The following is a 70484-nucleotide window of genomic DNA, read 5'->3' as shown; positions in this document are numbered from 1 at the left end:
GATAAGAAAATATGAGACATCTATATGTTGTCTACAAGAGACTTGTATTAGACCCAAGGATACACATAGATTGAAATTAAAAGCCTGAAAAAAAGACATTCCATGCATGCAGTAATAAAAAAATAAATAAAATAAAAAGCTGGAGTAGCTATCCTTATATCAGATGGAATAGACTTTAAAAGGAAATGTATTATTAGAGACAAGGGAGAATATTATATATTAATAAAAGAGGCAATTCAGCAGAAAGAAATAACAATCATAAATGCATAAATGTATATGCACCTAACCAGGATGCCCCAAATTACATGAGGCAAACAAGGCAAAATTGAATGAAGAATTAGATGTCTCTACAATAATAGTTGGAGATTTTAATACACCACTCTTATCACTGCATATATAATCTGGGAAGAGGATCAATAAAGAAACAGTTTGAATAATATGATAAATGAAGTAAACCTAATAGGCATATACAGAATATTCCACCCCAAAACAACAAAATATACATTTCTGTCAAGGGCTCATGGATCTTTCTCTAGGCTAGACTATATGTTGGGTCACAAAACAGATCTCAATACATTTAAAAAGACTGAAATTATAGAAGGCACTTTCACTGATTATAATGCTGGAAATCAACAACAGGCAGAAAAACATACAAAGATTAAGCAATACTTTCAAATAATCAGTGGGTCAAAGAAGAAATTGCAAGAGAAATCAGTAAATATCTAGAGTCAAATGAAAATGAGAACATAACATATCAAACCTATGGGATGCAGGTAAGGCAGTGCTTAGAGGGAAATTTATAGCTCTCAATACTTACATTAAAAAGGAATAAAGAGGGAAACGGACTTTGGCCCAGTGGTTAGGGCGTCCGTCTACCATATGGGAGGTCCACGGTTCAAACCCTGGGCCTCCTTGACCCGTGTGGAGCTGGCCATGCGCAGTGCTGATGCGCGCAAGGAGTGCCGTGCCACGCAAGGATGTCCCCCGCGTGGGGGAGCCCCACGCGCAAGGAGTGCGCCCGTGAGAAGAGCCGCCCAGCGTGAAAAGAAAGTGCAGCCTGCCCAGGAATGGCGCCGCCCACACTTCCCGTGCCGCTGACGACAACAGAAGCGGACAAAGAAACAAGACGCAGCAAATAGACACCAAGAACAGACAACCAGGGGAGGGGGGGAAATTAAATAAATAAATAAATCTTTTTTTAAAAAAAAAAAAAAGGAATAAAGAGGGAAGTGGTTGTGGCTCAACTGATAGAGCATCCGCCTACCATATGGAGGGTTCTATACCCAGGGCCTTCTGACCCATGTGGTGAGCTGTCCCACTCACAGTGATGCCGTGCACAAGGAGTGCTGTGCCATACAGGGGTGACCCTCACATAGGGAAGCCCCACATGCAAGGAGTGCACCCTGCAAGGAAAGCCACCCCCCATGAAAAAAGCGCAGCCCACCCAGGAGTGGCACCACATACACAGAGAGCTGATGCAGCAAGATGACACAACAAAAAAAGTGTCACAGTTTCCTGGTCCCGCATGAGAAGAATGCAAGTAGACACAGAAGAACACACAGTGAATGGATGCAAAGAGCAGACAACAGGGGAGGGAGGTAAGGGGAGAGAAATAAAATAAAATAAATTTTAAAAATAAATTTTTTAAAAAAGGAATAAAGAGCTAAAATCAATGACCTAACTATACAGCTGAAGGAACTAGAAAAATAACACCAAATTAATCCCAAAGCAAGCAGAAGAAATGAAATAACAATGATCAGAGCAGAAATAAATGAAATTGAGAACAAAAAAGCAATAAAGAGAATTAACAAAACCAAAAGCTGGTACTTCAAGAAGATCAACAAAATTGACAAACCATTAGCTAGACTGACAAAGAAAAAGACAGAATATGCAACTAAATAATATGAGAAATGAAAGCAGGGACATTACTACTGACCCCATAGAAATAAAATAGATCATAAAAGGATACTATGAGCAACTGTATGCCAACAAACTAGACAACATAGATGAAATGGACAGATTCCTAGGAACACACAAATAAACTACATTGACCCTAGAAGAAATAGAAGACTTCAACAAACCAATCACAAGTAAAGAGATTGAAACAGTCATCAAACACCTCCCCAAAATGAAAAGCTCCAGACCAGATGATTTCACAGGTGACTTCTACCAAGCATTCAAACAAGATTTAATACCAATCTTACTCAAACTCTGGCAAAAAATTGAATGGGAGGGAATGCTACCAAAATCGTTCTATGAAGTCACCATCACCCTAATACCAAAGGCAGATGAGGATATAATGAAAAAAGAAAATTACAGACCCATTTCCTAATGAATATAGATGCAAAAATAATCAACAAAACACTTGTTAATCGAATCCAACAACACATTAAAAGTATTATTCATTAAAACCAACGGGTTTTATCCTAGGCACGCCAGGGTAGTTCAGCACAAGAAAATCAATCAGTGTAATACATAACATTAATAAATCGAAGAGAAAAATCACATGATCATATTGACTGATGCAGAAGAGGCATTTGACAAAATACAGCATCTTTCTTGATAAAAAACACTCCAAGAAGGAATTGAAGAAAATTTCTCAATGTGATAAAGATCGTATATGGAAAATCCACAGTTAACATCGTACTCAATGGTGAAAGACTGAAAGCTTTCCTATTGAGATCAGGACAAGACAAGGATGCCCCCTGGCACCACTGTTGTTCAGTATAGTTGTAGAGGTTCTACCTAGAGCAATACGACAAGAAAAAGATACGAAAGGCATCCAAATTGGAAAGGAAGATGTAAAACTTTCACTATTCTCAGATGATATGATTCTATACCTAGAAAATACTGAAAAAATATACTAGAGCTAATAAATGAGTTAAGCAGAGTGGCAAGATACAGATTAATATTAAAAAATCAGTAGTGTTTCTTTACTAATGAGCAATCTCAGAAGGAAGGTAGGAAAAAAATTCCATTTGTAATAACAACTAAAAGAATCAAATATTTAGATATAAACTTAACCAAGGACATAAATTACCTGTATTCAAAAAATTAAAATGCATTGATAAAAAAAATTAAAGAAGACCTAAATAAATGAAGGCTATTTTTTGTTCATGGATTGGAAGACTAAATATCATTAAGATGTCAGTTCTGCCCAAATTGATTTACAGATTGAATGCAATACTGACAAAAATTCCAACAGCCTTTTTTAAAGACATGGAAAAATCATTCATCAAATTTATTTGGAAGAATAAGGGGCCCCAAATTACCTGAAACATCTTAAAAGGAAGAAAGAAGTTGGTGGACTCTTTCGGACTTTAAATCAAATCACCTAGTCACAACAGTAAAAACAGCATGGTCCTGACATACAGTCTGAAGTGATGGTTCAGAAACAGACCCTCACATCTATGGTCATGTGATTTTTGACAAGGCTGTCAAAACCACCCAGCTGGCACGGAATAGTCTATTCAACAAATGGTGCTGGGAGAACTGGCTTTCCATATTCAAAAGAAAAAAAGAGGACCCCTATCTCATACCTTATAAAAAATTAACTCAAAATGGATCAAAGACCTAAATATAAAAGAAACATAAAATTTCTAGAAGATAATATAGGGATACATATTCAAGACCTGGTTGTATGTGGTGGTTTCTTAAACCTTACACCCAAAAAATGGACAAATGGGAAATCCTCAAATGTAAACACTTTTGTGCTTCAAAGAACTCTGTCAAGTAGAGGAAAAGTCAGTCTATTCAATGGGAGAAAATATTTGGAAACCACATATCCAAAAAGAGTTTAATTTCCATGCTATATAAAGAGATCATACAACTCAACAATAAAGGGCAAGTAATCCAGTTTAAAAATGGGCAAAATACCTAGACATTTTTTCAAAGAGAAAATACAAATGGTGAAAAAGTACATGAAAAAATGTTCAGCATTAGGGAAATGCAAATCAAAACTACTATGAAATATCATTTCACACTTCACAGAATGGCCGTTGTTAAGTAAACAGAAAACTACAAGTGCTGAAGAGGAGGTGGAGAAATAGGAACACTCCTTCCCTGTTGCTGGGAATGTAGAATGGTGCATCCTCTGTGGGAAACAGTTTGGCAGTTCCTCAAGAAGCTAAATAGAACTGCTGTATGATCCGGCAATCCCTCTACTAGGAATATATCCAGAAGAACTGAAAACAGGGATGTGAACAGACATTTGAATACCAATGTTCATAGTGGCATTATTCACAATTGCCAAAAGACGCAAACAATCTAAGTGTCCATCAACTGATGAATGGATAAACAAAATGTGGTATATACATGCAATGAAATACTATTCTGCGGTAAGAAGAAATGAATTTGGGACACATATGACAACGTGGATGAACTTGGAGGACATTATGTTGAGTGAAATAAGTCAGACACAAAAGTACAAATATTGTATGGTCTCAATAATATGAACTAAGTACAAAGAATAAACCTACGGAGTTTAAATCTACAGTATAGGTTACTAGGAAATAGGATGAGGGCTGAGAAAGGGTACTGATGCTTAATATATGCTTAATTTTTAATTAGCTTGACTTTAAAAGTGTGGAAATGGATAGAGTTGATAGTAGCACTTTATACTGAATATAACCAACATGGCTGGTTTATAAATGTGATTGTAGCTGAAAGGGGTAGTCTAGGGATATAAGTGTAAATTGAAAGAAAGCTAGAGAATAATCTAGGGGCTGTATAGCATAGTTAACTCGGTGGTGGATGAGTAGTGTAGTTAATAGTAGAAATACAAGAATGTTATTCTATGAACTAGAACAGATGTACGTCACTATTACAAAGTGGTAAGAATACGTGGTGCATGGGACAAAAAAAATCAATGTAACTTATGGACTATACTTAACAGTATATGTAATATTCTTGCCTCAATGTCAAAGAAGGTAACTATCAATACTAATGGTCAATAATAGGGCAGTATGAGATTTTTTTCTATGGGACTAAGGAAAATGTTCAAGAATTTACTGAGGTGGTGACTGCACAACTCTGTGATGAAAGCGAGAGCCACTGAGTGTACACTTTGTATCACTTTGTGTAAATAGTACAAGATAAGGGACTGTATAACACAGTGAACCACGTGGTGAAAGATGGAGTGTGGTTAACAGCACAAATATGAGAGTGTTCTCTCATGAACTATAACAAATGTACAATATTAATACATAGTGTTAATAATAGGGGGTGTATGGAAAAATATACTAAGTATGTGCTATGGATCGTAGTAGCAGTAATAATCTGATTATGATCTTTCATAATCTGTAACAAATGTCCCACAACAATGTAAGGCTTGGTGGAGGGGTGATGTATGGGAATTCTGCGCATTATGCACGACTGTTGTGTAAGACTGCCCGCTCTCTTCCTAAGATCAGGAACAAGACAAGGATGTCTGCTCTTGCCTTCTATCCAACATTGTACTAGAGGTTCTAGCCAGGGCAATCAGGAAATCAATAAATCAGTCAAGCCATCCAAACCAGAAAGGAAAAAGTAAAGCTACCTTTATTCACAGCTGACTCATTGTGTATATAGATAATCCTAAGAAATCCATTTAAAAACAGCACTAATAAGTGAACTCAGCAAGTTTGGAGGATTCAAGGTCAATACACAAAAAATCAATTGTATTTCTATGCACTTGCAATAAGCAATCCAAAAATGAAATTAAGAAAACAACTTCATAAACTATAGCATCAAAAGAATACAATACTTAGGAATAAATTAAACAAAATAAGTGTAAAACATATACTCTGAAAACTGCAAAGCATTGTTGAATGAAATTAAAGAAGCTTTAAATAAAGGGGGAAACATGCCACATTCAGGGATCAGAAGACTTAACAAATCTTAAGCAACATTCCTCAAAGTGACCTTCAGATTCAAGGCAATTCCTATCAGAATCTCCACTGGATTCTTTCAGAAATTGACAAGCTGATCCTAAAATTCACATGAAATTGCAAAGGACCCAGAACAGCTGAAACAGTCTAGGAAAAAAGAGCAAAGTAGGACTCACCCTCCGGATTTCAAAAGTTACTGCAAACCAACAGTAATAAAATACTGTGATACTGGCACAAAACTAGATACATAGAGCAATGAAATGTAGCTGAAAGTCCAGGTATAAATCCACACATCTATGGTCAACTGACTTTTGACAAGGGTGCCAAGGTCATTCACTGGGGAAAGAATAGTTGGTCAACAAATGGTGCTGGGACAACTGGAAATCCATAAGCAAAAGAATGAAACTGGGCCATTACATCGCATTATATATAGAAATTAACTTAAAATGGATCAAAGGTCTAAATGCAAAAGGAAAAAGTATAAAACTCTTAGAGGACATATCTTCATGACTTTGGATTTGGCAAAGATTCTTAGATGACACCAAAGGCATGAGCAACAAAAGAAAATATAAATAAATTGGGCTTATCAAAATTAAAAACTATTGTGCTTCAGAGGATTGAGAAAGTGAAAAGAAAACCAGAGTGGCAGAAAATATTCACAAATCATATATCTGATAAGACTTGTATCTACAATACATAAAGAACTCATAACTCAATAATAAAAGACAAACAACCCAATGAAAGATGGGGAAAGAATCTGAATAGATATTTTTCCAAAGAAGATACACAAATAACCAACAAGCACCTGACAAGATGCATAATTAGTCATCAGGGCAATGCAAATCCAATCCATGATAAGATCCCACTTCACACCCACTAGGCTAAGGAAAGTGAAAAAGTCAGGTAATAACAAGTGTTGTCAAGGATATGGAGAAATCAGAACCCTCAGCAAAGCTGGTGGGAATGTAGAATGGCGCAGCCACTTTGGAAAAGTCTAGATGTTCCTCAGATGATTCAACATAGTCACCTGTCCCCACAGAACCGTGTATGTGAATATTCATAGCTGCGTTATTCATTAGAGCCAGGGGTGGGAACTACCCAAGAGTCTGAAATGGGTGAACAGGTAAGCAGAATATGCCATACGTATGGCGTGGAATGTTATTCAGGGATCACAATGAACAATGGATTGATGATGCTACCATTTGGATGAACCTCTAAAACATTACGATCGGTGAAAAGAAACCAGGTACAAAAAAACACATACTGTACAATTCCTTTCATATGATAAGTCCAGAAGAGGCAAATCCATAGAGACAGAAAGCACGTTAGCGGTCACGAGGGTGTAGAAGAAGGCAGTGTCTGGAAGGATCACTGAACGCTGTGGGACGTTTGTATCAAATGATGAAAAGTTTTGAAACTAGAGAGAAGTGGTTGCACAGCATCGTGAATGCATTAAATACCACTGAATATTACACTCAAAATGGTTACCTGTATGTTATGTGAATTTCACCTCAATAAAATAAACAAAGTTACCAAATGACCCAGTAACTCAACTCCTAGGTGTATACCCCAAAGAACTGAAAGCAGAGATTCAAGCAAATACTTGCACATGAATAGTCATAGCAGAATTATTCACACTATCCAAAGGTGGAAGCAACCCAAGTGCCCATAAATGGATGAATGGATAAACAAAATGTGGTCAAGCCATATAATGGCATAGTATTTAGCCATAAAAAGGACTGAAGTACAGCTACATGCTACAACATATATGAACCTTAAAGACATTATGCTAGGAGCAGGTGTAGTTCAGTGGCTGAGCATGTGCTTTACATGTACAAGATCCGGGGTTCAATCCCCAGGACCTCCAAAAAAATAAACAACAAAGAAAACCAAAACACTTCATGCTAACTGAAAGAAGCCCGTCGCTAAAGTGCACCTGCTATAGGAAAGGCTATAATAGGTAAAGATCTAGAGACAGGAAGTAAATTAGTGGTTGCTTAGGGCTGAGGGGGAAGAATGGGGAACACAGGGAGGTAATATCTAAAATATACGGGGTTTCTTTTTGAAGTGATAAAAATGTTCTAAAATTGACTGTGGCGATAGCTGTACTTATCTGTAAATATTACCAAAATAATTGAATTGCTACATTTTAAATGGATGAATTATATGGTATGTGAATTATATTTCAATAAAGCTGTTTTTAAAATTTAAAATGCAACAGTAAAATAAAGTGGGTTTCTTGCAGACAGCACATAGTTGTCTTTTTTTTTTCTTATCCATTCTCAGTTTCTGTCTTTTAGTTGGTATATTCAGATGATTCATATTTAAAGTGATTATTTGTACAGTTGGACTAATATCTCACATTTGTAAATGTCCTATTCATTATACTTGATGTTTTTTAATCTTCCCCCTTTTTTTCTGCTTTCCCTGGTTTTAATTGGGTATTTTATTTGAGTACCTTTTCTCTCTTAGCGTATCAATCCACTAAACTTCTTTCAAAAAATATTTTTCATGGTTGCTCTACAGTTTCCAATATCATTTACAATGAATCTAAGTCCACTTCCAAATAACACCACTCAATGGTGTTTGTATTAGTCAGTCAAAGGGGTGCTAATGTAAAATACCAGAATTTTGTTGGCTTTTATAAAGAGTATTTATTTGGGATAGAAACTTACAGTCACAAGGCCCTAAAGAGTCCAACTCAAAGTAACTTTCTCACCCAAAGTCTGTTGCCATGTGTTGAAACAAGATGGCGGGCAATGTCTATGAGGGCTCAGCCTTCCTTCTTCCCTGTTGAGGGCCCATGGTCCCAGCTTCTTCCGATCCCAATTGCAGGCTGGCATAAGGCTCATCTCTCTTCCCGGGGCTGGTTTCTCTCCAGGCTCAGCTGCTCTGCTCTCTCCACAAGGCCAGCTGTAGACTACCAGGTAAATAGCTCCGCTTTCTCTCTGGGGCTCCAGCATCAAAACTAAACTCTGTGTATTCTCCTTCTCTGTGCATATACTCCCCGTCCTAGACTGAGCCCCTGTTTAATAGCCCACAGTGTAGGCTACCTATGGGCGGAGACTCAAACCAAGTCGCCTGTAGCAGTTGGATATGGCTATGAATTCCAAAAGTAGATATTGGATTATGTTTGTAATCTGGTCTGTACCTGGGCATGACTGAATTATGATTGGGTGACATCATTAGGGTGTTGATTCCCCACCCCTTGGTGGGTGGGGACTCACGGATAAAAGGCACGGCAAAGGACAGATTTAGGGGCTTTTAATGTTGGAGTTTTGATGTTGGAGTTTGATGCTGAAGCTGGAGCCCCAGGGAGAGAGACAGAGCCGTTTGCCTGAGAGTCTACAGCTGACCTTGTGGAGAAAACAGAGGAGCTGAGCCCAGAGGAACCCAGGAAGCCTGAACCCTCACAGACATCGGCAGCCGTCTTGCTCAACATGTGGAAATAGACTTTGGTGAGGGAAGTAACTTGTGCTTTATGGCCTGGTATCTGTAAGCCCCTACCCCAGATAAACACCCTTTATAAAAACTAACCAATTTCAGGTATTTTGCATAAGCACCCCTTTGGCTGACTAATACATTGCCCTAATAATGTGGTCAAATAAAAGCCATAATCTTCATTTTATAACATAAAAGTGAAACCTCTGAGTCTAATACAATCTAATATGCCCAGAGGAACAGACGAGTTTACAAACACAATCAATATTTCTTTTTGGAATTCATCAATAATATCAAACTACCACAGGGTTGGTGCCCATATTAGTCAGCCAAAGGGGGGCTGATGCAAAATACTAGAAATCTTTTGGCTTTTATAAAGGGTATTTATTTGGGGTAGAAGCTTACAATCACAAGGCCATAAAGCATAAGTTACTTCCCTCACCAAAGTCTGTTGCCACCTGTTGATGCAAGATGGCTGCCAAAGTCTGCAAGGGTTCAGCCTTCCTCTCCCTGTGGTCCCAGCTCCTTCAAATATCAGCCACAGGCTAGAACAAGTCTTGTCTCTCTCACAGGGCTTGTTTCTCTCTGATCTCAGCTGCTGTCTCCTGCCACAAGGCCAGCTGTGAACTATCAGGAAAACAGCTCATTTCTCTTCCCTGGGCTTCTGCCATGTCAAGGAGCCATCTCTATTCCTCTGTGTTCTTCTGTGTGTTACTTCCCAGGGTTCCAGCATCCAACACTCCCAGCTCTGTCCTTTGCCATGTCTTTTATCTGTGAGTCCCCCCACCAAGGGATGGGGACTCAATACCCTACTGACATGGCCCAATCAAAGTCCTAATCATAATTTAATCAAGTAAAAGTGAAACCTCAGAAAGGCCAGTTTATAAACACAGTTCAGTATCTATTTTTGGAATTCATAAGCAATATCAAATGCTACAGTGCCTTATGATAGCAAGTTCCCGTTCCTCCCTTCCATCCTTACAGCATCACCAGCATTCATCTCACTTATCCATAATTTATCATCTCCCAATGTGCTCTTATATTTAGCAAACAATTATCTATTAGATCAGTTAAGAACAGGAAAAGACAAGGTCTAATTTTTGCCTTCATTTATTCCTTCTCTAACACTCTTCATTTCTTTGTGAATGCATAAAGAGTTTCTGACTATATCATTTTCATTATTTCTGAGGAACTTCTTTTTTAACATATCTTGTAAGGTGGTTCTACAGGCAACAAAGTCACTTTTTTGTTGACCAAGTCTTGATATTGCCTCACTTTTGAGTAATAGATATAGACGGTATAGAACTATCTGTTGGTGTTTTTCGCTTTCAACACCTTAGATGTTTCACTCCACTCTTCTTTCTGGCATTGTCTGTGAAGAGAAATCTGATGTATTCCTACCCTTGTTCTTCTATAGGTGTACTGGTTTCCAACTGTATGAACTCCCAGAAAATCATGTTTTAAAATCCATTCCTGTGAGTGTAAACCTATTGTAAATAGGTTTTCATGAGATTGCTTTAGTTAAGGTGTGGTCCAGGATGTGTCTTAATCTTCTTACAGAGTCCTTTATAAATGGGATGAATTCAGAGAGAAGGACATGGAAGAAAGAAGCTGAAAGCAATGAAACCCAGAAGAGAAGGGAGAGGCCAGCAGATGCCACCATGTACCTTACCATGTAACAGAGGAGTCCAGGATCACTGGCAGCTGGTCTTTAGGGAAAAAGCACTGCCTTGGTGATGCTTTGCTTTGGGCAATCTCACAGCCTCAAAACTGTAAGCTTATTATAAGCTAATAAATTCCCAGTGTTAAAGCCAACAAATTTTATGGTGTCTGCTTTCAGGAGCCAAGCAACTAAAACAAGAGGTAATGTGTTGTTTTTTTCCCTCTGGCACCTTTCGAGATTTTCTGGTTGTCTTTGGTTTTCTGCAGTTTGACTATGACATGCCCAGATGTAGAGTTTTAGGTAGTAATCCTACTTGTTGGTTGTTCTCCAAGCTTCCTGGATCTCTGGTTTGGTGTCTATAACATTTTTAGAAAATCCTTGGCCATTTTTACCTCAAGCATCTCTTATTTTTTCTGGTATTTCCCATTATTCATAAGTTATACCTTTAGTAATTGTCCCCACAGTTCTTGGGAGTTCTGTTTCTTTTTTTCTTTCTTTCTTTGCATTTCAGCCAGGGAATTTTTCTATTGATATAGTCTCAAGCTCTATGATTCTTTTTTCAGCCATGACTAGTTTCCTGGTGAGCCCATCAAAGGCATTATTTCTATTTCCATTAAAGTGGTTTATCTTATTTTTAGCATTTCCTTTTGAGTCTTAGAGTTTCAATCTGTTACATAACCCATCTGTTCTTGCATGTTATCTACTTGTTCCATTAGAGCCCTTGACATATTATCATGGATATTTTATATTCCCAGGCTGATTATTTCAAAATCTCTGCCATATCCGAGCTTGGTTCTCTTGCTTTGTCTCTCTGGACTGTTATTTGTTGGACTTTTAGCCTGCCTCATAATTTCTTGCTGGAGCCTAGAAATGGTGTACTGTGCAGTAGGAATGGAGGTGAATAGGCTTTTAGTGTGAGGGTTTAAGTTTCTTGCTGGGACTTACCTTGTTTTTGCCATTCATTATAGCTGTAGGGATCTGAGGCTTCACTTTCTCCAAGTGTCCTTGTGTTTATCTTCCCTGTTGTCATTGCATTTCCCTAGAAAACCCCTCGTAGAGTCTGAGCCTTGCATTCTTTTGGCTGTAATGCTATGCTCATGGGGTGCTGTTGGTAGGGGGTAGGGGGCTGCTGCACAACCTAGGAGACCCCATGAGATGTTAGAGCTCCGTCTTTGAGTGGGCCTATTCCCCCTGGGCTGCGAAGCCCTCTTCCCCCCTTGGGGGAGACAGGAAGGCTGGAGGGGCTGGAGCTGGGTGTTTCACTTCTCCCACCTGGGTGAGGCTCTACAGATGTTTCCCTTGACGGCAGATGGAGAACAGAATGCTCTGGGAGTATTTGAGAAGCATTACTTTTTCCCTGGAAGCAAGGGCAGGGATTTTTCTTTGGTCTTCCATGAGAATCCTGCAGGGTTCCTGGAGGTAAAACCCATGATTACTTTACTCTCAAGCTAAGCAGTTCACCCCACTCCTGGAAGCTCACCAGCTATGTAAGCGCCCCTGCCAGTCCCCGGCTCCAGTGGCTTCTCATCTGCAGGCTGTGACACTGCATCTGCCTGTGTCTCCAGTACTAGGAACACCACTTTGACCAGTGACCTTGGTTCTCTGGTGGACCTAAAAAGACTTGTTTTCTGTTTGTTTAGCTTTTTTCTTGTTGAGAGCATAGAGTGACAACTTCCAAGTTCTTTGAATGTCAGTGCAGAAACCAGACTATCTCACAGCTTTTTGTTCCTGTTCCTCCTTTCACTTTTTGTGGTGTATCATTTTCATTCCTCTCTCAATCTCCCTCTCTCTCTCTCTCACTCTCTTTCACTCTCATTCGCTATTATTTTGAGATATTTCTTAGTAGTTGCTCTAGGGATTACAATTTACACCTGACCTTTCATAATCTACTTTAGGTTAAAGGCTGTATTCTGATAAAATAGAGCACCATTTCTCCAAAATAGCTTTATTTCCTCCCCTTTCTTCTGTACCATTATTGTCATATATATGACCTGTATCTATGTTATAAACCCAAAATAATAGTGTTATGATGATTGCTTTACATAATCTTATGTTTTTAAGAAAATTAAGAGAATAGAAAAATATATAAACAGCCTTTGATTTACTCACATATTTACTACTTCTGGTGGTGATTTTTTCCCCAATGGATTTGAGTTACTGTGGTATCACTTCATTTAGCCTAAACGATTTCCTTCAGTTTATCTAGGAAGGCAAGGCAGCTAGTCTCAACTCCTCTGTTTTTCTGGGAATATCTTTACTTAGTTTTACTTGCAGTTTTTGTCTTCTGGATCTGGGGTGTGCTACCCCCAGGCCAGGGCACTTGTCCTTGGCTGCGTATTTTCCATATCTTGCCTCCCTCTCTGGGGCATGTCTTCCATCTCCCTGTATCAGTCAGGACAGCCTTGTTTGTGCCAAGGAGGAAAACATGCTCCTACTCTAGTGGTTATTTCTCACTAGTGCAAAGCCCACACAATCCAGCTGCTGCTCTGGAGAAGCTACTGTCCACGCCCTAACTCAGTGAGCTACCGACTCCACAGTGGTTGCACAGAGGTAGGGCCTCTCGCCCTGCGTCCCTCACATCTCAGGGGCTCCAACTGGTCACGTGGCTGCACTCAACAATGCCTGGAAAGAGTTCAGTCTTCCACGTGGACAGAAACAAATGAGAACTGCATATTCATGATCAATGTCTACCACGCTTTAAAAACAACTTCTAAATTTTATTTTAAGTAAACTTTTTTCCCCCCTTTTTAAAAAATTCATCACACAGTAAAGTTGACTATTGTTTGGTGTCGAGTTCTATGAATGTTAACATGTCTGAATCTTGTACCCACGGCCACAGGAGGAACCTTCCGAGTTGAAGGGGCCAGATATCAATTGCTCATTGGACATGGGCTGCCCAGGGAGGTGGAGCATCCCAGAGAAGCAGGTGTGCTGGCCACGTGCAGAGAGGACTCAGCCGTGCGCCAACAGTAGCCAACTCCCCAGAGGCTGGGGATGTGCCCCTGGCACCCAACATCTGCATCCCACATCTGGAAACACTCCTCCAGGATTCTGGATGCTTTTCCCTTTCCAATATTTGGACTCAGAGTTAATGTAATCTTATAACACAATGAATTGGGATGTGGACCCTCTCTTTTCTGCTATATGGAGGAGTTTGTGTGAGATTAACTATTTTTTCTCTTAATAATTGGGAAATCTTGTCACTGAAGACATTTTGTCATTTTGCTTGAGGAGGGTTTTTAATTCAATTTCTTTAATAATTAAAGAGCTAGTCAGATCTCTTTTGTGTCTGTTTTGGCAACCGTTTTTTTTTTTCACTTCTTATGAATTTTCAGCATGAAAGTTATTCATTATATCCTTTTTTTGCTCACATTTGCATTAATTTATTATTTTGTTCAAAAGTTTTTAATCAATTTTATTGAAACATATTCATATACCATACAATCCATCTAAAGCGTACAGTCAATGGTGTTTTACTTTGCCAAAGGGCTGCCGATGCAAAGTATCAGAAATGGGTTGGCTTTTATGAAGGGGATTTATTTGGGGTAAAAGCTTACAGTTCCAAGGCCGTGAAAAGTCCAAGTGCACAGCACCATAAGCGGGGTTTTCTCACCCAAGTCAGCTGCCACGTGGTGAAGCAAGATGGCGGGCGGTCTCCGCTGAGGTCTTGCCTTCCCCTCCAGGCTCACCATCTCCTCTTGAGCTGCTCCGGGGGCCCATCCTCTCGGGGCTTTGTGCTTAAGTGATCCTCTAGTCCTCCCTTCCATGACAGCATCAAAGATGGCGGCTTCCTCTTTTGTGGGTTTCTCTCTCTGCGTCTCTGGATAAATATCAGACCCAGCAAGAGGCTGAGACTCAACCTGAGTCATGCTTCACTGACCTCGTCCAATCAACAGCCCTAAAGCAACCTAACCAAAGGACCCTCAGCCAAACTTAAAGCAATCAAAGGGGATCACACCCAGAGGAATAGACTAGTTCACAAACCTCATCTTCCTCTTTTTGGAATTCACTCACAAACGGCTTTTGGTATAATTACACATCATAGCCTCCTAATGACTTCTTTGTGACTGCAAGAAGTGTAATGATAGCCTCTTCCTCATTCTTGATATTGGTTGTGCGACTTTTATCGATTTTATTCATTTTTTCTAAGAACCAACTGTTGACATTGTTGATTCTTTCTACTGTAGGTTTGTTTCTATTTCATTAATATTTTATCTTAAATTTATTCTCTCTCCTCTGTATTTTTATTTTGCCATTATTTTTCTATTTGCTTAAGATAAATGTAAAATTGACTTAACTTTAGCCTGTATTCTTTTCTATTATTTACATTTAAGGCTTTAAATTATCAGAATACATTTACTTTAGCTACTTTCCTCAAGATCTTATATTTTGTATTTCCACCATCATTTTGGGTCAGAATGTTTATTGATGTTTCAGGGGGTAGCAGTAGACATCCCACAGGACAACTCTGCAAACTGCACTGTTCACATCTTCTATATCCTTTTCTGTTTTTTTGTTTGTTTTACCAAGGGAGATTGTGTCAACGACTCTAGGCTGTAGATTTTACTTTTTGCCTTTTAGTTCTGTCCTTTTTTTTTTTTTTTGCTTGACTGTTTGGAAGTCCTATTATTTGGTATATACAAATTAGAATAAGTTCATCTTCTTGGTGAATGGAACCTTTTATCACTAGAAAGTCACCTTCTTTATTTTGGAAATACTTTGTGCCTTTAAGTATGTTTTATTTAAATTTTGTGCTTTTAATTGGCACTGCTTATATATTGTGTTTCATGTTTCACCAGAATGGTTAATTTCAAACTTTATTTCATGGTGGTTAAAACATGTGAATGTAAAATGCCTACTTTTTGAAATCTTTTCATTTGGGAAGAGGTACCTCTCTCTTCACTTTCATAAAAAGATCAATTTTCTAACTGCCCCATTGATTTTGTTTTTCTAGATATACGCATTTTCTATATATTGGGCACAAATAACAATGGGTAATGATCATGCTTGTTAATTATATCACTAAAGCCTCCTCATTTTTCCTAACTTCTGTCCACTTGTGCTGCACACTCCTGAGGGAAACATTTCAAGCTTCCTAAGGTCTTCATTTACCTGCTTCTTCCACGTGTGCTTGGTGTTTGGAGTCAGTCTCAGGAGCTGCTTTGCTCTGCGTCCTTGACTGCCCTCTGCCTCAGGCAGGGGGCCCTGCGCCCAGGCGGGTGTGCCGGGTGGTCCTGGGCCCTCCGGCCACGCTGCCCCGGCCCCGGCGCTGACCTCTGCAGGCCGCACAGCCCGTCAGGAGGAAGGGACACTGGACGGGCTCTTGCCTGTAGTCCAAAGCCACTGGGCCTCACCCTCGGGCTTCCTAGGACAGCGCCCCTACCTCCTGGGCTTTTGTACACTTCTTTTTAGGTTTTCTGTCACTTCTAGAACCTGGTTTTGGAGAGGAAGCCAGGAAGGGGTGTCGGCCTGTCCCCTCCTTCCGATGGCATCGAATGACTTCAAGGCGTCCTCCCCCTGCCGAGGGCTTTGCTACTTCCCTGGGGACAGCTCTGCAGATGAGGACGGAAGGAGCTGTGTGTCTGGGTCTTTTCAGGCTGTGTTGACCCCTAACAGACTCATGCTGGGAAAGAATAAAGAGCGAACCTCAGGAAGCACAGACTGCACCTAGGAGGAGGCAACGTGAGGGGCCAGCTGGGGTCGGAGGTCAGTCATGGCTGGTGCAGGGGCAGCCTCTGTGAGCCAGTGAGGCCCCGGGGCTGCCCTCAGGCGCTCCGCCTCTAGCAAGAGAGAGACACCATCACAGCCGCGTGAGCGAGCTGCAGCCTGAGGGTGGCCAGGCTCGGACGTCCCGGCTCGGACGACCTGGTGAGAGGGCAGAGGCCGCGTCTGTGCCGGGGTGTGAGAACAGGGATAGTGAAGCGGGCCTCGGTCCTTGGCCCTGGCGGGCTGGACCGGGGGGCCAGGCACCGGCCAGTCGGCCAGCGCCGGGCAGAGGACAGCACACCGGCTGCACTGCCAGGTTTGCCGCCCCTGCAGGGGTGCTCTGGGCACACAGCCCCCAAGCCAGGACCCACAAGTGGGCACTGCCAGCCACTCACCTGCGCCCCTTCCGGCACCCCAGCGCCCGCCCGCCTCGAGCCCAGGACCCAAGAGAGGGTGCCGCAGGCCGCGTGGCGTCCCTGGCTGCCCGGAGGCCGCGTCAAGCCTCGAGGCGGCGGCCGGGGACATGGAGCCACTCACGCACGTGCAGGCCAGCTCTTTCTGGGATTTTTATTTCTTTAAAATAATTCATACAAATGGTTACAGTCACAAACATGATTTTAACCAAAATATTGCTAGCCTACCACGTCAGCAGGATGGCAGCGGCACGCAGGGGCACCCCCGCGCCCACTGGGCAGGTGTCGGCGGTGGCCACGGCACGAGGTGCGTTTGTACAAAACCTCTCCTCCTCCTCAAAGCCGCTTCGCAGCGCTGTCTTCATTTGGAATGGGGGGCTCATGCCAAAATCGGGGAGAAACAGCCTTTGTTTTGTTTTTCTAAGTTATTCTAGAAATAAGACAAGCAGGTAGAAAAAAACACTGCGCTGTGTGGCGTGGAAAGAAAAACAGGGCGCTCCTTGTCCTGAGAAGTATGCCAACCGGCTCGTCCGGGCTTGACCGGGCAGGGCTGACCTCTGGGCCGAGCGGGCGCTCCCGCGGGCGCTTTGTTGACAGCTAAGCAAACAAATCCTTTCGATGTTCTAAAAACTGTACACAGACAACATTCATGATTTAATTAACTACTAACTTCTTCTGCTTAAACGGAGAACGCGTAGGACAGGACAGAGAGGAGTCCGCTGGGGCGGGGAGGCCGGGCGGGCGCTCCTCCGCGGCCTCCGGTGTCCCTGGTGCCGGCCTCCGCAGCTGCCGGCGAGGGCTGTGTCCCCTCCGCGGGGCCGGGGCTGTGCGGCTCGCCCGGGCTACAACTGGTCACTCGCGTGGTCTCTATCCGCCTCGGGCTTGACCGTTTGGCCGGGGGAAGGGGCGTGGGGCGGGTGCGCCACGGGGGGCAGGCCGTGGGACAGGGACATGGCGCTGGGCACGATGCTCTCCACGGCAGCCGGGATGCCGGTGGGGGCGACGCCCACCACGCCCGGGGGGTACCTGCTGGAGGGAGAGGCGGTGAGGTGGGGGGGGGCGCCCCCAGGGCTCGCGGAGAAGGGGCCCCTGCCAAAGGCCCGCGCACCAGGCGGGGGCGGCAGCAGCCCTGCCTGGCACCCGGGGACACGCTGGGGCCACCCAGGCCGTCCTGCCCCCTCCCTTGCAGTGGCCTCGCGGGGGACCCCCGTGTCCGCCCCCACGCGCCCCTCTCCCCCCCAGCCCACGCCCTCCCTGCTGCGGCCCTGCCCCTGCCCACCCCTCCAGGCCCTCCGCTGACCCGCACGGCTGGACAGCACCACCCCGGCCACCAGGGCCCCAAGGAAGGTCCCGCCTGGCTCCGGCTCTGGGGACGGCGTCACCGACGCCACATCAAGGCCGGCCTGGGAGGGCGCCGCCTCCCGCCGTGGGCAGGGCCCAAGGCGCAGTGTGGAACGGGGTCCACGCCCCCCCACCTGACAGCAGACTGCGGGCGGCCACAGCCCCCGTCTCCCCGTGTCACTCGGAGGCCGGTCCAGGGCTAGGGGCCGGCGGGACACTCAGCCCCTGGAGCCCCGGCTGCGGGGGGCTCCACGCAGCACCCCAGCCCCGCCCCGCCGCGCGCCCACCTGTAGGCGGCCCCGTTGAGCTCGGGGTGCACCACGGCCGGGTCCATGCTGGCCCAGTGGGAGGCGGCGCTCAGGTGCTCCTTGTTGACGCAGTTCCTCAGGCTGTCGGGGATGCGGCCTGGGGGAGGGGGGGCGGTCAGCGGCGCCACCTCTGGGGAGGGGCTGGGGTGAGGGAGGGGTGGGGGAGAGGTAGGCAGCGCCCGCCTCCGGGGAGGGGCTGGGGGGGCCTAGAGGGGTGGAGAGGGGTAGGCAGCGCCCGCCTCCCGGGAGGGGCTGGGGGGTGACGGTGAGGGGTGAACCAAGCCCCGCCTCTGGGGAGGGGCTGGGGGGCTGGGGGCTGCAGGGCTGTCCCCAGGCCCTCCCCCTCCATCCGCACAGCCGCGACCCCCAGGCCAGGGGACTTCAGGGCAGCCCCAGGTTCAGCCCAGGAGATTGTCAAACGAGTTGAGCTTTTAAAATCGGCTGTTAGGTTTCTCTAGGAGGGCACGCAAACCCACGCACATCCAGCCGTGTTCACAAAGGACCCCCGCAGGAGCCCCCGCGGGGCCTGGGCCTGGCCTTCTCTGGGGAGGGGCTGAGACTCCCCGAGGTGTCGGCCGTCCCCGGGGGGCCGGAGGACACCTGCGCAGCGCGGCACCCACCTGTGATGGCCCTCCGGATCTCCCGCGCCGCCTCCTCGCGCATCTCGATGGACGCCTGCTCGCTGTACCAGGCGGCGTGGGGGGTGCAGATCAGGTTGGGGGCGTCCTTCAGGGGGCCCTGGCTGAAGCTGAGCACAGCGCCCCGTCAGCGCCCCCCGGCCGCGCCCCCGCCCCCCCCCCCCCCAGTGGGGACTCGCAGCAGAGGGACTGCTGGACCCAGGGCCGCCCGCCCCCAGCCCAGCGCAGCCTGTGGCCCCGGGGGGCGCGACGAGCGCGCAGGGGCAGGGTGGCCCACCTGAAGGGCTCCGACTCATGCACGTCCAGGGCGGCGCCGCGTATCCGCCCCTCCTTCAGGGCCTGGGCCAGCGCCTTCTCGTCCACCAGGCCACCCCGCGCCGTGTTCACCAGGAAGGCGCCCTGTCTCATCTGCGGGGGCAGCGGGCGGCGCTCAGAGGGGGTGGCCTCCAACGGGCCCTGCCGCCCGAGCAGCGGCCCACGAGGGGCTGGGGGAGGCCGGGGAGCAGAGGCAGGCCAGCCGGGCCCGGGCGGTGGGTGCCTGCTCGGCACCTGGGCCCCGCTCTGGGCTCCTGACCCGACCTCCTGCCCAGGCTGCCCCTTTCTGGGGCCCCTCAACCCCTCCCGGGGAGTCGGGACCTCCTCACACAGCCCCTGGGGGTGGGCGCAGCCCGCGGCCGTCCTCGGAGCCCCCGTGTCGAGGCCGCGCGGGTGGAACCGTCCTATCCCTGCGCAGGCGCGCGCTCTTCACCTTTGCTGAAGATCATGCGGCTCCCGGGCAGCCCCTTGACCGTGCGCGTCCCCTGCCCCGGTTCCGTCCCTACCGAGCCAGCAGAGCCCCAGCCCGCCCGGCTGCTCGGTTCTTGCCCGAGGGCCTCACGCCTGACCTCGCCCACAAGCCACACCTGCGGCCCCCGCCACGCCTCGGGCCGGCCACCCTGCTGCGCGTGCCCGCACGCCTGCACGCGCACACGTGCCTCTTGCACGTAAATGCACACACATGCAATCGTGCATGCACGAATGTGCACACACAAGCACGTGCAGGCGTGTGGGCACACACGGACATACACTCACGGACAACTAGTGCACACGTGTACACACATCCAGATGCACCTGCACGCAGCCCTGTGAAAGGCCCGGGGCCCCTGGGGTGGCCGTGGAGCCCCAGGGACACGGCGGGAGCCCCAGGCTCAGGCCTCGGAGCCTTTGGGCCCTCGGCGGAGGTCTCACAGCACTTGGCCTGGGAACGCCGGCAATTCCGCCTGTGCCGGACCAGCACCCGGGAAGGGACCTCGGGGGCCTGGAGGACTCTGGAACCAAGGCATGTGTGGGCGCAGCTTCCCCAAGGGGCGGCCCGGGCAGCAGTGGCAGCAGTGGGCAGCAGGGGCGCGCGGCGCTGCGGCTCACCCCACCCGGTGGGGGCGCGGCCAGGGGACCCGGGTCCCGGGCGGGCCTCGGGGGGCTACGGCACGCCCGCACGGAGGGGCCGGACAGCGGCGCGTGCGCAGAGGCGACCCCGCGCGAGCTCGGGGCTCGAAGCAGGGGCGCCCGCCCCGCCCCCTTCTCACCCCGCCAGGACCCAGGCCCCGCCCCCTCCTCACCCCACGCCTCCCCCATCTCACCCTGCAATAACCCCAAGTCCCACGCCCCTCCCCTCCCCTCCTCGCCCCCCCTTGCCACGCTCCTTCTAACCCTGCTGAGACCCCAGTCCCGCGCCCCCCACCCTCCCCCTTCTCACCCCCTGACCCTGTCCCGCGCCCCCCCGCCCCCGCCCCCGCCCCGCCCACCTGCTTGACGGTGAAGTCGTTGATGAGGTGGTGGTTGTGCTCGTTGAGCCCGCAGTGCAGCGTCACGCAGTCGCTGTGGAAGAGCAGGTCCTGCAGGGTGCTCACGCGCTGCAGCCCGAGCGCGCGCTCCACGCCGTCCGCCAGGTACGGGTCGTAGAAGAGCACGTTGAAGCCGAAGGCCTTGGCCCGCAGCGCCACCGCCTGCCCCACGCGGCCTGGCACGAGGCGACACGCGCGTCACGCGCTGCCCCTGCGGCTCGCCGCCCCCCGCCCGCCCTCCCGACCGGCCCGGGCTGCCGTGGAGGGAACGCGCCGCGGGCCAGCGGGGGCGGCAGCTACCCACGGGGCGCGGGGCAGGCCTCCCGGACCCCGCCCCGAGCCCGAGTGGACGTGGCGGGGAGGCGTCCCCGCAGCAGCAGGGCCTGCGGGAGACGCCGGAAGCTGGGGGGCGAGGCAGGGGCAGGGCGGGGACAGGACCCCCGTCTGCAGAGCTGGAGCGGAGGAGGGGAGGGGACAGCGCTGGCGCAATCAAGGCAGAACCAGGGAATTCTGGAGGGGCCCTGGAAAGGGGAGGGGCTCTGGGGGGGAGGGCCAGGGCCTTGGACCCGTGAGGCGGACACCTCTGCGAGGCTCCGGCCAGCAGCGGGCACGCAGGTGTGGGCCTGGGAGCAGCCTCAGAGGCGGTGAGAGTCGGGGGGCCCAGGCCTGAGGCCGCAGGGATGCAGGGGCATGTGGGCGGCGGGAGGGGTGCGGGAGAGTGGGCGCAGCGCCCCAGAAGGGAGGCACGGGAGTTGGCCAGGTGGGGGGCACGGCCGGCCCCCAGGAGGGGCCTGAGAATCGGCCTGGGCCAAGGGCACTCTGGGGGGCCGCGTGCACCAGTGCTGGACCCCCTGGCCACGTGCTCTTAGAGCCCACCAGAGCTCAGGCTGCCTGAATCCCGCGGGGGCGAGGGGGGACGGCCCTTCCACGCCAGCCCCACTGCCCCTGGGGTTTTCACGGAGAAGGAAGCACCTGGAGGAGGGCTGGAAGGGGGCGCTGAGAACTCCCCCCGCGCGGGTGCTAGACAGGACACGCTGGCGTTATCTGAGAGGAGCCGTGACTGGAAGCCAAAGCTTCCGGCTAGCACCCCGCACTGCCCAGGTCCCTACAGCGTAGAGAAGTGGGCCTGGAAGAAACGCCATTTACCAAGTGCCCCTGCGCTCTGAAACAGTGTCCGGCAGGCAACGAGAGCGCATCACCTGTGAAGAAGCAGGAACACGTGGCCTCTAATTTAAACCACCCCAGGCAGCAGACCCACAGGTGGCCCTGATGATGGAATTAACCACAACTTTAAAATAACTAAATATGTTGAAAGGAAAAACAGGCTAATATGAACACAGAAGGGGAAAAGATGGAGAATTCCAACAGAGAAAAGGCAACTCTAAAAAGCGAGCTAAAATAGAAATTCTGGACCTAAAAAATATCGTAACCGAAATGAATTCATTCATTGGATGGGCTCAGTAGGAAGACAAAGGATCAGTGAGTATGAAGGCAAGTCCATAGAAATTATGTAAAACTAACTCAAATTTTTAAAAACAGGAAGAGAGAGAGAAAAAAAGACTATGAGGTAATAATAAATAGTCTAAAGCATGTGGACGTGGAGCTCCAGAAGGAAGGAGACAGAACATGGAGAAGAAAAAGGTGAAAAGCTGCTGGCCAGGGGTTGTTCAGAACTGATGAAGACATCAGCTCAGAGAAGCCAAGAAGCCCAGAAAACTCCAGAGTAACTCCAAGGAAACCAAATCCAGGCAGGCTGTGGTCACACTGCTGGAACCAAACAGAATAACCTTAAAAAGTCAGAATAAAATACACATTCCGTTGGGAGGAACCACGTGGAAAGCACGGCCAACTTCTCGGAGCAGCCGTGGAGCCAGGTGACAGCATGGCATCGTCCAAGGGCTGAGACCAAGTCAGCCGAGGGAAACAACCTTCAAAAATGGAAGCAGAACAAAGGCATTTTTAGATAAAAAGTGAGCGGATTTGGATCTAGAGGAAGGTAGAGAGTATCAGAAAGTATAAGCATGTGGGTAAATAGAGAAATCAGTGAAAATCCTCTTTAATCAACTATTGAAAGAGGAACAGAAGTGGCTCACACAGTGGAATCCCTGCTTCCCACGCGGAGGTCCTGGGTTCAGCCCCTGATGCCTCTAAAACAAACAACAAAAGCAAACAGACAAAAGCACCAACCCAGGGGAGCCAACAGGCTCAGTGGTCGAGTGCTGACTTCCTACATACAAGGATCCAGTTCCAATTCCGGGCCCTGGTACCTCAAAACAACAAAAAACCACTACTGACTAATAACAATGTATCATACAGTTTATAGCATATACAGGAGTAAAATATATGGCAGCACTAGCACAAAGAAAAGAGGGAGCAAAGTGGACTCGTGCCATCCTCACGTTCCCCCATTATGCCTGAAGTAGGTAACATGAGTTCAAGGTGAACTGATCGTGAGGAACACATTGAATCTCGAAGGTGAAAACTAAAAAGCGACACTTCGCGGTATAGACTAAATAGCAAGAGAAAACACAAAATGGGATCATTTAAAAACAAAAAAACCCTCAACCTATTAAGGAGAAACAAGGGGACAAAGACTACATAGTACAAATAGAAAACAACCAGCAAAACTGATGCTCTTAAACCCAAGTATCAGTAAATATATAAAAAATAAAGTAAACACCCCAAATAAAAGGTGGAGATCATCAGACTGGAAAAAGCATAGAGATCTGACCACGTAAAGAATGAAGATTAATGAACTGTTATTAAGAGACATACTTTAAATACAAAGATGGAGATAAAGTAAAAATGGAAAAAAGATATGTCACACATATACTAGTTGAAAGAAATTTGGGATTGCTACATTAAGACCAGGTCAACTACATTACAAAAAGGACTATGCGTAACATCACATTAACAGTGAAATAGTAAACATTTTTCTACCAAGTCAAGAACAAGACAATAATGCTCAATCGCACTGCTTCTCTTCAACACTACTGGCGATCTTCACCAATGCAATAACCGAAAAAAAAAAGGGCAGAGACTGGCAAGGGGCCCAGGGGGCGGAGGCCCGCTCACTGCTTTCCACCTCGGGGCCCCAAGCTGAATGCCCACGCCTGCCGAAGCCCCCGGCTGACGCCCCGTGCCTGCCGAAGCCCCCAGCCGACTGCCCACGCCCCCCAAGGAGCTCTGGGTGACTGTTTTCCTGTCGCTCTTTCTTCCAGCCTTCAATAAACCACCCGTGCAGGGGGCCAGCGGTGCCATCCCTGCCCCAAGAACGGCGAGCAGCAGGGCAGACCTCAGAGCAGGGCTGGAGGGGCACTCACAGGCTGCAGGCTCGCCCAGCCTGGCCCCCCACGTGTGCAGCGGCCACACGGGACGACACCGTGTCCCACAGGAATGCACAAGCGAACCCGCCCCCCCAGCGCAGCTGTGCCCTCACTGGATGACCCAGAACATCCTCCAAGCTCCTGACGCTGCCCCGGTGGCTCCCTTACTGCAGAGAGGGAGCACCCGACATGGAGGCTCGTGCCCGGAGGGCGCCGGCCTGGGCCAGGAAGCAGAGGAGCCCAGCGGTGTCCAGGGGAGGACAAGGCGGGGGGAAGGCGGAGGGCGCGAGCAGGATGTTTAGGAAGCAGCTCAGTGGCGGTGCTGGCGCCGGGCAGAGGGTCACTGCGATGCTAACGCTGTGTGTCCCCTTGGCCATGTTAGGGTGCTCGGTGGTTGTGTGTCCACTTGGCTATGTTAGGGCGCACAGTGGTTGTGTGTCCACTTGGCTATGTTAGGGTGTATGGTGGTGGTGTGTCCACTTGGCCATGTTAGGGCGCACGGTGGTTTTGTGTCCACTTGGCTATGTTAGGGTGTATGGTGGTGGTGTGTCCACTTGGCCATGTTAGGGCGCACGGTGGTTTTGTGTCCACTTGGCTATGTTAGGGTGTATGGTGGTGGTGTGTCCACTTGGCTATGTTAGAGTGTATGGTGGTTTTGTGTCCCCTTGGCCATGTTAGGGCGCACAGTGGTTTTGTGTCCACTTGGCCATGTTAGGGTGTACGGTGGTTGTGCGTCCCCTTGGCTGTGTTACGGTGTACGGTGGTTGTGTGTCAGCTTGGCTAGGTTAGAGTGTGTGGTGGTTGTGTCAGCTCGGTAGGTGAGGGTGTGCGGTTGCCAGTCACACACTGGCCCAGAGTTGCTGTGCAGATGCTCTGCGGGTGAGATTAGCGTTTACAACCAGTTGCATTGCAGCAATGGAGCTTATTCTCCATTACATGTGTGTCGACTCTGAGCTGAAGAGGTTAAATCAAAGGACTGAGGGTTCCAGAAAAAGAAGGAATTCTGCTTCAAGACAACACCCCCAGTCCTCCGGAGTCCCCAGCCATGGAAGGTGACTCAGGGCCATGCCCGGCCTCCGCAGCGCTGGCAGTGAGCGCGGCGCCAGAGGCACCACCGGCTCTTAAGGATGAGTCTTCCGAATGGCTTCTGGGGTTTGGGGAATGAAATCTCTACTCTGGTGAAACTTAAAGGCACAAAGAACTCTATTTTTAATGATAAAGAGGGCACTGATTTACATGATGTGGCAACTGCGATACAGAGATACCACCAGGGGATACTCTAATCCAAGTACTAGGTGACTATCTCACCTTTAGAACGTACTTCTCGGTCTGAGTACCGTGAATGCCTGGTTGCTGGACAATGTGGTGAGGAGTGGGTGAGCTCAGGGTTTCAAATTCCGAGCTCAAATGTAGCCTAAATGACAAGTTTCCATGTGTGCCCTGAAAAACCCTTACCTCCTATAGACACAGCTGAGATTTTTGAAAGCCAAACTCAGTCTCATCAAGAAAGTGGCTGAATTAAAACACAAATGGAATTCTCTGCTTTGGAGCTGCCGGCAGTTAAGTGAGGGCGATGACTGGAGGGAAAATGGGGTGTTCGGGCAGGTCGTGGGGGGCCAAACTCTGAGGTCTGTGGAGCACCCTCGCCGACAGAGCAGCCCTCCAGCTCCATCCAAGGCGACGCCTGCTTGGCTGGCCGACGCTGCAGCAGGACGCCCGAGGCAGCTGGCCGGAGGCTCTGCCAACTGCCCTGACCACCCACCACCCCTCTTCCCTCCAGACCTGCAACTACCCTGAGGCCCAGCAAGCCCCAGAAGGGGCGGCACAGCGTGTGACCGGGGCACTGCTCACCCAAGAACTGGAAGATCTGTCCAATTTCTATGGACAGAAATCCGGGGAACATGAGTGGGAGCAGACACTGAGGGTGAGGTGATGGCGGAAGGCACACAGAGGGGACCCGTCCACGTGCCTTGGTCTGGGCCCCTAGGCAGGGCTTCTGGTTGTAGCTCGAGGGGCTGGAGGGCTAGGTTTGTTTGGGTGGCTGGCTGAGGCGTGGACCGAAAGGCGCCGACTCTGCCGGGGGTTGAAATACCCTCGTATGCTACAGGTGAGGGGCTTCAAAGGCTCAGATTGGAGAGGTGGGGTAGATTTATCAGGTAAGAGCTGCCCGCCCAGCCCAGAATGTCCAGGGACACACTTTTCCCCAGGTCTGTGAGGAATGAATTTGTGAGCCTGCCTCCCTCTTCTGAAGAGCTCTGTGGCTGCTCGTCTCTGCAGGGCACTGCTATTGTGGGAGCTGCTGGCACTGACCTGGGGTCCTCAGACACTATGGGGGACTGGATCCCGGGGTGGCAGAAGCCAAGGGCAGCACTTAACACCAGAGGCAGGTGGTCGTGGCTGCCGCAACGGAAGGAGCTCAGAGCAGGGATCAGAGGGGCACAGCGGCCACGGGAACCCAGGCATGGGACACACAGGCAGTCTGCCGAGCTCCTCCTGGGCCTGTGCCAGCAGAGTTCAAGGTCGAGTGAACAAAACCCTAACAAACTACACACACAGAATCCCGGCCCGTAATCAATTCCCAGACTTGAGAGCGTTTACAGACCCACAGCCCCTGCGTGGGGAAGGATCTGTTAACCACCCACACTTGATACTGTTAATCCTCCCACCTGTCCCCAAGGAGACCTACGGCCTTAACCAAGGGCACTGCACTGGGGAGAAGATAACGCTTCCAGGATTGTTAGACAGTGGCTCAGAATGACGTTAATTCCAGGAGACACAAAACGTCACTGTAGTCCCCCAGCCAGAGCAGGGGCTTATGGCGTTCTAGCTCAGGTCCGTCTCACAGCTGGTCCAGTGGGTCCCGGGACCCGTCCTGTGGTTAGCTCCCCAGTTCCAGAATGCATAATTGGAACAGACATATTCATAACTGGCAGAATCCCCGCGTCGGATCCCTGACTTACGGAGGGCGGGCTATGAAGGTTTGAAAGGCCTAGTGGAAGCCATGAGAACTGCCCCTCCTAGCAAAACAGTAAATCAGAAGCAAGAACAATTCCTGGAGGGACTGCAGCGATCAGTGCCGCCATCAGGGATCTGAGGTGCTGACTCCCACCACGTCCCCGTCCAGCTCTCCCATGTGGCTGTGCAGAAAACAGACGGCTCTTGGAGGACGACAGTGGGTTATCGTAAACTTAACCAGGCGGTGACTCCAGCCGCAGCTGCTGTCCCAGGCGTAGTGTCACTGCGTAAGCAAACCAACACGTCCCTGGTATTGGTCTGCAGCTGCTGATTTGGCAGATGCTTTTTTCTCAATGGCCATTAGTCAGGACCATCAGAAAACAGCTCTCAGCTGGCAAGGCCAGCGTGTACCTTCACTGTCCTGCCTCAGGGGTACATCGACTCTCCAGCCCTATGTCACACTATTGTCCACAGGGACCTTGATCGTCTCTCCCACCCACAGGACATCATACTGGTCCATTGTATTGATGATATTGTGCTGACTGTCCTAGTGAACAAGCAGCAGCAACTGCTCTAGACTTCCTGGTAAGCATTTATGTGAGAGAGGATGGGAGATAAACCCAACAAAAACACAGGGGCCTTCCACCTTGGTGAGTTTCTAGGCGGCTGGTGGTGCGGGGCACATGGAGGTAGCCCTTCAAAGGTGAAGGATAAGCTGTTGCATCTGGACCCTCCTATGACTGAAAACGAGGCACAGCGCTTAGTTGGCCTCCTTGGATTTTGGAGACAACACAGTCCTCATTTGGGTGTACTACTCCCGCCCATTTACTGGGTAACCACAAAAGCTGCTGGTTCTGATTGGGAACCAGAACAAGAAGAGGCTCTGCGTCAGGTCCATCTGCTGGGCAAGCTGCACTACCACCTGTGCCATAGGACCCAGCAGATCCAGTGGTGCTGGACGTTTCCACAGCAAATAGAGGTGCTGCCTGGAGCCTTGGCAGGCCCCTGTAGGAGAATCACAGCGCAGACCCTTAGGATTTTGGAGCAAAGCCCTCCATCCTCTGCAGGTAACTCCTCCCCTTTTGAGAAACAGCTTTTGGCTTGCTGTGGGCCTTAGTGGAGACTGAACGCTTGACCATGGGCCATCAAGTTACCACGAGACCTGAGCTGCCCATCATCACTTGGTTATTGTCTGATCCACCAAACCATGAAGTTGGGTGCGCACAGCAGCACTCCATCGTAAAGTGGATGTGGTATAGACGATAGGGCTCGAGCGGGTCCTGAAGGTACAAGTAAGTTACAATAGGAAGTGGCCCAAATGTCCACGGTCACCACCCTGCCGTGTTACCTTCTCCTTCCCAGCCCACAGCTTTGGCCTCTTGGGGAGTCCCTTACAATCAGCTGACTGAGGAAGAGAAAACTCGGGCTGGTTTGCAGATGGTTCTGCAGGACATGCAGGTACCACCGAAAGTGGATAGCTGCAGCACTGCAGCCCCTTTCTGGGACATCCCTGAAGGACAGTGGTGAGGGCAGATCCTCCCAGGGGGCAGAACTCCAAGCAGTGCACCTGGTCTTTCATTTTGCTCGGAAGGAGAAATGGCTACAAGTGCGTTTGTGCACTGACTCATGGGTGCTGCTGGTGGTCTGGCTGGACGGTCAGGGACTTGGAAGAAACATGACTGGAAAACTGGTGATGAAGAGGTGTGTGGACAGACCTTTCTAATGGGCAAAACCATGACAGTATTTGTGTCCCGTGTGAATGCTCACCAGAAGGAGACTTCAGTCGAGGGAGATTTTAATAGTCAAGTGGCTAAGACGACCCCCCGCTCTGTGGCTGACGCTCAGCCTCTTCCCCAGCCTCTCCTGCATTGCCCCGTGGGCTCATGAACTAAGTGGCCACGGAGGCAGGGATGGACATTATGCACGGACTCAGCAACACGGACTTCCCCTCCCCAAGGCCGACTTGGCTGCAGCCATCACGGGGTGCCCGATCTGCCAGCAGCAAGGCCCCACGCTCGGCCCCCGACACGGCACTGGCCTCGAGGTGACCCCCTGCAGCCTGGGGGCAGGTGGACCACGCTGTACCACCTCCACCCGGAAGGGGCAGCGAGTTTGCTGTACCACCTACTCCAGGTACACGAGGGCCCTCCTGCACGCAGCGCTTCTGCCCACTGCCCCGTGGGCGTCAGCCTGCCAGAGGCGAGGGGAGCGCGAGCCGCGGCACCGAGGCCTGCAGACCCGCGGCCGGCGACGCACCTAGTCCGATGATGCCCAGGGTCTCTCCACGGATCCTGGCGGCCCCCGAGGCCACCTCGCGGATCTGCTCGACGCTCTGGACCCGCGTGCCTTCCCGCAGCGCCTGGTGCAGCCAGGTAGTCCGCCGGTACAGGTTCAGGATGTGGCACAGCGTGGAGTCGGCCGTCTCCTCCACTGACGCGGCGGGCACGTTGCAGACCGCGATGCCTGTGAGGACACAGGGACCAAGGCTGGGGGGTCACCGCGCCCCGGGCCAGCCTGCCAGGACGGACGCTGCAGGGCCGTGGCCCGGCGGGCCTTGGCACAGCTGCCCACCGAGAAGCCAGCCTGCCGTCGGGGGCTGCCGAGCAAACCACACGACCACAGGCGCACGTGGGCGTCGGGCCAGCGGCCACCTGCCCTGGGTGCCACCATGCCCGTGTGCCCGGCACCCCTCCCTTCTCCCCACCCCACCCCCACAGACATCTCACGGAGGGGAGTGGGGGGCTGTGCAGCCACCAGGCCATGCATCCCCAGAGGGCAGACTTGAAGGAACAAGCACGTGCCCCGGCCACAGACGGTCCCTGGGCAGAAGGGCAAGTGTTGGACCCTCTAAATCACACAGGACACAGGTCGGCAAATGCCGACGCGCCCGGGGCAGCCGTCCGAGGGAGCCAGGCTGCGGGCACGGTCCTCCCCAGCACCCAGGGACACTGCCTGGGCCGGGCCAAGGAGGCGGCGCCAGTGGCCAGTACAAGGGCCCGGTCTGTCCGTGCGGGGGCAGCTCGCCCAGAAGCCCTGTCGGGCCGCCAGCTGGCTCCCTGGCGGGGACCTCGGAGGGCAAAAGAGAGCAAACTGTGGAAAGACCACCCTGGCAAGAAGGCGAAGGCGCACGCGGAGCGCCTTACCTAAGTCGCCTGCCGACTTGATGTCGATGTTGTCAAAGCCGCTGCCGATCCGGACGATGATGCGGAGCGCTTTGAACTTCTCCAGGTCTTCCCGCGTCAGGGTGATGGTGTGGTACATGAGTGCGCCCACGGCTTCGTTCAGGACCTGGGAGGGACGCAGAGGGCGGCCGTGACCCATCGCACAGCCCGGAGGGTGTCCACGGCAGCCCCACGTGGAAGGAACCAGCCCACCTGGGAGGGGCCACATGGAGAGGCCACGGACCCAGGAAGCGGCCACGGGCTCCAGGGACAGGCCACGGACCCAGGGAGAGGCCACAGACCCCAGGAAGAGGCCACTGGACCTGGAGGAGAGGCCACAGGCCCAGGGAGAGGCCACAGGTACCAGGGAGAGGCCAGACCCCAAGAGGTCACGGACCCAGGGAGAGGGACCGTGGGGGGAGGGGCCCTAGAAAGAGGCCGCAGGCGCTCACCCGGCCCAGGCCCCTGGCTGGGCAGCCTCCCGACCAGCCCTCCTCCTGCACACACGGGGCCGCCCACGGGCGCCAGGGCACACACAGGGCTGCTGGTCAGTGGCTGCCTTGAGGGGCGCGGGGGATGCAGCCAGCTCAGGACCCAAGGCTCAGCCTCCTCGAGGTCCCGCCTCACAGTGGGCCACATGTGGTCAGCCCGCAGGACTGAGGAGGCGCCACCACCCGGGGACACGTGGCCGCACATACACATCCACGTGTCCACCCACGCATTTGCCTGTGTCCACCCACACACACACGTGTCCACCCACACACACACGTGTCCACCCGCACACCACTCCTACAGACCACAAAAGGAACTGGCACGCTCCCGAGGCCCCAGCAGGCTGGCTGCGGGTCGGATAGGGGAGGGGGCTGGAGGCTGCGCGTCCAGATGGCGGCACCCAGGGTCCCCGCGTGGGCACAGCCCTCCCAGCTCAGCTCCTCCCTCGTCCTGTCTTCAAGAGGCCTGGGGACTGGGGCCAGGGCAGGGGGCCTGCTGGGCCCACCGAGGGGGCGGCAGGCAGCTCTACGCACGGGCGGTCCCCTCGGCGTGGCTCTCCCTGACCACTAAGAGGCCAGAGGACGGGAGCTCCGCTCCAGCGCAGGCCCGTGTGGCTGCTGCGTGGCTCTGTGCTGCCGGGAGGCGAGGCTGTGGTCACTCCTGCCTCCTCCTGGACGCTCAGGGACCCGGCGGGAGCGGCCCCCGCCACTCAGGCCCCTCAGGCCCCGGGGTGAGACCACGCTCCGCCAGCGCAACTGGAGGCCTGGCGGCCCCCTCCGCCTGCCTGTCCCCTCCGTGGCTCGTGTCCCCAGCCAGCGCCCCAGGAGTCGGGGCCACGTCCACACCCGGCCGGGAGCCTGCAGCCTGGGCCCGCAGCTCTGGCTGGGAAGGCGCCAGCACACCCCCATCTAGGGTCCTGGGCACAGGCCTCGGCCGTCTCACCCTGCGGCCGTGGCGGGCAGGGGGGAGCAGGCGGCTGCGCCAGACGCCCGAGTCACACCCCGTCTCCCGCCTGCTGGGGGACGCCCGCGGCTGGCGAGGACGGCAAGGGAAGCGGCCTCTGTAAGACACCTCAGCTGGGCTCGCAGGCCCGGGTGCTCGCGCTGAGCCCAGGCCGGCAGCACAGGACGGGCCGTGTGGCCGCAGGGCCCCTGCCCGCTGCCCTCAGGGGCCGCACACACGGAGGGGCTCCCAGCAACGCCCATCCAGCAACCTTGAAATGTTCAGGCTCAGCATCCGACCCGACACGTGTCATGCAGCGACGTGTCACCATTCAGGTGGCACGTGAGCCCTAAGTCTCCACACTAACCACGTCTCAAACTCCGTGCAACAGTCGCTGCGAACTGGGGCAGACCACGACTATGCTGATCCCAGATCCTAGGTGAGGAAGGGCGACGGCTGTACTGATCCCGAGTCCTAGGTGAGGGAGGCTGATGGCTGTGCTGATCCTGGATCCCAGCTCGAGGAAGGCTGATGACCATGCTGATCCTGGATCTTGGTAGGCCGACGGCTGTGCTGATCCTGGATCCCAGCTCGAGGGAGGCCAGTGGCTGTGCTGATCCCAGGTCTCCAGTCAGGAAGACCAACAAATGGGTGTGCACAGTGTGCTGGACCACGAGATGCCACACTTGAGCTGACGCCAAGGCCTGCACATCTGAGAGCCTGGGCTTTGAGCCAACACAGACAGCGATAGGAGCGCGTGCTCTGCATGTGGGAAGTGGCGCATGCGGCCTCAGGGCCTGCAGGGACACTGGAAGCCTCCCATTGCTACCCCCTCTCCCAGTGATGACTGAACCTCCCCTTCCATTGGACCCGGCCACCCCATCTCTTCCAGGCCTTGGGGCCTGGCCTCCCTCCACTTCCTGCTAGTTGGAGTAAAACCGGACAACGGCTATCGGGACGACGCTGGCCACGGCAGGCCACAGCAGGCAGCTGAGCAGCAGGCAGAGGGGGCCTGGGCTCCGGGCCCCGCAGTGCCAGGCCAGCCTGGACTTCCACGATGGTCCTAGGCGGGGGCAGGCCAGCCCCCCGTACGCCACGAGTCCACTGGACGAGGCTGTGCGGGCACAGACCTCAGCGCCTGCAGCCAGGGCAGCCAGGAGGCTGCATGCAAGACATGGCCTGAGCGGCAAGAGCCGGGCGAGGCACGGAGTGGGTGTAGCAGTGAGCGAGGCGCCCGGGACCAAGGGCAGAGCGGGCCAGGAGCGAGGACGCTCGTGGAGGCCTCATACCCAGTGGGGGGCGGGAGGCAGCGGGCACCAGGGGAGGGGGCACAGGAGGTGGGGACGGAGGCAGAGGATGAGGGAGACGAGACTGGGGACAGCAGGGCCAGGGCCAACGTGGGGGTGGGGGGGGCAGGCGGAGGAGGAGACGGGGGGTGCAGGCGTGGGGACGGGGAGCCAGGATGGGAGGGGCCAGAAGAGCAGGCAGTGGGGTGCAGCGGGTGGCGGTGCTGCGGGGCCCCTGCCAGGCCGTCTGGAGGAGGGCCGTGGGGTCCCTCGTGCCGGCCACCCGCCTCCCAGCAGAGCTCGCCTTCCCACCCGGCCTCAGGCCAAGCCAACTCCTCGGCTGGCCGCTCCTGCTGCTGGGGGGCTCGGGCCACCCCGGGCAGGGCCAGTGTGACGGACCCTCGCCCGTGTCTATGCTCGTTTGTTCCCCTGCGGTGAATTCCTAGGAACGGAAGCCAGAGGGTCCAGCGGAGACCCCGTGGTGGCTCAGCAGCGACAGCCCAGCGGCCCCAGCAGCACAACGCGCGTTCTGACAGGCGTCTCCACGCGAGCCCGGGGCACGTCCTGGTCCGTCACTCCCTCCTCCTCCTGTCTGCACGGGCGTCTGCTTACAACGGACACCAGCCACGTGCACACCTCAGAACAGAGGCCCTGCCGCCCCGCGCCCCAGAGGGCGTGTACTCCGCTACGGGACAGCGCACGCATGCGCAGGGGGCCAAGCGGGCCCCCGCAGCTGCCCCAACCAGCTTCCTGGCTCACCCTCCCTGCGGCTCCCCCGTTTTCCCCTCTTGGTTGCAAAGTGGCCACTCCGCCCCCAGGTATCTCATCAGCCTCCCAGGAGCCATCCACTGTGTGGCCAGGCCAGTGACTTACCCCCACTCTGCTCCAGTTCCCCAGCTCAGGACTGGGGCGGGCTTGGTGCTGCCTGGCTGGAGACAGCCCGTGACGCCCCCCGCGGCAGCAGAGTGGGGTCCAGCTGCTCAGCACGGCACAGGCCGGTGTGCCCCGGCCATGCCATCCTGCCCCCATCCAGGGCCGTCCAGCTTCTCTCCAGGCAGCCACGCACGGTGCGGGTGCCCGGGCACGGCCCGCCGTCGTCTTGGAGGGAAGTGCTTTCTGTACGTAACCATGTTCTCCCATTTTCTTACCCTCCTAGGTCCACAGGCGAAGGCACATTCAGGGTGACAGAAGGGACACACCCGCCACAGCTTCCAGATGCTTCCGTGCTTCTCTACCGCAAACAGTCCCGTGCAGGCCCAGCGCAGGAGGCGCGCTGAGAAGTCTGCACGCTTCAACTTTTCACAGAAACTGCCAAAGTCCCACCCAAACAGACGGCGCCTGCTGCTCCTGCCACCCAGCACCCTCTCCTCTGCGTGTGAGCCTGGGGCCCGTGGGGACACCCCTATTTGGAGGCCCCGTCCCCCGTGTGGGGATCTGCTGCTTTCTGTTGCCTGGGAGACCGAGATGCCGGGCCTCGGGCTCCTCCGCTGCAGACACCGGCCTGGCCTCCCGCCGGGCTGACGCCTTCGGCCTCCCGTGCCGCGTCGCATCTGCCACTCGCCCAAGTTGGCCTTTCCCTCCAGGTGCCGTTTTCCGTGTCGGGACCCCTCGGGACTCCCTCTGGTCCTGCAGGCATCGGCCTAAACGTGGCCCTGGCCGGCGCCCATGTGTGCGCAGTGGGAGAGGCCGCCCGTTCTCCACTCGGGGCCCGAGTGCCCGGGACCCGCAGTCAAGCCCCCCTTGCCGTGTGCGCAGGCCCCCGCGGGCAGCTCCAGGTCCTGGACCTGCCCGGATGGAGCACGGCTCCGCTGCGGTGACCCCGAGCGCGAGGCTGCCCCGACACAGAGGGCGGCCCTGCAGCACCCACAGCGAGCTGCTGTCTTCCCCTCGGCGCTCCTGCCCGCAGTCCTGAGCGCGACCGCAGCGCAGAGGCGAAGCCGGCCCCAGGCGCCAGCCTGGACGGCGCCCCGCCTCCTGGCACTCACGGCCCCTCGCTTGGTGGCCGCCTCGCCCTGCCGGGCGCGTCTCCCAGGACCTCCCCGAGAAGAGCAGCTGAGGCTGGCTCCCACGGCTCTGCCGCCCTCCGCGCTGCGCCCAGGCCCCTGCAGCGGGCACGGCCATGTATCTTCCCGTCCACTGACGAGCCACTCGTGTTTCCTTGACTTCTGCGCTGACCGCCGTTCCTCTCGCTGTACCGTCTCAGTGTCGTTTTATTACGTTGTCTCTCTCAGAAACAAAACCAGCCGGCATGCTGTTTTGGCCTCACCTTCTAGAACAGCACAGAACGTAGCCTGTTCACATTTGCTACCAGACCTGGTAGGTCGGTTCTGACCTCACCGCGTCTCACCTGCCGCCGTGTTTTCTCACGGCTGGCGTTCCGGGAACTTCCTCCTCCTGCCTCCTCCACGGCCTCTGGCTTTGTGGTCCTGGTAGACGGGGGCGGTCACCTGGTGGTGTTCGGTCCTAACAGCGTGGTTCGCCGAGGCGGCCGCGGAGCCGTGTGTGCTGTGAGGAGCAGCAGCGAGGCCAGGCGAGCCACACCCCACTGCCCCGGGCGACATCCCACCGGCCGGGGCTCCCTTGGCCCCCGCCTCACCCCCACACTGATCTGCTCCACCTCGTTGCGCCGTCTCGGGCGTTCTGTAAAGATGTCGTGCCACGCCACCTGGGGCGGTTCCTGTCCCGGGAGAACCCCCGGCCTGCCTCGCACTCACGCCCGGTCCACCGAGCACGTGCGCGGTTCAGTCACGCGCCCACGAGGACACCTGCGGACACGTGGAGCTGACCAACACCTGCGGGCAGCTCCTGCCGGACGCAGGTGCTCGCCTCTCCAGGGCGACGCGGGAGGGCGCTTGCGTCCTGCGGCAGAGCCCCCGCTACCTTCACCTGAGGTCTTCACTTCTCCCCTGCTCCGAGGACACCTCGGCTGGCGCAGGATTCGGGGCCGACAGCGCCCCGCAGCGCCCAGGAACAGCCCCTGCCGCTGCTGCCGAGCTTTGGGGGCGAGCGCCATGGTCGGGCACGCAGCGCCGCCCCGCACACAGACCCCCTTTCCTTGGCTGCTCTCAAGATGCTTCTCTGTCTTGAACGTTAGGAGTCTGATTTGTCCTGGACGTTCAAGTGGGTTTATCCTGACTGGGGCTCACTCAGCTCAGGCTCCGCAGCTCGTGCTCTCACCAAACTCGGGGTGTTTCCGGCCAAGTTCTCCCAGTAATTCTCCAGCCCCGGGCTCCCTGCCCTCTGCCTCCAGGACATGACACAAAGCTCGGGTCCTCTGTGGTGGCCCCCAGGCCCCCGGAGCCCCAGTGCGTGTGTGTTCATCATGCTGGCCACTGAGTCCATCCGCTGAGCTTTTTATTTCAGTTTCCAGCTCTAAAGTTGCCATGGGGTCTTTCTTCATATCTTCTTTTTTTTTTTTTTTGCTGAGGCATGTCTGCGATTGCTCACTGCAGCAAACCTTCCCCGCTGCTCTGAACTTCCGCCTGCCGACTCGCACCCCGCGCCTCGAGCACCCTGCCACCCAGGGCTGCATCTCCCCAGGGTCCTCTTCCACTTGGCGCGAACTCCTCCCAAGACCCTGGCGCTCCCAGGCCATGGCCTCGCACTCTGCACATCAGCAACTCCAGGCTTGGCTGGCGTCCTGAGGCCGCGGCCCACGGGGGCGGGTCAGGGCCCCTCCGTCCTCCTCCAAGGCCGACGAGCCGCCCCGCGCTCCCCACAGCCGGGCCTCACGGGGCAGGGCAGGGTCCCCAGGGAGCCCAGCTTCCCACTCCGTCCTTGCCGGGGGCGGGGGCACGGTTTCCCCGCTGTCGGGGCGTGGCAGAGCAGTCCGTCCTCTCCTGGCGCCCTGACTGGAGGGAACGAGCGTCCGCTGGGGCTTTTCTCCATGTCGGCTGCCAGGATTCCTGCAGCCTCCACGCACCCCGGGAGCACTGAGAACCCACCCCCCAGGCCCGGAGCGGGGCGGCCTGGGGCGGCAGGCGTGGGGCGCAGCCGTGTCTCGGCACGTCCTCCCGCCTGGCGAGGCCGCCCGGTCCTGCCTCAGGTGGCCGCCGCAGCAGAGCTCGGCCTCTCCGCCGGCTCCTGCAGAGTGGGGACACCGCGGTCCAGGCCTGAAACCTTCCACCGCCCCGGCCCAGGCCTCTGCTCGCGGCCCATGATGGGCCCCACTCAGCACGCCGCCAGTGCTTTCCAGGAGACGGTTTTTTCTTAATTTCATCCTGCTGGCTTAGGTGTTTTTATTCGAAAATTGCTCTGAATTAGCAGACGTAACGACGTTAACCTGTTTTCCACCAAGAGGAAAAGTCCTCTAAGTCTCCAAAGCAAGAAGCTGATGTGGCTCAAGATGAGCGCCCACCTCCCACACGGGAGGTCTCGGGTTCAGTTCCTGGTACCTCCTAAAGAAGACAAACAAGGAGCAGACAATGAGCAAAGACAACGAGCAGATGAAAAAACAAGTGAGCAGCGAGTGGATGCGGTTCGAGCAGTTGAGTGCCCGCCTCCCACACAGGAGGTCCAGGTTCGGTTCCCCGTGTCTCCTGAAGAAAAATCAGACCACGGCCAAAAACAACGAGCAGAAACAACAAGCAAACGGACAAGTGAGCCATCTTGACGGGGGCTCTCCAAGGCAAGCATGGAGCCGCGAAAGCGGTCCTTGAGCTCGGGTTGGGGGGAGGTCTCCCGTGACGGCCCAGGCCTCCCAGAGCGCTGGCTGCGCGGCGTCCGGGCCGCACTCCAGTCCAGGAGCCACGAGCCGGGGGACGGTCGGTGAGAACGAAGAACGACGGCGGACAGCAGGAGGGGAGCGGGCCTCCTCCCCCAGCGCCGGCCGGTGGATGACAGCTCGGCCGCGAGCACTGAGCCCCCGCTGCTGCGCGCCCGGCCCCCGCGCACCCACCTTCTCGTGGATCTCCTGCGTGGACTGCGCGTCGCAGAAGGCCACGGTGGCGACGTCCTTCAGGATGGGCATCTCCACGGTGCAGTCCCGGCCGTCGAGCAGCGCCACCAGGGGCCGGGGGTGCAGCGGCCCGTTCATGATCGGGGGTCGCACGCCTGCAACGACACGCGAGACGCTCAGCCCGCGCCCTGCGCCCCGCTGCGGTCCACGCGGCCGGCCTGGGGGACGTCCCAGGCCCCGTGGAAGTCACGTGAGCATTCTCAGAAAACAAACAGGAGGTGCTGCATCGCCACCTCCCGGGGAGGGGCACAGAGACCCCGGGGGGAGCCTGGGTGAGGAGGGCGTCCTGGGCGGCGGTCCCGGGCGGGGAAGCCCCCCCACAGTCCCTCCAGGCGCCCCTCCACGTCGCTGGTGCCAAGTCATGCAGGTGACAGCGCCCTCAGCGTCACGTTCTCCCGCGCCCAAAGCTGCAGCGGTGGCCGGGACCCCTGCAGCGCCCGAGAGCTCCGCCCCAACACCTTCGGGCGCCTGTCTCCCCCGGCAGGTTTTAAAGCCCAAGGAACAGCGGGAACACGGGAAGGCGGACGCTCGCAGAAGCACCGGCAGCCCTGAGCTTCCCGAGAGCGGACGCCGCAAGTGCGACACGACCACGCCCCTGACGCGCTGCGCAGGCCGCCGCGACCCCAGCCCCAGGTGCTGAGGCAGGGCCTGCCCACCCCTTGCCAAGACTCCCCGAGACCCTTCCACCCAGCACGCAAGCGGGAGGTGCCCCAGAACCAGTGCCCACGCGCAGCACGGGGGCGTCGAGGGCGGCTCGGGGCCAGGTGTGGCAGGTGGGGCCACAGCACGCTGTCGCCGCGGGCAGGTGGGTGCACGGGCGGCAGAGCGGGCCGCTCAAGGAACAGCATCCTCCCTGGGGCGCGGCCAGGTGTGTGCGTGCAGGACAAACCAGACCAAGGTAGGGCCGCGCCGCAAATGAGCAGCAGCGGTCTGCGACATTGAGCTACGTGCCTCCCGGCCCAGGAGGGGACACAGAGCCGGCCGCGCGGTCCGCACAGCGGTCCGCAGACAGCCTCACGCCCCAGCCCTGGGAGGAAGACCCAGTCCCATGCCGGCTCCTGCTCGTGTGGCGGGCGGCCGAGCGCAGCCCTCCGCGGCGGTCTGGGCTCTGCAGGACTGACCGCCGCAGGCCACCTCCCGCGCTCACGCTCATGATCCCACATGCGGCGCACCCTCGCCAGGACCGATGCCCCAGGATGTGCAGGCCCAGCTGCCCCGGATAGCAGAGCCAGCAAGATGTGCCGCAGGGCCGCGCTCACCCACGGCCTGCAGGACGCACCTCTGCTTGGAAACTCCACGGCTCAGCGCGCAGGGCTCGCCCTCACCCGCCCGCAGCGCACCACACGCCAGCAGCGTTCCCACCAGGAGGCCGTGCGCTTGCTCTCCGTGCTGCACAGCGCCTGACCGGGACCCACCGGGGCTCAGGGCGTTAGGATGGGGAAGAGGACAGCGCGCGAAACTGCTGCCACGGCGGGCCGCAGCCATCGACTCGGGGGCCGGGGACGGCGGGGGGGAGGGGGGGGAACAGGGCTCCGGGAAACTGTCTGTGCCAGATGCCCAGCAGCCCCCAGCACCTGCCCCTGGCTGCCCCCAGCGCCCACGCCCACCCCAGTGCCCTGGCTGCCCTGGCGCTTGCACCCAGCACCCTAGCTGCCCCCCCCCGCACCCACGCCCGCCCTGCGCCCTGGCTGCCCCCGGCGCCCACGCCCGCCCTGCCTGCCCCCGGCGCCCACGCCCGCCCCACGCCCTGCCTGCCCCCGGCGCTCCTGCTCCTGCTCCTGCGGCCGGCCTGGAGCCACACCTGGAGGGCCCTGGTGACACCACCGCGTCGCGCAGTAAGGAGCCTCGGCACTGGCCCTCAGCCCAGGGCTGCTCTGCCGACGCTGCGCGCTGCAGACGCCACAACGTGGGGGACACGCAGCCGAGCACTGCCCTGCGCCGGCCTCCCAGCTCGGCTGGAACCGCTGTGGACGCTGCGCCCCCCCGCTGCAGGCCAGCTCAGCACATCCACCCCAGCCTTGGGCGGGAACTGCGCGCGGTGCACAGGCCGTGAGAACCATGACGCCAGGTGGGGAGCGGGCTGCGGCCCACGGCCCACAGGGCAGGGGGAGGACGTGCCGCTCGCACAGACGCTGCCCCCAACACGCAGCCTGGAAGGGGCCGGGGCTGCAGGCGAGGCCCCCGCCTCCCCGAGAAGGGAGTGGGCCTCAGCACTGCACGAGCCGCACGCCCGGACGCGATGCCTGCCGTGTACCCCGCAAAGGGGGGTTCGACCCGCTCTCAGCTCGGGGAGCCCCCCGACCTGGCGTTCCCAGGGCCCGCTCGGCTCCCACGACCGCGGGTGCGAGTGCGAGTGCGCCGAGCCGCCTGTCTTCAGGGCGCCCGGGCAGACCCGCGTCCCGGCACCGGTCCTGAGCACCATGGCCTTGGCGTTCGCACCAAAGCGTACACTTCTCATCCGCTGCGACCTGCCGCCCACGTCAGGCTCAAGACTTGACTAAAAATCAAACACAAGAGACACATTAAGGTGCCATCAGGACCCGGCCAGGACTCCAGGAGTCACAAGTGTGACTTCGCCACACCTCGGGCCTGTACGCGGCCGCGGGCTACCAAGAGGCAGGCCCCGCAAGGCGCCGGCAGATTGGGCCTGAGACCCCACACGGCAGGACCATGCGCACAACAGCAGACGGGACCACGGCCGTCCCTCCCAGGAGCCACCGGGGCCACGCGCGGGCCGAGCACCAGGGCAGCGGCGAAGGCGCTCGCTGACGCCACGGGGGCTTCCTGGACCACGAGGGCCAGGGCTCTGCGCCCACCAGCCCGTCCACGTGTGGGGACCCCGACGCACGTCACGCACCACGTGACCATCACAGCGCCCGAGGCCCCACAAAACCCGCAAGGCTCGGGGGCAGCCTGGGTCTCCCCGCAAACCTGCTCAGGCCACTGAGGCGGGGTGACACGCAAAGAACATTCCAGGCCCTCAGGACTCAGGGGCCTTTGGCTGCAGCAAACCATGCGACCGTCGCCCGGGCCGCGCCCTCAGAGGGCGTCCTCTGCCCACGCGAGGCCAGACCAGCCCAGCCCAGGACCCCCCGGCCCCTGCGGCAGGCTGGAGGCAGAGCCTGCCCTCCGCTGAGGGAGCGCCGTGCACGGCCTGTAAAGGGACGGCTGCAGGTGCTGGGTCTGGAGCACGAGCGGCCGCCAGGTCAGAGGCAGCACCCTGGCTGGCCGCAGCGGCTGAGCTGGGCCTTGGAGGCTGGAGCGGGGCTTCCTGCAGGGCCAGGCCCCAGCACAGCCCCGGGCAGGGTCCACGAGGCCACGGCCAGCGGCCGACACCCCAGGCGCCTTGCAGGCGTCGGCCCGCGCAGGGCAAGAGCCGGCAGTGTCCGGCCACAGCTGAGGGCATGGAGGCTGGGTGGGCGCACCCAGGGACAGTCCGACCCCGCTGCTGCCCGCGGGAAGGGCATGCCTGGGGCGGTGGGAGCGGCCCCCAGCTCCCACGGCTCCACGGCCACCTGGCTAGGCAGGAACAGGACGCCTCAGACCCCACAGCCCCGCTCCCTACAGCCGCGGACCCGCGTTCTCCCGCCTCCCCGAGTGCGCAGGTCGGCCGAGAGCTTTCAGCAAACGCGGCCGGGGAGCCTGCGTGGAGACAGCGGCCGGCCAGCTGAGGGGCGGCGCACAGAGCCCACCAGGGCCTGCCAGGGCCCACGCCAGGCGCGCCCGACCACGGAGGCACAGAGGGTGCAGGATGGCGCACAGTGCAGCGGCAGCGGCCCCTCAGGCTAACTTCCTGCACGCCCACCACATGGGCTGGACAAGCCTGGCCCTGTGCACGCAGCCCCCCGGGAGGCCCCGGGCACACTCATACTCGGACACACGCATGGATGCACACACACTCAGGTGCACACACATCCACACGTGTGCTCAAGTGCACGTGCACACTCGTACTCAAGCATACACACGCACACACATGCTCGGGTGCACACACGTCCTCGGGCACACACATACATGCTCAGCTGCACACGCGTACTTGGGCACACACGTACACGTACATACTCAGATACACGCACACGCTCACACTCGGGCACACATGTACATGCACACGCTCAGGTACACCCACACCCATACATGCACTCAGGTACACACATACACACGTGCTCAGGTGCACGCACACGCTTTATTCAGGCACATGCACACTCCTACTTGGGCACACACACACATCCACATGCTCGGGTGCAGGCGCACATCCACAGACACGTCCTCAGGTGCACACACACAGGTGCACAGTCACGCCCTTGGGCACACACACCCACTACCACATTACACACAGGCTGATGCACAAGACACCCATATGCTCACACACAAGCACACACTCAGGTGCCCAGGAGCACATGCACACTCGGGTACACACGTATACATGCACAGCCACTCTGCACATGATGCACATACAAAACACGCTCGCATGCATGAGCTCACATGCACACTTGCTCTCACAAATATGCACGTGCACCCACTCATGCATGTACTCACGCTCATGTACAAGATACAAGCACACCTGGGTGCACACTCACACATGCACACATGCACAAACTCACACGCACCCAGAGGCGCCTGCTGCAGCTGTGACCTCGCAGCACCGGCGTTTAGAGAACGGCCTGGAGAGGAAGCGGGCTGCATGGCCGAGGCCTGCAGGGCGTGCTCGGGGCCGGGGGGCTCAGTGGACAGCAGGGCCAGTGCTGCTGAGCTGGGCTAGGCTGCGCGGGCCTGTGGGTGGGTGGGGGGCTCCAAACCAGCCCAGACTCGGTGCCGAGAACACGGGCCCTGGCGCGCCAGGGAGGGACAGGGCTGAAGCAGCCGTGGCGGGCGGCCGGAGCGCCGGTGCCTCTGCTTCCTCCGGGCTGACGGCTGACCACGCTGGCAGGGGTGCAGGGAAGGGGGGGGCCGGGGCCACCATCCTGGTCACCGCGATGGGCTGTGTGGGAAGGGACCGGCAGCCCGTGGATGCCGGGGCCTGGGCTCTGCGGAGAGCGGGCGGGCGTGGCCTGCGGGGACACCGGGACCACTGCAGAGGGCCCCACCCCGGTGGAAACCCACCCGAGCACATGCCAGCAGCCGCCCTGGGGGGTCCGTCCTGGGGGTGCCTGCCCAGGACCGCGTGGCTCTCACGTGGCTCTGAAGGGGCTCGGGCACCTTGCCGCCCACAGGGCTTGCTCAGCCTGCGAGCACGTCCATGCCACACCCGGCACCACGGGCCTGTCTGGTCTTACCATCTGGACGGCAGTGGGACCACGACGCTTTCCAGAAGCTTCCAGCCCAGTGAGCAACAGACACTCCCGGGATGAAAACACCGTCATCAGCAGCTTGCCCAAAAGACACCGCGAGACCCTCGAGTGCAGAACGACACCCGAGCGGGACGGGGACGCGTGCCGGCCAGGCCACAACAAACCGGGCAGCGTGGCTGTGAGGTCGGGCACACAGCCGCCCGGCAGTCGGTCCCACCACCCAGACACTTCCATCACAGCCCGCGGCAGCCCACAGAGCGCGGGAGCGAGCGCGGGAGCCTGCACACAGCCCTGGAGCCCGTCCCGCTCCTCGCTTCACGCCAGGCCCGGGGGTGGCTCTGGGATGCAGGGCGGGCGAGGCAGCCAAAGCTGCCACGGCCACCGCGTCCACGCCGCCCGAGGGCGCCAAGTCACAGTGTCCAGGATGCACGCAAACCGAAAGGTGGCAGAGGAGGTGGGGCAGCACGGGCTCTTCTACCACCCGCAGCCGTGCCCATGGAACCAGGCGCGCCACAGACGCCTGCTCACGGGGCGCACACGCCTGCTCACGGGGCGCACACGCCTGCCCGCACGCCTGCTCGTGGGACACACACACCTGCTCATGGGGCGCACACGCCTGCTCACAGGGCGCACACGTCTGCCCACATGCCTGCTCATGGGGCACACACGCCTGCTCACGGGGCGCACACATCTGCCCACACGCCTGCTCACGGGGCACACACGCCTGCCCGTGAGGCACACACGTCTGCCCACACACCTGCTCACAGGACGCACACGCCTGCTCACGGGGCGCACTCAAAGGCCCCTGGACTGCAGCACACCTTGCGCACAAAACGCACGTGAAAGGAGAGGGCGACACAAGGAGCTGGTGACAACAGCCAAGGCCCACGCACCCCATTGGGTGGGAGGCTTCAATGGGAAAACGGCGTGGGTACCCCAGAACTCACAACCATTCCTGTAAGTCTTTTGCTCTGAAACAAAAAGTTTAAAGGACACGGGGGCAAGGCAAGGGGCAGCCAGTGCGGGCCCTGGAACCGCCTCCCCGCAGCTGGCGCCCGGAGCCCCCTCGCTAGTCACTGCTGCCCGGCTCGGCCCTGCTCAGGCCCTCCGGCCGGCCTGCAGCTCCCGTGGCAGCGCGTGACCCCACACCACGCACCCCAGCACCCTTGGCCTCCGCCCCCCCCACCCCACAGGCAGCGCCAAGTGTTCCCACGTCCCATCCAGGGCACCGTGGCGCCCTCGCCACCCAGCCCTGCACCCACAGCCGGGCGGCCCCCTCCTGCGCTTGGCCCCCTCCCCCCTCCCCCCTCTCCTCTCCTCTCCCCCCTCCCACCCCACCCCCGACACTGCACTCAGCCAGGTCCTTCAGGTCCTCTCTCTCCACTCTCTCCCCCACCCCACTGAGGGTCCCGCCTGCCCACTGCCCATCCCTCGCCCTGTTAAAGAATAAGCACCAGCCTGGCAGTCTCCAGGTACAGGGCCGCCCCGCGGCTCGTCTCCCACCCACGTGGGCTCGGCAGGCTGCACGGCAGGAGCGGTCCACCTCCTCACTGCAAGCACAGACGCTGGCCCGGGGGCCGCCTCGGCCTCGCAGGATGCACGATGGCCAGGGGACCCCGGGCACGGAAAAGGCCAGGCGCCCTGTCGGGGCGAGCGCAGGGGCCAAGGGCGGGTCCGGGGGTAGACACTCAAGCCGCACGGAGCCAGCACCGTACTAGGCCGTCGTCGCCATCAGAGGCACGCACAGTGTGCTGGCTGCCAGCCCGAGGGCCGCTCCCCATGCGGTGGGTGCTGGGTGGAAGCGCGGCCGAAGCCGTCCCTCATGTGCCAGCGGGCTTCCACGTGCACGTGGACATGCACAAGCTGCCCATGTCATGGTACTTTAGGCTGCCGCACGCTCGTCGGGGCATGGAGGTGAGCTCCTCAGGCTACAACGCACGGCTGCCCGCCGGGGCACCCAGCCGGCCTGGACGTCTGCAGGACGCTGCGTCTCGCCAGGTGCCCGCGCTGCAGCACCCCATCCCCGCCGCCCCTCCTGCAGTACCGCCCTGGGGGGTGCCCCCAGGGCACAAGGCCAGGACACCCTCAGAGCAGGATGCTGGCCGCCCAGGAGGGCTCCGGCTTGCAGAAAAGGAAGCCCCCGCTCCTGGGAAACCCTCAGGGTCCCTGCGCCCACCCGGAGCCCCCTGAGCGGGCAGCCGGTCCACCCCATGCCGGGGCTTCCTGCGCTATCGGCGCTGCGGGTACCAGGCCCGGCTGCGAGGGTGCCCCCGGCCCGTGACGCAGCCCCCCTCGCCGAACCTGGGGTGCTGGGACGGCGGCGCTTCCCGAGACCCGTGAGCACGGCGGGGACAGGCGCACGCACCCCAAGAACAGCACACCCGGAGACAGCCGCTTCCTCACCGCACACCGAGCGCGCGTGCCGAGCGTGCAGGCGGGGAGGGGCGCTGTGGACCTTGCTCGTGGCGGCCCGGCTGGACCTGCGCAGGCGCGGCACGCTCTGCTGTGCCCGTGGCGGCCTGGGGCCTGCTGGCACTGGAGCTCTGCGCCGGGCTCTCGGCTGCCGTGCCCAGCAGGGCTGGCTGAGCAACGGGGCTCCGTCTCAAGCAGGAGCGCCCCGAGGTGGCTGCCTGGCCCGGGGGGCAGGGCTCTCCTTGCACCGCCGTCCCTCAGGTGCCCGCCGTGACCAGCTGCCCCAAGAGGGGTCCTCAGCAGCAGTGCATGGCGGCAGCCAGAGGCTTCACGGGGCCCTGCAGGCCGCTGAGCCCACAAGCAGCGGGAAGGGCAGGGAGAGGGCCCTTTGCAGAGCACGCTGACCCCGCGGAAGGCGCTCGCCCCTCAGGGCTGCAGGCTGCTCCTGGGAAGTCAGGGCCGCGTTCCCGTGGCCGCGTTCCCGGGGGCTCCTCCAGCAGACGCCGCTGACCTCCCGCCACCAACGTCCAGGGGGCGGGCAGAGGCAGGTGGCAGCCCAGGCCCCGAGGCCCATGAGCCGCTGCAGCCACGCTCTGCCTGCCTTACTGCTGTGTCCTCAGGCAAGAAGGGGCTCAAAGCCAAACCTGTGCACGGATGGAGGAAGGGGCTGGCTGCAGGCGAAGGCGGGGGCTCCAGAGCCCTGCAGGGGCTGCGGGGTGCGGGCAAAGCAGGCCCAGCGGCCAGGCCCGGGCAGAGAGAGGTGACCACGGAGGAGGGCGGGCAGGCAGGGGCCGGGCCACATGCCCCAGTGTCCCACAGGCCCCCAGGCGGCCAGGATGAAGGCGCGTGCCTGAAGGTGGCAGGGAAGTGCAAGGGGGCCAAGAGAGCAACAGAGAGCCAGAGCCGGCAGGTCCAGCCCAGGAGAGCACAGCGCAGGCCTCCCACCCCACCCATCCAACTGTGTGCAGGGCAGGGGCCCAGGCAGCTGAGCCCAGCGCCCGCAGCTGAGCGTGGTGCCCGCAGCAGTGCCCGACGCCCGCAGCTAAGCCCAGCGCCCACGGCAGTGCCCGGCGCCGGCGGCAGTGCCCGGCGCCCGTGGCTGAGCCCGGTGCCCGCGGCAGTGCCCGGCGCCCGTGGCTGAGACTGGCGCCCGCGGCAGAACCCAAGCCCGCAGCTCAGCCCAGTGCCCCAATGCCCGTGGCAGAGCCCAGCGCCCGTGGCAGCACCAGCGCCCACAGCAGTGCTCTGGGGCAAGGCAAGGAGCCCAGACAGCACTGCAGCCTGCACACGTGCGGGTCCCGAGGTGCAGGTCCGGAGGTGCCGCCAGGAGCTGGCTGTGCGACACCATACCAGATTTGGTCTGCTCCAAAACCCACAGGAAGGCGGGAGACCCTGGGGGGGAGATGCTGTGGGGGGATGCTGGGGGAGGGAGGTTGCGGGGGGAGATGCTGGGGTGGAGACCACTGGGGGACACTGCTGGAAGGTCTCTTTAAGCCCGGTTCTTTTTCAAATGTTTTCATACAAACGACAAAGTTGTCACTCTTGAGAGGTTCACAGGACCAGCTAGAAAACGCTGCAGAAGGTGCGGTGCCGGGAGCAGGCGAGAAAGGGGGCCAGAACACCCCCAAGACTCCAGGCGGAAGCGGAGGGAAACGGGGTGCGTGGCTGAGGCCTCTCCAGACTGCGCCCCAGCCCTGACCTTCCCCTCCGGGCAGGGCCCCTGGAAGACTAATCTCGCTTGCTTCTCCACGGGAAGGTGACTTTGCCCGCGCACCCACAGCCCTGGGGTTCCGCTTCCCCCCGGAGGCGGGGCCCCGCTGGCAGGCTCAGCGGATCCCAGGCGGGCCAGGCCGGGCAGCCCGCCAGGGAAAGTTCTAGCCTCGGGCCCTGCCGGCTCAGGTGCCGCCTTCCCCTCCCACAAGCCGCCTCAGCCCTAGGGATCTCCTGGCCCGACCTCCAGCGGCCGCGGGGGAAGGGGCGGGGGTGGGGGCGCCCACGGTCCAGGGCCCAGCAGGGCAGGCCGGGGGTGGCTCCAGGCCGTCTGGCCCCGCCGCACCCCGGAAGCGCCCTCCCGTGGAGGCCGAGCACACGCGCCCCGGGGCCGGAGGCGCTGCAAGATGGCCACGCGGGCGCCCCAGGAGGAGGGCGAGGCGCGGGGTGCGCCCGGGGAGGTGCGGGGGGCGGCGGGGCGGGCAGCTGCCGGCGCCCGTGGACACCGAGGGGCAGGAACACCTGGAGGCGCCCGCGCCACAGACGAGGGCCCGGGCGGCGCGCACGGCGAGGGCTCCCGGGCCGCCCGCAGCTCGCACGCAGGGACGCGCAGCCCCGACGCGGGCCGGTGCCGGCACCGCGCGCTCCGCCCTGCGCCCGCGGGCCAGAGGCGCATTAGTTCTGCCACTGGGAAGCCATGGACAGAAGGGCCAAAGCGCAGCGGCGCGCCCCGAGGACAGGGGCGCCCGCAGCCCCAGGGACGCACCGCCCGCCTCCCCCGAGGCTGCCACCACCACCGCACGCCCAGGGCCGGCGCGGGGAGCAGGGAGCGAGGCCGGCCAGGCGCCGCGGGCTGCTCCGACCCCCTCGGCAGGGCGCAGGCCGCGTTGAGAAGCGAGGGCGCCGTCCTTGCTCCCAGCGGCTTTCGTGCTTGTACATGAAACACCACGGCTCGTTAGGAACTCAAACTTCCCCGACCCGGCGGGGCAGCGGTTGTGGCAGGAGGGTCACACGTCACACACATGTGGCAGCAAGCAAAAGAAGGCCAATCTAACTGACCAGGCGGGGCCAGGTGGGCCGCAGGAGGGGCAGGTTGGAGCAAGCAATCCATGGCTGGAAGCGAGGGCGGTGGGTCGCAGGCCGGGGCCGGGGGCTCTGCTGGGCCTGGGGCCTGCTGGTCCTGGTCCTGGGCCTGGGGTCTCATGGGAGAGTGGGCCCGGATCTGGGAGTCTGGGGGCCTGAAGACCCCAGGAGCCGAGCCACAGGGTCGCTTGGGGCCCCGGTCTAGGGGTCTGGCAGGGCCAGGCAGCAGGACGGCAGCCGAGGTCTGGGGGTGTGATGGGCCTGGGGCCTGCTGGGCCGGGTCTGGGGGTCTGGTGGGCCTGGGGCCTGCTGGGCCTGGTCTGGGGGTCTGGTGGGCCTGGGGCCTGCTGGGCCGGGTCTGGGGGTCTCGTGGGCCTGGGGCCTGCTGGGCCGGGTCTGGGGGTCTCGTGGGCCTGGGGCCTGCTGGGCCGGGTCTGGGGGTCTGGTGGGCCTGGGGCCTGCTGGGCCGGGTCTGGGGGTCTCGTGGGCCTGGGGCCTGCTGGGCCGGGTCTGGGGGTCTCGTGGGCCTGGGGCCTGCTGGGCCGGGTCTGGGGGTCTCGTGGGCCTGGGGCCTGCTGGGCCGGGTCTGGGGGTCTCGTGGGCCTGGGGCCTGCTGGGCCGGGTCTGGGGGTCTCGTGGGCCTGGGGCCTGCTGGGCCGGGTCTGGGGGTCTCGTGGGCCTGGGGCCTCCTGGGCCGGGTCTGGGGGCCTGATGATCCTGGGGCTGAGAGGCCTGGGTCGAGGGGGGTCGAGGTGCCAGGCCTGGGGGTCCCACGGCCCCGGCCCCGCCCGGGTGGCCCCAGCCGCCGCGCCGGCCCGTGGGCCTCTTTGTGTCACCTGCGCCGGCCCGGCCGGGCGTGACGGCGACGCCGCGCACGCGCACTCGGCCGCCCGCGCGCCCGCGCGGCCCCGGCCCCGCCCCCGGCCGCCGGCGGCGCGCGGGCCGCCGGGCGCGCACGCGCACTCGCACACAAAGCGGCGCCCCGCGCGCGCTCGGCCCGCCCCCGCGCCCGCGCCTCCCGCCGGCTCCCCGCCCCCGCCGCCGCCCCCGCGGCCGGAAGCGCGCGGCCCCGCTCACCGAGAGGCAGGCCCTTGTTGAGCAAGTGCGAGCTGCCCATTGAGAGGCGGCGGCCGCGGCCCCACGATGCGGCGCGCTCCGCCGAGCCCGGCGCTGGGCGGCCTCCGCCGTCCGCCGCTCCCGCCGCCTGCGCCCGGGCCGCCGAGCCGACCGCGCCGCGCCGAGCAGCCGCCTCCGAGCGGGCGGGGACGCGAGCGGCGGCGCGCGGCGGGGGCGGGGCTTCCGCGGCCGGATTAATCTCCTGTTTCCAGGCGCGGACGCCGCGCCGGACGGACGCGGGCGGCTGCAGGGCGCGCCCGCCGGCCCCGCCCCGGCCTGGGCCGCCCCCCGGGCCGCGACGCGCGCAGCGCGGAGGCGCCGCGCGGGGCCGGGGGCGGCGTCGCGGCCCGCGGGGAGGGCGGAGCCCGCAGCCGGGGCTCCTCGGACCCCGTCTCCCCGCGCCGCGGGCGGACGCCGGGGCCTCGAGTGCCGAGGAGGGCCGGGGGCCGCCCGCAGCCCTGGGCGGGGGCGCGGGAGCGTGGGCCGGGGTGCGGGGCGAGGCGCGCCCTGCCCAGGCCGGGCCCTGCGCGCCCCTGCCCCGGGGCCCCGCGGCGTCGAGCGGCCTGGTGCGTAGGTCAGGAGCTACGGGCTCGCACTTGGGCTCGCGCGGGCGCGCACGGGCGCGGGGGGCTCGCCCGACTGCCCCTCCCGGCCCCGCGGCGCGCCTCGGCTCGCCCGGCGCTCGGCCCTTCCGGGAGGCCCGGCTCGGCCCTCGAGGAGCCCGGGCTTCCGGGACCCCCGCGCGGGCCCCTCCCCGGCGCCGTCCTGGGCGGGGCACACGCCCCCGGGTCCCTCCTGGCGCCCCCCCCCGCCCTCGCCCCCACCCCCGCGGCCCGGGGGGACCCGCCCTCCTGCCTCCCGCCTCCCCCGCCGCCACGTCCAGCGTCCGCACGGTCCAGCCCTCTCGAAACACAAACCCGTGGCAGTCACCTGCTCACAGGCCGCGAGAGCCGGGGCCGCCACGGCCGCACCTGCCTCCCGCCGCTCCGCCGTCCAGGCTCGCCTTCAGCCCGTCCCGCCGGGGCCCGCCGCCGGGCACTCCAACGGCACCTGGCGAGTTGCAGGGACTTATCCTAGAACGAATGAGTAGAAGCTAAATATATTTATTTTTAAAACCTATCAGGAGCGGATGTGGCTGCAGTGGTTGAGTGCCCGCCTCCCATATGGGAGGCCCCAGGTCCAATCACCGGCCCCGTAACTCAAAATAAGAAAAAGAAAAAACACAAAACTTATGAATGAACTAGAAGTTACATTAGAAAACGCTGTCCCATTCACAGTGCCACTAAAATATCTCTGCAGGCCTTTTTAGATGTGAAGGATCTATTTTAAAAGACCATAAACCTTATTGAAAAGTAAAGGTCCATGTCATAGTCCTGAATTGGAAATGTGAGTTATTGTCAGGATTTGGATTTTCCTCAGACACTGAAGGCAATTTCAGTCAAAATTCCCAATGAATTTCTTCTCAAGTTTGACTAGCTTATTCTAAATTCAACTGAAAGAATAAATAGGTGAAAATATACTTTTTAAAAAGCCAGGAGACCAGCCTTCCTGGAGAATATCTATTAGAACACCCAGCGTTAGAGTCCCAACAGCACTGCCTGAACGCAAACCAGAGGGCGGGCTGGTAGGACACAGCGGAGAGTCCCAGAGTGAACCCAGTTGTCTGCACACTTTATAAATCATGAATCAGTGAGGAAGCGTGGCGGAATTCAGTATTTGGTGGCACAGAACCAAACTTCTACTTGCAAAGCAAATGCCTTTTTAAGCCCCCACCTGGGACTCACATGTGAAAATGCCTTCCAAGTTGGATTAAATAATTCTATATATGGAATGCAAAAACGGGGTCTCAGGCAGCATTCAGCAAGCCTCTTAGAGAGACCCGCAGACCAAGCCACCCCCAGTTCCCCAGGCAGCCGTTCACCCTCTGACACTGTCCAGAGTCAGAGCCCTGCACCGGGCCGGGCTGCTCCGCCCTGCTCTCCCCACCCCCTCTTGCCACCTCCAGCGGGCGAGTCCTGGGTCCCCGTGACAGCTCCTGCTTCCGCAGCCTCCAGGGGTGCAACCAGGGCCACCCACACCACGCCATCCCCGGGAGGCCCCAAAATGCAACTAGAAACCTGCCATCCGCTGCCCTAAACCCCGGAAGGTGTCTGTCCCCCCATCGCACTAGAGAGGAAATCAAAGCTTCTGTTCCAGTTAGGGTCCCTGGGCCCGGTTCACCCCAGTCTTCCTCCTGCTTGTCCCCCTGCCCAGCCCCTGCACCCCCCAGGCTCAGTCCCCGCTTCCCACCCGCTAGCTCCAGCCGTAAGGCCCTTCTTCGGCACCGCAGGGCCTTTGCATGGCTCTTCCCACTGGATCCCATGACCTCTGTCTCCTAGCCCTCAAGCCTGGTGTGAGACTTACCTGGGTGCAGAAACACCTGGGAAATGTTCAGTATCACTGGCGACTAGGGAAATGCCAATCAAAGCCACAGCGAGATAACCTTTCACACCTACAAGAGCGACCGCTATTAAAAAGACAGAACTACAGGTGTTGGAGAGGACAGGAGGAGGGACACTCCCCCGCGGTTGTGGGGGTGCAGAAGGCAGAGCCTCCGTGGAGGGCCGTCGAGTGGTTCCTCGCCTGCGCCCCACTGCCCCTGTCCACCCAGAGGACGGGGGGGTGCTGGGGGGCCAGGCCTGCTCAGGACGGTCGCTCAGTGCCCACGTCCCCGCTGTGCAGCCGATGACGTTTCCGGGAAGGGATGTGAAGGAGAGGGGGCGGCAGGACGGCCAGGCCGGGGCTTCTGTCCAGCTGCTGGGGCAGGCCTGGCCTCTCTGGGGTCCCCTGGGTCCCAAGACCCGGGAAGGCGGGCCTCAGCAGGTGGCAGGGCCGGGGGCGGAGCGGTCCCTCCGTCCCCAGCAGCTGGAGGCGACGAGGGAGAAAGCGGCCAGGGCACTGGAGCTGAGGCCCCGCCCGCCCCCGCCCCCCGCCTGGCTGCTTTGTCCTGGCCGCGGCTTGCCCCTTTCCTGATGATCAAATGACTACGATCGCTAATCCTCATATATGCCTTTATAGTCTAAAAGAGCCCAAGGGAAATACCCGAGGTTACAGAAGCTGCTGGACCGGCCTCCCCCTGTTCCAGGTCGCTCTAGAGCAGGGGTTCTCAGCCAGGGCTCCGTGCGCTTGAAAGGAAATTCAGGAAAACATTCTTGTGGGGACGTGTGGGTGGGGTGTGATATATTTATTAAATAATACACAGCATGGGGGGTTCCGTGGAACAAAAAAGGTCAAGGACCCCCGGGCTAGGGCCGGGCTCGGCCTCGCCCTGTGTGTGTTCTCATGGTGATGCGAACCCCAGGGCGGCCCTACCGTGTCCATGCTTCTTCCAAAACGACGGCTGCCTCGCTTTGCGCCCTCTCTACCCGCCTGTTCAATGTCCACGTGGGAAACCTTGTAACAGACCTTTCTTTTTTTTGTCTTTAGATTGTAGCTCTTCTTTTTGTTAAAAAATTGAAGTTTATCATTCACACATGAACAGACATAAACAATAAGTATAGAGTAAAAGTTGTGAACTTACAAAGCAAACTTGCTTGACCTCACCCAGGGCGCCACACGTCGCCCCCGTCACCCACCAGCAGCAGCCTGCACGGCTGTGAAGCATTTGTGACACATTATGGAAGAGTATCCCAGCTCACTACAGCCCACTTCTCACACTGGGTGTGTTTCCCCCAACCCCCCTATCACTTTTTTAATTCATAAACCGTACAATTCATCTAAAGTGCAAATCAGTGGCATTTTCTAATCACTGAGTTGTGCATTCATCACCTCAATCAATATTAGAGCGTTTTCACTACAGAAAAAAGCAAAAATCAACAATTCACGATCATACCTGTATGTCAGCACTACTAACTACATAACCTATGATGTGTTTTTACCATTTCTATTCATTTCCAAATAGTTATAAACATATTTTTACCAATTCTGCACAGGCTAAACTTCAGCTGTCCATTCTCTAAGCACACTCCATTCTCTGATGACTTATATTCTAGCTCTTAACTCCATGAGTTTGCTCATATTCAGTTAAAAATAGAAAAATCGTAAATGTTTGTCCTCCTGTGCCCAGCCTGCCCTACTCGACGCCACATGCTCCAGGTGCATCCGCATTGGCATATGCTTCACAACCTCATTTCTTCTCACAGATGAAACATGCCCCATCCTGTGCACACACTACGTGTCGCTATCCATTCACTAGTCAGTGGACACCTGGGCTGCCTCTGCCCATTGGCAACTGTGGATAATGTCACCAGAAACATCGGCATGCAGATATCCGTTCATGTCGCTGCTCTCAGTTCTTCTGGGTGTACATCCAGTAGTGGTCCTGCTGGGTCACAGGCAGACCTAGAGCTGCCTTCCTTAGGAACTGCCAAACGGTCCTCCACAGTGGCTGTGCCATCCCCCCAACGGTGGAGAAGAGTTCCTATCTCTCCACAGCCTCTCCAACACCTGTAGTTCTCTGTCCTTTTAATAGTGGCCATTTCTAGTAGGTGTGGAATGATATCTCATTGTAGCTTTGATTTGCATTTCCCTAGTAGCCAGTAATGTTGAACATTTTTTCATGTGTTTTGTCGCCATTTGTATTTCTTCTTTAGAAGAAGATCTATTCATGTCTTCTGCACGTTTTTTACCTGGGTCACTTGTCATCCCCAAACCCACCCCCCGCAAGATGGCTCCTTCGTCTTCTCGCCTTTTTTTTTTTTAAGATTTATTTATTTCTCTCCCTTCCCCCACCCCAGTTGTCTGTTCTCTGTATCTATTTGCTGCGTGTTCTTTGTCCACTTCTGTTGTTAATCAGCGGCACGGGAATCTGTGTTTCTTTTTCTTGCGTCATCTTGTTGCATCAGCTCTCCGTGTGGGCGGCGTCATTCCTGGGCAGGCTGCACTTTCTTTCCCGCTGCGCGGCTCTCCTTACAGGGCGCACTCCTTGCGCGTGGGGCTTCCCTACGCGGGGGACACCCCTGTGTGGCACGGCACTCCTTGCGCGCTTCAGCACTGCGCACGGGCCACCTCCACACGGGGCAAGGAGGCCCGGGGTTTTAACAGAGGACCTCCCATGTGGTAGACAGACGCCCTAATCACTGGGCCAAGTCTGCCGCCTTCTTGCTTTTTTTACTTGTTGTCTGCTCATTGCTTTTTTGCTAACTGTCTGCTTGTTGTTCATTTGCTTTTTTATTGTTGAGTTGTAAGATATCTCTATATGTCATGGATATTAGACCCTTGTTGGACGTGTGATTTCCAAATATTTTCTCCCATTGAGTTGGCTGCCTTTTTACCCACTTCACCAAGTCCTTTGAGGTGCAGAGCATTTACTTTTGAGGAGGTCCCATTTATCTATTTTTTCTTTTGTTGCACATGCTTTGGGTCTAAGATCCAGGAAACCACCACCTATCCCAAGATCTTGAAGATATCTCCCTACATTTTCTTCTAGTAATTTTATGGTCCTGGCTTTTATATTTAGATCTTTGATCCATTTTGAGTTGATTCTTGTATAGGGAGTGAGATAGGGGTCCTCTTTCATTCTTTTGGTTATGGATATCCAGTTCTCCCAGCACCATTTGTGGAAGAGACTGTTTTGTCCCAAAAAAGTGGACTTGGTAGGCTTATCAAAAATCAGTTGGGGGAAGCAGACTTGGCCCAGTGGTTAGGGCGTCCATCTACCACATGGGAGGTCCGCGGTTCAAACCCCAGGCCTCCTTGACCCGTGTGGAGCTGGCCCATGCGCAGTGCTGATGCGTGCAAGGAGTGCCGTGCCACGCAGGGGTGTCCCCCGCGTGGGGGAGCCCCACACGCAAGGAGTGCCCTGCCACGCAGGGGTGTCCCCTGCGTAGGGGAGCCCCACGTGCAAGGAGTGTGCCCCATAAGGAGAGCCGCCCAGTGCGAAAGAAAGTGCAGCCTGCCCAGGAATGGCACCACACACGGAGAGCTGACACAGCAAGATGACGCAAGAAAAAGAAACACAGATTCCCGTGTCGCTGACGACAACGGAAGCAGACAAAGAAGAACGTGCAGCAAAAATAGACACAGAGAACAGACAACTGGAGGGGGGGAGGAAAGGAGAGAAAGAGAAATAAATCAGTAAATAAATAAATAAATAAATAATCAGTTGACCATAGAGGTGAGGGTTTATTTCTGAACTCAGTTCCATTCCGTTGAATTCCATTGTCCCTGGATGCCAACACCGTGCTGTTTTGACCCCCGTAGCGTTACAATGCGCCTCACGGTCAGGGAGCATGAGTCCTCTGGCTCCCCTTTTCTTTTTTAGGAGGTTTGGCTATCTAGGACACATTTCCCTTCTAACTAAATTTGGCAATTGACTTTTCTATTTCTGCAGAGTAGGCTATTAGGATTTTGATTGATAATTGTGTTGAATCTATAAACCAGTTTGGGTAAAATTGACATCTTCACAATGTTTAGTCTTCCAATCCATGAATACCGAATACCTTTCCAATTGTTTACATCTTTTTTTATTTCTTTTAGCAGTGTTTTATAGTTTTCTGAATAAAAATCCTTTATGTTCCGGGTTAAATTAATTCCTAGATATTTCAGTCTCTTTGCTATTGTAAATGGAATTTTTTTCTTGATTTCCTCCTCAGCTTGCTCATTACTAGTGTATAGAAACATGTCTGATTTTTGGGTGTTGATCTTATATCCTGCCACTTTGCTGAACTCATTTATTTGCTCTAATAGCTTTGTTGCAGATATTTCAGAGTTTTCTAAATATAGGATCATGTCATCTGCAAATAGTGAGAGTTTTACTTCCTCTTTTCCAATTTGATGCTTTTTATTTCTTTTTCTTGCCTAATTGCTCTGGCTGGAGCTTCCAGCTCGATGCTGAGTAACGGTGGTGGCGTGGGCGTCCTCGCCTTGTTCCTGACCTTGGGGGAAGCTCTCGGCCTCTCCCCATTGAGTGTGATGTAGGCTGTGGGTTCTTCATAGATGCCCTTTATCGTGTCGAGGAAGTTTCCTTCTATACCTGTCTTTTCCACTGCTTTTATCAAGAAAGGATGCTGGATTTTGTCAAATGCCTTTTTTACATCAATTGAGATAATCATGTGGATTTTCCCCTTTGATTTGTTAATATGGTATATTATGTTAACTGATTTTGTTATGTTGAACCACCCTTGCATACCAGGAATAAAACCCACTTGATCAGGTTGTATAATTCTTTTAATATGTTGTTGGATTCGATTTGCAAGCACTTTGTTGAGAATTTTTGCATATTCATTAGAGAAATTGGTCTGTAATTTTGTTTTCTTGTAGTATCTTTAACTGGCTTTGGTACTAGGGTGGTGCTTGCTTCATAAAGTGTTTTGGGTAATTTTCCCTCCTTTTCAACATTTTGGAAGAGTGTAAACTGGATTGGTATTAATTCTTCTCAAATGTTTGGTAGAATTCACCTATGAATCCATCTGGTCCCAGATTTTGCTTTATTGGAAGATTTTTGATGATTGAGTCAATCTCTTTAGTTATGATTGAGTTGTTGAGTTCCTGTATTTCTTGTAGAATCAATGTAGGTTGTCTCTACATTTCTAGGAATTTGTCCATTTAATCTAGGTTGTGTAATTTGTTCATGTACAGTTTCTCATAATATCCTCTTATCCTTTTATTTCTGTTCCTCCTTATAGTAGTTTGATATTATTGAAGAATTTCAAAAAGAAATATTGAATTATGTTTGTAAACTGATCTTTTCCTCTGGGCATATTAGATTATATTGGATTCATATGTTTCCTTGATTAAGTAATTATGTAAACCTCTTGTGCCAGTAGGGAGTTGAGTCCCCACCATTTGGTGGGTGGGGACTCACAGATAAAAGGCGTGGCAAAGGACAGAGTTTGAGTGTTTTTGATGTTGGAGTTTGATGCTGAAGCCTTAAGCTGGAGCCCCAGGAAGAGAGGAACCCTAAGCCTGGAAAGAAGCAAGCCCTGGGAAGAGAGGAACCCAGGAAGCCTGAACCCTCACAGCCACCAGCAGCAATCTGCTCCAACATGTCGAAATACACTCTGGTGAGGGAAATAACTTATGCGTTATGGTCTGGTATCTGTAAGCTCCTACCCCAAATAAATACCTTTTATAGAAACGAACCAATTTCTGGGTTTTTGTATCAGCACCTCTTTGGCTGACTAATACACTCCTTTCATTCCTGGTTTTATTTATTTGCATCTTCTCTCTTTTTTTCTTTGTTAGTCTATCTTTTATTTTATTGATCTTCTCAAAGAACCAGCTTATGGTTTTGTTGATTTTCTCTAGTTTTTTTTTTTTTTTGTCCTCAATTTCACTTATTTCTGTGCTGATCTTTGTTATTTATTTATTTCTGCTTGCTTTGGGATTGGTTTCCTGTTCTTTTTCTAGTTTCTCCAGGTATTCAGTTAGGTCTTTGATTTCAGCTCTTTCTTCTTTTTTAATATAGACATTTGGGGCTATAAATTTCCCTGTTGTCCCTGCCTTTGCTTTATCCCATAAGTTTTGATAAGTTATGTTCTCATTTTCATTATCTCAAGGTATCTACTAATTTCTTTTGCAATTTCTTCTTTGATCCACTGATTGTTTAGGAGTGTGTTGTTTTGCTTCCACATATGTGCGAATTTTCCCCTTTCTTGATTTCCAGCTTCATTAGTGAAGGTGCTTTGTATAATTTCAATCTCCTAAATTTATTGAGAGCTGTGTTGTGGCCCAACATGTGGTCTATCCAGGAGAAAGATCCATGAGCGCTTGAGAAGAAGGTATAACCCACTGACCTGGGAAGCAATGTTCTGTTATGTCTGTCAGTTCCAGCTTGTTTATCATATTTTTCAAGTTATCTGTTTCCTTGTTTGTCTTCTGTCTAGTTGTTCTATCTAATAATGTGAGTGGAATGTTAAAGTCTCCAAATATTACTGTAGAGGTGTCTGTTTCTCCTTTCAGTTTTGCCGGAGTTTGCCTCGTGTATTTTGGGGCACCCTGGTCAAGTGCATAGATATTTATGACTGTTAGAGCTTCCTGGTAGATTGTCCCTTTTATTAATATATAATGGCTTTCTGCTTCTATCACTTTTCTCTGCATTTAAAGCCTGTTTTGTCAGACACCAGTATACCTACCCCTGTTCTTTTTTGATTAGTATTTGCCTGAAATATCTTTTTCCAATCTTTCAATTGCAGTCTATTTGCATTCTTGGGTCTAAGGTGAGTCTCCTGCAAACAGCATATATTCGACTCTTGTTTTCTTATCCATTCTGTCAGCCTTTGTCTTTTCATTGGGGAGTTTAATTCATTAAAAGTCAATCTTATTACTATAAAGGCATCCTTTACATTAGGCATTTTATTCTTTGGCTTTCAGATGTCGTATCTTATTTTCGTCTGTCATTTTACCCTTTTCGTTTCCCTTTCTGATAATCTTCACTTCTATACTCTCCTCCAAGTCTCTCTCTCTCGTCTTTTCTTTTCTAACTGCAGAACTCCCTTTGCTGCTTTCTGCAGAGCTGAGTTCTTGTTTATGAACTCTCTTGGTTTCTGTTTATCTGTGAATTTTTAAATGCACTGTCATATTTGAAGGACAGCTTTGCAATAAATATTCTTGGCTAGCAGTACCAAAACTGCCTTCTTGCTGTCATGGTTTCTGAAGAGAAATCCACAAAAAGGGACATACTGGATGTCCCTTGTATGTGAAGTTTCACATCTCTCTTGCTGCTTTCAGAATTTTCTCTTTATCTTTGGCATTCAGCATATTATATGTCTTGGGGTAGGTCTATTTGGATTTATTCTAATTGGCATATGCTGTGCTTCCTGGACATGTATATTCATGTCTTTCATGACAGTTGGGAAATTTTCAGTCATTATTTCCTCAAACACTCTGTCTGCCCCCTTTCCCTTTTCTTCTCTTACTGGAATTCCCATAACGTGTATGTTGGTATGTTTTGTTCTATTATTCAGCTCCCTGAGTCCCTGCTCAATTTTTTTCCATTCTTTCATCTGGTTTCTCTTTTTCAATTTCAGCTATTTTGTCCTCAATATCACTGATTCTTTCTTCCATTATTTCAAATCTGTTGTTGTATGCCTCTTTTGTAGTTTTAATCTCACTTATTGTGTCTCTCATTTCCATAAGCTCTGTTATTTTTCTATACAGGATTTCAAATTTTTATTTGTACTCACTCAGTGTCTTCTTAATATCTCTTATTTCTTTAGTCATGTCCTTCAACTCCATGATTTGATTTAGGAGATCTGTATGAACCTTATTGATTAGCTGTTTCAAGTCCTGTGTCTCATCTGAAGCTTTGATTTGTTCATTTGCCTAAGTCATGCCTTCCTTTTTCTTAGTATGGCCTGTAATTTTTTGCTGAAGTCTAGGTATCTGACTCTGATGCTGAGTTTATTCTCATGTTCAGTTTCTCTCTTGCCTAGGGATTTACTGCTTCGCAGCTGTGTGCTGTCACTGTTCTTTGACTCTTGTTTCACCTTGTTCTGGGTATTAAGGACTGCCCCTGTTAAACTCCTCAAACCAGGGCTAAGGAACCAGTAATGGGGTATAGGCCAGTTTCCAAGAGCCTTGGAGAGGATGGCAGTAAAGGCATCTGCTTGCCTCTCTCATTATTTTTCCCTTTTCTTGACTTTTCTGGCCTTGCCAGCAGTGGTGCTCTTTGGCAGGCCGCGCAGCGAGCTCAGGCCCCCCGTGCTGGGAATGCATTCAGTAGCCCTCCTCAGGTGGATGGTGGTGCAGAAGCAGTGTGCTCAGGGCTGGCCAAGCCTCACAAACACACTTTCTCAGAAGCTGTTCTCCTCCCTGGCGGGCACCCCCCCCCCCTCCTCCTCTACCAGCTGGGACAGGATGCAGGCTGTTGGAGAAAGCAAATTATCTTCAGCTCCCCACTGGCTCAGTGCACACAGTGCTCGACCTGGCCTGGAGGTGTGTGAGCCCTCCACGGCAGCAGACCAGCTTTCTGGCCAAATCTGAATTTGCTGTAGGCTGTGTCCCTCCCCCCTTTCTTGGGGAAGAGGACCCCTGTAGCCCCTCAGTCCACAGCCAGTGCAGACCACAGACTGCTCTTTGCTCCATAGGTGGGGGCAAGGGCGCCCCCTGCTGCTTTTGCGGCTTTACTCACGGGATTTTCCTATCTGCTGAGACCCCTTTCCTTCAGCCCTCTCTGGTGTGGGTGGTGTCTCCCCTTCCCTGGTGTCCTGAGCTCCAGAGCAGCCCTCCACAGTCTCCGCTGGCCTCTAGCTAGTTTTCCTGGGAGGGAAGTGACCCCTCTGCCTCTGGAGTCCTCCCTCCTCCTGGGAGTCTTGCACCTGCCCCTGGCTCTGCCCACCCCGCCCCGGGGACCCTGTGACTCACCTGGTTAGCGTCCCCCCATCCTGTTCAGCCCGTCATGTTTCCTGACACGGGAACCTGCGCTGGCTCCACCCCGTTACCCGTGAGCATCCGCGGCTGAAAATACCAAAATCAGTGCAGTTCCGGGAGGCAGTTCCCGGGGCCACGAGGCCACTGGGCTCCTTCGCTTGCACAAGCTTTCTCTCTTTGGAACGCCAGTGTCTCGGGAGCTGGTCTTGGCGCTGCCCTGGGAGAAGGAACCGGCCTCGTGCCCTCTGCCAGCCCCGGCCCCACGCCTGCCCTTCCTGGTCCGCTCGGCCGTGGCGAGCTGAGCTGAGCACCGTCGGCCCTCTGGGGTCCAGGCGTTTGTCCCCGGCTGCCCGGCTGACTTCTCCCGCCCATTGGGCCCCCACGTAATAGGGTCAACGCCTGCTTGTCCTAAGGGAGGGGCCGTCCCCGGAGGTGCTGGGGAAACACCCACTGCACAGAGAGCCATTCCCACAGCTCCGTTATTGTTCTACACAAGATTTCTGATTTTGCGCTGCTAATGTGACTGCACGTCAGTGGACTTTAAACCACCAGAAGCGCCTATGAGCGTGTCCTCCTTGGCAGCCGCTGCATGGAAGAAGCCCCTTCCCCGGTATTTCTCTCCAGTGCAAACCAGGAAATCCCCTCCCCTCGTCCTCTCTGTCCAATGACTCTCTGGCCTGGCGGCAGTTCTGGTTCTGAGCCTGGAGACTGCTGGGCGCCGGGCAGGGCCTCTGATAGCCATTATGGTTAGAGTTTATCACCAGATGTACTCATGATTCACGCCCAAGAAGAGCTCGCACCAGTGCTTCATCCTCACAACCGCGCTGTAAAGCTGACTTGAAATCGTGATGATTGGACTGTCAGCCACAAAAACAGTAAAAGCAATGGGCTAACCAAATCACCCACAGGTGAGCTGGGAACAGAAATGAACAATACCTAAAATGCCTTTCACCAGCGGCTGAAAGCTGCCTCCCAACTTACGTACCTCCCAAAGCCTCGGCTTCTCAGCCCCAAGACGGGGCACTGACTCGCCCGCCTCACAGGGCAGGTGCCAACTGTGGGGTGGCCCTAAGTGGGCTGGGGCTGGGTGGGCACGCCGGCTGCAGACAGAGCTGTGTCGGCACCTGACCGCCTCGGGGCTGGCTTCTTGGGTTATGAAATTGGGGTGCAAGAGCGCCTGTGTCACAGGATTACTACAGGCCAATGGGATAAGCCACACAAGGAGGCCGGACGTCCTCCGGGGCGACGGGGCTCAGCGCAGGGAAGGGGCTTGGGCTTCAGGGGTGAGTGGTTCTGGCCCGCCTGGAGCGCTTCGTGGGGCTGGTGGTACTGGGTGGGTTTAGACCTAGGAGTTAGGCTCAGTCGTGACAGGGAATGGGGGGGAGCAGCAAATATGCTGAAAAGAGACTAGAAAGAAAAAGTGGTCTCACAAACAAAGCAAGAGCAGACTTCTCCTGGCATAACCCTAAAGCCCTTGGGAGAGAAACCTTGCGAGTGAGAGAGGGAAATCAGCAAACATGCAGAGCTGAGCTCACAGGAAGTTTGGAAATGGCACCAGAGCCAGAAGCAAATGAGAACAGAAAACTAGATTTTGAAGTGTGAGAGCCGAGAGCAGCTGACCAAGAGGGCGCGCGTCCCCGAATCGCAGGGTTTGCGTTTCAAAACCCACGCGGAAAAGGAGGCCCGGGCCGGGGCAGCACAGGAGCTAGGAAAGGACACTCGAGGGCCACAGCCACGAAGCACAAACCAGGGTGTGAATCCACAGGCTCAGAGAGAAGGAAATCGGTGTGCCCAGCCTGCTGCGAGATGGAACGTTTCCACTGGGCATTTGTTCCCAGAGCTCAGAGCTTCACTGCGGTTAATGTTGACTTTTCACAGGTTTCGCTGTGCAGGAAACACACCAGACCCCCGCGGATAACTTAAGGGTGCTACGCCTGGGCCCGGGGCAGAAGCGCACAGAAATCACCGCGGGGGAGAAGCAGTCGGTCCAGCCCCACCGGATTCTCACCAGGAAAGCACGCTGCACGTGGGTCCACGATCGTAAAGCACAGAGCCCACAAAGCAATCTCCCTCGGGAGGGCAGCCCGCGGACACGCGAGCGGGGTGGACGCCACCCATCAAGGAACACCAGAAAACAGGGCAATCCGGAAGAGGCCACGCAGCAAGCATGTTTGAAATGGTTGAAGAATTAGAGGCATCAGAGAAATCAACGAACAAGGACCAGATTCCAAGGAGGGGAATAGTCCAGTTGCGACTTCTGTAAAGGACAACAACGCACACTAAAGTTAACTCAGTGCGGGCGTTTAAAGCACGTTAGATGTTACAGTGACAGACACAGGCCATTATGTATCCTGCCGTAACCTACAGAGTCGAACGGGAGAGAGTGTAAACTACAACATAAATTATAATCCGTACTTCGTGGCAATGCTCCAAAACGTGTTTATCAATTGCAATGAATGTACCACACTGATGAACGATGTTGCTAATGTGGGAAATCGTGGGAGGTATGGGGAGCAGGTCATATGGGAATCCCCTACATATTCTCTGTAATCAAAGTATCTTTTAAAAATTAAAAAAGTGGGGGAAAATAAAGCAGGTTAGGGGAAGTGGATGTGGCTCAAGCGATTGAGCTCCCACCTATCACATGGGAAGTCCCGGTTTCAGTTCCCAGTGCCTCCTGGAGAAGACGAACAAGACAGTGAGCTGGCGTGATGGGCTGGCACAGTGAGCTGACACAACAAGGAGATACAAAGAGGAAACACAATGAGAGAGACAACAAAGCAGCGAGTGGAGGTGGCTCAAGTGAAGGGGCTCCTTCCTCCCACATGGATGGTCCCACGTTTGGTTCCCAGTGCCTCCTAAATGAAGATGAGCAGACTCAGAGAGTATGTAAAGAGCAGACAGCGCGCACAAAGAACGGGGGCGGGGGAGCAGGGACGGCGAATAAATAAAATAAATCTTTCAAAAAGCAGGTTAGAGGCATGGATGTAGCTCAGTGGTTGAGAGCCTGCTAGGAAGGAAGGGAGGGAGGGAGGGAGGAGAAGGAAAAGGAGGGAGGGAAAGAAAGAAAGAAAGAAATGAAAAGGAAAAGAAAAGTAGAGGAAAAGAAAAGAAAAGAGAAAAAAAAAGAGAAAAGAAGTCCCATTCAATCCCTGGCCCCGGTAGCTGAAAAAAAAACTCTTAGAAAAGAATCATTGGGGAAAAACCTCAGGACTTGAATTAGGCAATAAGTTCTTACACTTAACACTAAATGCATGAGCAACAAAAGAAAATATTGATAAATTTAAAATGTTTGCTAGTTATACTGTTGGTGGGAATGCAAAGCGGGAATCGCACTGTGGAAAACAGTTTGGCAGTTCCTCAGGAAGTTATGTGTACACGCATATGACCCAGCGACCCCATTACCAGGTATAGACCCTGCAAATTGAAAGCAGGAAAAAAAAAATTGAAAGCAGGGACGTGAACAGATATTTGCATGCTGACATTAAAAGCAAAAAGATTGAAGTAACCAAGTGTCCATCAACAGGTGAATGGATAAACAAAATGTAACATACACGTATAATGGAATATTTTTCAGCCGTAAAAAGGAATGAAGTTCTGATGCTACAACATGGATGAACCTTGCAGGCATCCTATGGCATGAAATAAGCCAGACACAAAAGGACAAATACTGGATGATCTCACTTACATGATACAGAATGTGCAAATTTGTAGAGTTAAAGATTAGATTACAGGGTGCCAGGAGCAGTGGTGGGTGGGACGGGGAGTTAACCTTTAACTGGCGTAGCGTATCTGTTGGGGCGATGGGAACAGTTTGGTAATGGAGCGTGGTGAAGGCAGCACAACGTTGCGGTGTAATTAGCTCCAGCGAACTATGTCCTTCCAAGGGGTGGAAATGGAAAGTTTTACATTGTATGTATGTTACCACAATAAAAATTTAGAAAAATCCGTAGAAATACACAGCGAAAGAAGTGATGCCTAATGGAAACTATGGACTTGTTAACAATATAATTATAATAATATTAGTTCGCCAATAATACAGTGTACCACACTGTATCAGTCAGCCAAAGGGGTGCTGAAGCAAAGCACCCGAACTCTGCTGGCTTTTGTAAAGGGTATTTATTTGGGGTGGAAGCTTATAGTCACAAGGCCCTAAAGAGTCCAACTCAAGGTACCCTAGGAGGTATGTCCTCACCCTAAGTCTGTTGCCGCGTGTTGAATCAAGACGGCGGGCGGCGTCTTCGAGGCTCAGCCTTCCGCCACCTCTTCAGGCTCCGTGGCCCCAGCTTCTTCCCATCTCAGCTGGGGCTGCACGAGGCTCGCCTCTCTCCCCGGGAAGTGCCTCTTCCCGGACTCAGCTGCTCTGTGCCCTTCACGGGGTCAGCTGTAGACCAGCAGGCCCATCTCCCTCCCTGGGGCCGCAGGGTCCTCTGTGTATCTACCTCCGTGTTCTCCACTGAGGGTCCGTTCATACAGCCCGCCAAGGGGGCAGGCACTCAGCGGCACGCCCGAATGACGTGGTCGAAGCAAAGCCCTAATGCTGATTTAGTGAAGAGTGAAGCCTCTGCGTTTAACACAATCAGAGGGCATCACGCGTTTACAAACCCCGTTTACAAACATAATGTAATTCGTAAATAATACCAAACTGCCACACACACCAATGTAAAGGGCTGTTAAGAGGGAAAACTGCGTGCTGCACAAGAACCTATAGGAACCCCTGTATTTCTGCATGATTTTTCTATAAACCTACATGTTCTCTAAAAAAATTAAGTTAAATAAAATGAGGCATTAAACAAAGATTTAAAAAGACACATGACTAAAGAGTTCTTCAATAACAGATCTTTTTTTTAGAAGGTACGAGAGATTGAACCCAGGACCTCATACTTGGAAAGCAGGCGCTCAACACCAAGCTACATTGCTCCCCAGTAAAAGATCATTTTGAAAGCACTACCATATGGAGAGATCAGAAATAAATAGAACTGAGAAGGAAGGTGTAGTACAATGAAAGACAAGAGCAACTGTGCACATTAGTCATATAAAATGCTAGTACCGCTACTACTACTAAGAATAATAATGCCAATTTAGGGTATAAAAACAAGATGATGATAGGCTACTGAAAATAATACCTCCTAAGATTTGAGGAGGTAATCCACATTAAAGAAATTTAGCATCTTCATATTATGAGGAGGAGGGTTGAGGTATTGATTACTTTTAGACTGTATTTAATCAAATATGTGAGTTAAAAATTTTAAGGATCAGTGAGCGGGTGTGGCACAGTGGTTGAGCACCTGCTTCCTGTGGACAAGGTCCTGGGTTCTATCTCTGTACCTCCTAAAAAAATTTTTTTGAGGGTAACCGCTAAGTTAGTACAAATAGCTTCCAAATCTGTGATGGGGGATAAGGTTAACCTAGGAGGTGGCAGAAGGAGACAAAAAGATGCTAAGATAAAGTATGGCAAAGAGAAACAAATTAAAATGGAGAAAAATACAAATATAATGATATTCACAATAAAGCTAAACTGATAAAAGTAGCTTTATTTTAAAAATCCTATTTTAGATTGGATGAAGAACACAAATCCAGCTCTGTCCTGATTTTAAGGACATGGCTAACGCCATAGGGAAAGAGGTGTATCAGGGAACTGGCAAGCAGGAGAAAACTGTCGAAACTTGACAAGGGGCATATAAAGTAGACTTTTGGGCAAACAGCATGGTCAGCAAGGGAATGGAACATGTAATGATGAAACAATTTCCCAGGAGGATTTAACAATCCCGAATATGTGTGTACCAGAAGCAGAGCCACAAAATAGGAAATAAAAAATGGACAGAGTACAAGGATGAATGATCAAATCCACAGTCATGAAAGGAAATATTAAATACATCTGTTGTAACTGGAAGATAAGGCAAGCTTAGGGAAACGGACTTTGGCCCAGTGGTCAGGGCGTCCGTCTACCATATGGGAGGTCCACGGTTCAAACCCCGGGCCTCCTTGACCCGTGTGGAGCTGGCCATGCACAGTGCTGATGCGCGCAAGGAGTGCCGTGCCACGCAAGGGTGTCCCCGCGTAGGGGAGCCCCACGCGCAAGGAGTGCACCCATAAGGAGAGCAACCCAGCGCGAAAGAAAGTGCAGCCTGCCCAGGAATGGCGCCGCCCACACTTCCCGTGCCGCTGACGACAACAGAAGCGGACAAAGAAACAAGACGCAGCAAATAGACACAGAGAACAGACAACCGGGGGAAGGGGGGATTAAAAATAAATAAATAAATCTTAAAAAAAAAAAAAAAAGACAAGCTTAAAATTAATAAAGTGATTAAAGATTTCAACAACACAATTAAAAGGCATGATTCATTACACATATGTAAAACCCTAGGGATCCAAATTAAAGAATTCACTATTTTCAAGCACACATAGAACGTTTATAATCAATATGTTACCAGGATTTCAGCAAATACCAAAGAACCTGTATTATAGAGATCATGTTCTCTAGCCAAATGCAATTACAATAGAACTAGGAAACAATCACCAAACACTTGGAAATGTAAAACCATATTTGACTGTGGCTCAATAAATAAATCACAATGGGAATTAAAAAGCATTTATGGGTGTACAACAAAGAAAGACAACATGTAACCTGAGCTGTGTCATGCCATCCTTTGGACCCTCTGCTGGAAAAGTAGACTCAAGTCTCAAATAAGACCTTTTTAATTGTATCCTTTAGTATTATAGATGTAGAACAATGCTGCATCATACCTCTGTAAATGAAACATATCTCATACTTGCTTTATGATACGTAATAGTGACCAAGCTATAGCAGACTTGGCTTTAATGATGCTATTATTCTAAAATGTTCTCTTTCCAGATGATGATTGAAAAGCTAATAAAAAAAGATGCTAGGTACCATAATAGTAAGAGAGTTTGCTGTTTTCTGGGATTTTTGTTTTTTACTTTATTTTCTTTTTTTAATGGAATGCACTAAATGTCTCTATAATTTTGTTCAGACGACTGTGGAATCTGGAAAACCTGTTGCTGCTACTGGTGCCAATGCACAACATACTGCTCTTGGTCTTTTTATATAATGTGTGTGTGTATATATATATAATTTGAATTTTTGGAAACTTTAGCTGTGCTGTCAACTTTGGAAAAAGCATTCCAGTTGTACTGAGTTGAGCTGGCATTGTGCAGAAATTAACAACCATATTGGTCTAGAAATGTCAAACTTAATTTTTTTCCCATTTGTACAGGGGTAATGCACTGTATCAAATATGTAAGGTATTATCTAAAGTATTCACTAAATTAAAATAGGAACTATTATATGTAAAATTGGTAGGATGCAGCTAAACTAGTACTTGGAGGGAAATTCATATCCTAAAAATGCATATGTAAGGAAAGGAGAAAGGTGGGAACAGAGTTACCTCAGAGCACGACAAGGCAATTATTACAGAAAAGGGACAACAGTAAACACAAAGAAAGAGGAGGAAGAAAACAATGAAAGTTCAAGAAGTGGTTAGTGGAATTAGAAATTAAAAAGAGGGAGAAAAGCAGCATTACAGAGGCCGGGGGCGGTCACAGCGGCCTGAATCCTGTCTCCTGTGTGGACGGACCGCGCGACCCGCTGCTCAGAGCTGAGGTGCAAGGGGGCCTTCTCCCACGGGGCCTGCGCCCTGCCTTGGGGAGGCGCCCTGCTGGGAGCTGCCTGTGCGAGGCCCCGGGGGCGCCGAGTCTCGGGCAGCAGGAGCGAGGTCGAGGCCCTTGGGAACTGCAGCCCCGCGGCACCTTCACTGGATTCGTGGGACGCGGACGAGAAGCAGCAGCCCGGCCACACGCGGGTCCCTGACACAGCTGTGCGCTGCCACATGTCTGTTTATTTAAACACTGAGTCTGGGCATAATTTCTCATGCAGAAGAGGTAACGAATACAAACTGCATAACTGGGAAGGTCAATGAAGGAAAGAGGAAAGAAGGCCGCACTAGACGTGAGGAATGAAAAGGAAGCAACGTGGCTGACTTAAAAGCCAAAACACAGGGAGCGGATGTGGCTCCAGCAGTTGGGCACCTGCTTCCCACATGGGAGGTCCTGGATTCAGGCCTCAGTGCCTCCTGGGAACAACAAAACAACAAAAAACAGACAACAAGCAAATGAAGGCGCCAACTCAGAGCTCAGGGGTCCAATCCCTAGCCCCAGTACCTCAGAAAAAATCAAAGCATGGACGATGTGCTGACAATAAATCCAAAGACTAAATAAAATGAGCAATAGTCTTGAAAAAATTAAATTATCAAAGAGAGTCCAATAACCATAACAAAAGAATCTTGGAAGAAATTGTATCGTTAATGTGGAGACAGTGGCCACAGGAGTTGCTGAGGGCAGGGAGAGGGAAGAAGAGACGTGACGTGGGGGCATTTTCGGGACTTGGAGTTCTCCTGAATGACATTGCAGGGACAGATGCAGGACATTATATGTCCTGCCATAACCCGCTGGATGGACTGGGGGAGAGTGTCGACTACAGTGTAAACAATAATCCATGCTGCAAAGCAGTGCTCCAAAATGTGTTCACCAAATGCAGGGAATGCCCGCACTGATGAGGGAAGTTGTGGATGTGGGAGGAGTGGGGGGTGGGGAGTGGGGCATATGGGAGCCTCTTAGATTTTTAATGTAACATCTTTTGTGATCTATGTATCTTTAAAGAAAAAAGACAATAAAAATAAATCTGCTAAAAGAAAAAAAAGAATCAGCAGTTTAAAAATCTACTCCCACCCAAAAGATCAAGAGAAAATGTTTTTTTTCTTGAAGAAGTTCTATCAACTCTTCGAAAGCAGGGCAGCTTTGGGGAGGGTGGTGAGAAGGAAGCTGTAGGGCCGTCCCTCCACCAACACAGCTCCTGACCCGTCTGGACCAGCTCTTTGGGAACTCCGGCGTCTAGTGGAGCGCCGGGTAGCACCAGGCACAAGCAGGACGGAGAGGCTGGGAATCGAGGTGACCCTGGCGATTTCACTCCCCTGCAGCGGCTCACAGCCCCCGCCCCGGCCCGGCCGGCAGCAGTGGGGGCTGCAGCCCCGCTTCCTGGAGGAAGCTTGCTGGTGCCCAGGTGGGACGTAAGGACATGGGCCCCCAAAACCTGGGAGGGGTGGGGTGGCCTGAGCGCCCACAGCTGCTCTGGGCCAGCTACTTGAGGTGGCCGGGCGGGCCAGCGGCCAGGGACGCCACGACAGGTCGTTT

General features: G+C 54.9%; 1 protein-coding gene across 5 annotated transcripts; it reads right to left on the bottom strand.

Moving 5' to 3' along the window:
- Positions 1–17230: 17230 nt before the first annotated feature.
- CTBP1 (C-terminal binding protein 1) lies at positions 17231–51009 on the bottom strand. Of its 5 annotated transcripts, none has more exons than XM_071217660.1 (9): positions 50856–51009; positions 38260–38414; positions 30625–30769; positions 29738–29944; positions 21162–21376; positions 19655–19785; positions 19360–19487; positions 18719–18836; positions 17231–18119 (listed from the first exon to the last, which is right to left on the bottom strand). In XM_071217660.1, exons 2-9 carry the CDS (start codon positions 38395–38397, stop codon positions 17933–17935), a joined length of 1269 nt encoding a protein of 422 aa, XP_071073761.1. In that variant the 5' UTR covers positions 38398–38414; positions 50856–51009; the 3' UTR covers positions 17231–17932. The 5 variants fall into 5 exon arrangements, with proteins under 5 accessions (XP_071073761.1, XP_071073762.1, XP_058157790.1 ...); XM_071217661.1 differs by having other exon boundaries at positions 17231–18116; positions 50856–51005; XM_058301807.1 differs by lacking the exon at positions 50856–51009 and adding an exon at positions 49887–50198.
- Positions 51010–70484: the final 19475 nt, after the last annotated feature.

This window comes from Dasypus novemcinctus, chromosome 1, assembly GCF_030445035.2.
Source record: "Dasypus novemcinctus isolate mDasNov1 chromosome 1, mDasNov1.1.hap2, whole genome shotgun sequence".
NCBI lineage: Eukaryota > Metazoa > Chordata > Mammalia > Cingulata > Dasypodidae > Dasypus > Dasypus novemcinctus.
Note: the sequence above shows the minus strand (reverse complement) of the source record. Positions and strands in the feature narration are given on the sequence as shown.

Bases quoted from the DNA above. Each gene is read 5' to 3' on its own strand.
- CTBP1 (XM_058301793.2), bottom strand. From the start codon at position 48,930: ATGAGACCCCAGGCCCAGGACCAGGACCAGCAGGCCCCAGGCCCAGCA. The intron at 18,837-19,359 runs GTGGGTGCCGCG...CCCCTCCCCCAG, and splicing joins GATCCGGAGGGCCATCACAG to GCCGCATCCCCGACAGCCTG. The intron at 18,120-18,718 runs GTGGGCGCGCGG...CTCTCCCTCCAG, and splicing joins CTCAACGGGGCCGCCTACAG to CAGGTACCCCCCGGGCGTGG.